The sequence below is a fragment of the Diabrotica virgifera genome, chromosome 3, assembly GCF_917563875.1.
Source record: "Diabrotica virgifera virgifera chromosome 3, PGI_DIABVI_V3a".
Taxonomy (NCBI): Eukaryota; Metazoa; Arthropoda; class Insecta; order Coleoptera; family Chrysomelidae; genus Diabrotica; species Diabrotica virgifera.
In genome coordinates, this window is record NC_065445.1 from 88,441,205 (window position 1) to 88,513,293 (window position 72,089).

Consider the following 72,089-nt stretch of genomic DNA (forward strand, 5'->3'; position numbering starts at 1 on the left):
CAGCATTTTATGAAGGATAACTTTTTTTCGGAAAATTGATAATAAAAAATTATGCCCATATGGTTTCAAGTTACGCAAACATACACTATGTATAAGAGCTCAAAATTTTTTTGAATTTTCCAATTGTAACATCAGAGAAATATTCAGCATAATCAAAAACAAAATAGAAACATATTTGATCAAAGTAAAATGATAAATTCACCGATATTTTTAAAATCGTTTATACAAAACAGCTTTTACTGTTTAAACTATTAATAAACAATTAGCGGCAAAATCTGTGAGTAGACCTTTTTACTACAACATATTTCTAGACCAACAAAAAAGGTTTTTGAAAAATATAAGCTTTTTTGTATGCTTTTACAATGAAAGGTGTTTGGGAAAGTATGCAACGTATTTTAGTATTTTAGTTTATTAGTTTTTATAGTTAAGCATATGACTAGTTAATTATGTAATACGATTAATTTCTTTTAAAACCTATAATCTTATTTGATATTCACCCTATATTTTGTATTTTACAAGACTGCCCTGTAAAATAACTGGCTGTATCATATTTTGAGCAGATATTCAGAGAAAACGCACTTTTAAGCGTCGTTTAAACACAACGATAAGTCACAGCAACTAGTTGTGATGACAAGTTGAAACGCTGTTTAGACGCTGCGATTCAATGCGATACCACCTTCAACCCAACTCCAACTTTGATAAGTTGTGCGATGCACCGTTTACACACAATGATAAGTTGCAACAACTCGATTGACCTTGATAAGTTGTTTGATTTATCGCTGTGTTTAAACGACCCTTTACTTTTAACACAAAGGCATCTTTGACACTAATGCCTTTCAAAGAACCACATGCGTCAATAATTTATGACCCAAGCTAAGGGCTGTTACCTCCTCGGCCCCGCAAAAGACGACAAAAGGTCAGTACGAAATTCTACGTCGTACGAAATCCTACGTCGAACGAGACACATTTACCTAGTTTACCACCCGGGTGGCCGTTCCGTCATGGAGATGCTGCCCAATCCTGGAGATACCGGCCAATTACACCCATTTTAAAGGTAGGTGCGATATTTTCTCTAACATTGATACAATTTATGAACATATAGCCAGGTCAACTTTTTCACATTTGCGTACAAACACACACATTTATTCATTTTTGCTATACTAAATGCCCATATATATCTTATCTCTACAAATCTAAACAGTCCATTGTCTCTACTACCTAACTAATTAAACCCAGCGACCATTACTCATCAATCAGAAGACATTAGACGCTTCAAAAGGATTAAAACAAAATATGACTATTTGTTATATATGTTTCTTATGGTCGGCGATAAAATTTTGTATGCAACACGTCAGTAAAGACTCTTTATCGAACTCGATACTGACTTGGTACCTAAATAACTAAATAGGTATTCAAAATACATGTTTTAGTTTTTAGCCTCTCCTATAAAATCGCTGCAAATGAGTTACAACCTTGTTCGATAGGGGTGTCGATGTATTATCAGAATTAGTAATATTAGTGTCCCGTTTTATACCGCTGACGCGGCTTTGGGATTATAGCAGGGTACTCTGCTATATCTAGGACCTACGGTATCCAAGAAAGGTAACAGGGCCAGTGTTACGCTTCAACCGCCTATTATTACACCTGGTTTTACTTAAGGTACTCATTTTATTCAGGCTGAGTCGACCTGGCGCCTATAAAAATGTCTACTTGTTCTTGCCGCGGCGCTAGGATTTGAACCCCGACCTACCAGCACTCGAGCCAAGCATACTACCGCCTTAGAACTAATACAATAATAAATTGTGCAATTTTAAATAAATATTTATATTCAAGGCAAATTGTTACTGAATCTTTAATTAATTAAAAAGATAATTCTCTTATCATTTTATAAAATAAGCTCTTATTTTGGTAATTATAGTATTCTTATTTGATGACTCTTCAAGTGAATGGACAATTGGAAGATTATATATATTATGTATTATACTCGTCAAAAGCTATCGAAAATCAATGTAGGTGTTATTAAAAGCTACAAGTAATATACTCACAATGATAAATATTTTATAATTAATGCACACATTAATTTTAACTGTCAATGATTGATTCTATTTTTTCCCTGAACTATACCTTCAGGTAATTCCAATAGTTGAACACCTACAAAAGATTGAAATAGAGTTCCTTAAAATAAATAATCAAAAATAATGATGCTATTAATAATCCTTTTGTACCTCGAATATTTTATTTCACTCACTTATCATTTTGAGTTTACAATAAACAAAATTAATCATATTGAAAGCGATAAAACGCATAATAGATACACTGCACTCCATAATTGGTCGCCTTTAAGGTTAATTGGAGGTTACTTCGGTACTGAATATGTTTTTACAACACAAAAAAGAATAATCTGTTGCTAAACTGTCAAATTAAGTTAGAGATAGAATTTTTAATGTCAATATATAACCCGGATACAAGGATGCCTAATAAATACTTTTATTGAATGAATTTCCTTTAAAGGAAATGAAACATTTTAAAACGACAAAAAATAAGCAAAATCATAAAAGTAGAAAACTCGGAATTTCTTCTGCTTCTCGTTGTCCTTATGCCAAATAAGTGCGTCGGACTTTGCTACCACATATCCATCTTTTATCCATTTCTTCCACGCCTTCCGGTTCCCTGCCATATCCTTAACTATTGCATTGTTTTCGCTCTCTTGGTCCCGATTTCCCGGATCTGTTCCATCCACCTCTTTCTAGGTCTGCCCTTCTTCTGTTACCCACTCTTTTGGCATCTGTCACTTTCTTTATTAGTCCGTTCTCGTTCATTCTAGTTATATGCTCAAACCAATTCAATTTTCTTTTTTCAATTTTTTTCTCTCTCAGATCCTGTCTTAGCACTTTTCTGATATTTTCGTTCCCTTCCCTGTCCAAGCTTCCAGTGACGGTTTAAGGTATCATGTGGCCCTACGCGGCTATAAGAAGTAGGCACCTTTATAGCTACCATTTACTTAAAACAATTTTACAGTTATTTATGTTGTTTTGGGAAGTAGTTACTACAAAAGTAAAATACGACCATGTAAAAAGATCATTTTTCTTTTTTTTTACTTCTGTTACTTGGCTAAAGATTTAAGTAAAATAACTGCATCTGATAAATTTATACAGTATTTCTCATGATCATCTTTCAGTGCGTCACAGTTTTTCGATTTCTTTCTAACGCATTAAATTGTATGTGACAGAAAAAAGGCACGTCGGTGATTACATTTAGTCTGGTGACATTTTTATAACATTTATTCTAGTTATTCTAGTTGTCGATAGATGGTGCCATAATAAAAAAATAATTTTTTTTAATTAGATAATAATATTACAAATATAATCTGTATAATTTATAAGACTATACAAATCAAAGAAAATACCATTTTATAAATGCAAGAAACACATTTGATTTGTTTTTATTCCAAATTGAAAATAAAATGTGACAACTGTCAGATTTAACTAAAATGACATGTTAGAATAAATGTCATAAATGTGTATTATCACGGACTTATGGGCCATTCCACGAACATACGCCTGTTTTGGATTACTTCGACAACGAATATTTTACTGTGCAACATAAGAAGTACGAAAGTAAATGGCGTTAATAATTATTCCAATAAACAACAATGTAATTTGCGATTTACTTTCGTTCTTCTTATTTTGCACAGTAAAATATTCGTTCTCGAAGTAATCCATAACAGGCGTATGTTCGTGGAATAGGGTATACCCTTTTTCCTATCATTTGTAACGCACTGAAAAATGATCATGAAAAGGACAATACTTGGATTTTTTAATGTTTACTAGCAGCACAAAAACTTTCTAAAATTTTGGACCACATATTGGTTAAAAGAGCTATTTGATATATATTCACTTTCCTATATAGGTAACTTTTGAACTGCTTTAGCAGCATCAAATCTTGCTGACCATCTAGAAAATTCTAGTATACTAACTGACATTTCGCAACAATTTGTCAATAGTCAACATAAATTTGGCATAACCATAGCTAACATGCTAAAGAAAAAAAGTGGTATTGCGCCGATGTGTGATTTTGCCCTAGGGACGAGTGCCACCCCTTCGTAGGTGAAAAAACTTACGTTCAAAGTAAGTGCGGAAATGGATAAACTGATTAAATTGTATGTAGGTTATGTTCTATAGAGTTTTTTTTCACTAGTCAATACTTTTCGAGTTATTTGCGAGTGGATATGTTCATTTTTCAACAAAAGGAACACGTTTTTAGACAGTTTTTCGCAAGATATGGCTGTTCAAACTTTGCATACACTCGTGATTAGTGACTTATTCAAGCCTTTTCTACTACAGCCCTTTCATAAATAAGCACTTTATAGGGATAAAACTCACAGAACATAATAAACAATACATAAGAAAATTGCTTGTGAAGCGAAAACGATTAATTTCTTGCAATGCCAATTAGGCGATGATTTTCAGTAGTTTTTTTACCCAAAAAAGGAATCAACTTTATTTTGAGCATATCTTGCTTATTTTTTATGCTAGAAACTTTTTAAAAACAAAAATAAAGCTATTTTAAACACTTTAAAAAAGGTATGATGAGTTTTCCCTGAAAAATTTTTGGATATTTCACGTTGAACTATTTGATTTGAAATTTGACGAATAAGAACCTACTTTTCATTAGCTACAAGTCTGCTTCTACTGGATCTACAGGCTTCACACGTACACCATTTCTTCACTTTTTTATAAGCTATATTTTTACTAACAATATTTTTTTCGATAAAATACTTACTTTTTGAGTTATTTGCGTAAAGCCGTTTAAAAATGTGTTTTTTTTTTTTTTTTTGTTGAAAAATGACTATGTTCGCTCACAAATAATTCGAAAAGTATTAACGTAGTCAAAAAACTCTACTGAACAAAAGTTGCTTAGAATTAAGTCAGTTTATTCACTTCCGCACGTATTTTGACCGTATATTTTTCACCGAGAAGGGGTGGACTCAACCTCAGAACAAAAGCACACATCTGAACAATATCAGTTTTTTCTTTGACATGTAAGCTATGTGTATGCCAAATTTCATGTCAATCCAAGCTCTTCTTTAAAATCCGTAGGTTCTTTAAAATCCGAAGGTTTTGCAATATTTTACCTTACCAAATTGAGGGAATAATTATTAGAACATTGAATATAAAATTCGGTTGGAGATAACTGCTTAATTTTCCCTGCAATAAGTCGGTTGTTTTTCCTAACATATTTGACAAAAGAAAAAACCGAGTTGATTGGAAATCATAAATTAACCATTCTCTTTTTTCTTTGTCTCCGTTGGCCCTATTTGATTTATTTAACATTTTACATTTTTTTAAATTACTGCTTAAATAATTCAATATTAATTAATAAATTTAAGCGGGTGCTGGCCCCATCAAGTGTGCGGGCCCTAGGCGGCAGCCTAGTCCGCCTAATGGCTAATCTGGCGCTGCCAGCTTCGTCTTTCCAGCTAGTTTGCTCAGCTGCTTCATTTCTGCTGCATATATAGCAATTTCATGTCTTGTATTTATTTTGTAAGCCAATAAGAACTGAAAATTTAAAATCACTAATATTCTATATATAATACCCAATTTCTTGTTATTCATTTTGTTATACAGATGCAGAGCATTTACCATAGCTGATTAAAATGAAAAACGAGTCGCTTATACCAGTTTACGGTTCTTCTCCTGTATGGTGCATAAAATTCATATGGTGCACATGGTCAGAAGTGTAGACAAAAGCTTTTCCTTTGTTATAATCTACAACCATCGCTGGTTGATGAACTTTTTGTCCTCTGCTATTTATTGCCACCATAAAGTCGTCATATTTGATACTGAGCAAAAGAACATTTCTTTTAACTTTCCATTTCCAGACAACTGTTTTATTTCCTAGGTAGGGTAGATAATAAGTCTACTACTCACAAGCTTATTCAATTTTATTTATTTAAATGTAAAAGTAAAAGTTGGGCGACCGGTTTCGATGTTTAAAATATACATCATCATCAGGCCCATATAGTGATGTGAGTTGTAAAATTACATAACTTACGTTACATAAATTACACGTAACTTACGGTAATATTACATGATACCCGTAACTTAATGTAATTTATGTAATTTTTGGAATTTACGTAATTTATGAAATTTAACGTAACTTATGATAAATTTACATAAATTACCGTAATTTATGTAATTACTGGTAAAATTACATATATTATGGCAACTTATGCGCGCGCAATTGTCGTAAGTGCGGTGCGCCGGTGCCGGCGCGCGCGAACCAGTGGGTGCTATTACGCTCGTCGCTCGTTAGTCGTTCCTTAGTCTGAGTCAGGCAGGTTATGTTTACATTTCTGTTATTGTATGTGTAATGTGTATGTATAAGTTAGTTTTCGACTGTTCTTTCTCTATTCATTCACGCAGCGTTGGTTACTTTACATTTATTTATAAGGAAGCACAGAAACTATAAGGTAAGAAATATATTATTTCTACAAACAGCAAAACACGTGCCGGTGATGTCCATAGCAACCTTAGATTGGGAAACACAGGGGCGGGCCTATCGCATATCGACTGTACGTTAAATCTAACGCGCGTCATTTTATATGTGGCTACAGTACTTAATTCTGAATTCGGTTTACCAAGTTTTATTCGATTTTTTAGATTAGTTTACTGTACAATAACTATAAGAATGATAGGAGCAACGGGGTACTTGTGCATGTAGCATGTGTAATTGAATTACACTGACATAACTTACTAAATAAAAAATTTTGATAACGTTGAGGGCAAAATAATGTAGTTGTCCGATCCAGTATTCTGCTTATTCGAATTTCATTAAATTGTTACACAGATTCAATTTTAATCTTTCTTCTATTTAAGGATGCCTAACAATTTTTTATGCCCTCGTGCCCATCAAATACTTTGAAAAATAATGTTTTTTCCCTTCTTAATGTTTAAGTCTACCTGAATATTTTTTTTAGGTCATAAAACATGGTGAAACGTAAGACAGATATCTGGCTTTATTTTGAAGTGTTACCTGCGGGTTCTTCTAATCAAAAGACCATAAATGTGAGGTGTAAATTTTGCAAGAGTGTACATGCAAAAAATGCTACAAGAATGAAATCTCATCTTCAACAATGCACTTATGTGCCGCATATGATAAAACTTAAATTCAATATTTTAACTCCAAAGTCAAAGGGGAATCACTCTAAATTTCCATTTGAAACATCCATGAAAAAGATCACATCGGCAAAATTGGATAACGATAACACTGATGCTGCTTGTACATCATCAACGGTTTCCACAGCATCAACATCTGCTTCTGATAACATTCATGTGGAAACACCTGTTTGCACAAAAATCAACAGAATACAATCATTTTGTGATCGAATGACACACGAACAAAATAACGAATTGAATATTTTGCTTGCTAGAGCTATTTACACCAGTTCAGCACCACATTCAATTACCGAGAATGAAGATTGGAAATTGTTTTTTAAAAAAATTAGACCTTCATACACCTTACCATCGAGATATATGTTATCAAATCGTCTCCTGACCGAAGAGTACGAGCGAGTTGAAGTTCAAGTTAATGATAAAATTAAGCAAGCTGACAATTTATCATTGCAATGCGATGGTTGGTCCAACTTGCGAAATGAAAGTGTAATTAATTTCATTGTTACAACACCCGAACCGTTATTTGTCAAATCAGTACTAACAAAAGCAGAGAAGCATACCGCAGAATATATAACAAAATTAATGGTTGAAGTTCTGGAGGAGTATGGACCTAAAAAATTTTTCGCTATTGTGACTGATAACGCAAAGAATATGAGGAAGGCTGTGAGACAATGTGAAGAGATGTATCCCCATCTTGTATCATACGGCTGTTTAGCGCACACATTACATTTATTGTGCAGCGATATTTTGAAATTATCTTCAATAGAGACACATTTGTCACATATTATACATATCGTTAAAACTATTAACCAGTGTCAAGTACTGAGAGCTCAATTCACAGAAATAAGAAATGAGATGAAGTGTGGAGTGTCTCTTAGCCTACCTGTAAAAACAAGATGGGGTTCACATGTAAAATGTCTTCAAGATCTGACTAAATGCAAGTCCGTCCTACAACGTCTAGCAATATCTCCAGATAAAACAATTCAAGATAGAATACGCAGCGCAAAAGCAAATTTACTTGATGAAGGATTCTGGATAAATTCTAGCGCTCTTGTTGAATTGCTTAAGCCAATTACTGAAGCAATAACACGTCTTGAAGGAGATTCTTCGTCAATTCATTTGGTTTGTGAAACTTTCGCGAAAATCGGTAGTAACATATCTACTCATTTAGAATGCGTGAAACTAACGGATTGCGAAAAAACAGAAGCGATGGATAAATTTATATCAAGGAAGGAATACGCCCTTCAACCGATCCATTTTGCCGCAGACTTACTAAACCCTCGGTCTGTTGGTGCAAATTTATCATCAGCCGAAAGGATTGAAGCGATGAAATACATTACTACTATGTCAACCACGACCACGATAGAGATTGGTGATGAAGGAGTGTCAAAGATTACTGAGGATTTAGGAAACTATTTAGCTAAAACAGACTTTTTTGGCGAAACATTTTTATGGAACATACTCGATAATGTCTCTTTGGTTACATGGTGGAAAGGATTTTGTGGACATTCATGCCTCTCCAAAGTTGCAGTCAGGATATTGACAATGCCGTGCACTTCTGCGGCAACAGAGAGAAGCTTTAGCTCCCAGAGCAGCATTCATACGAAGAGAAGAAATCGCCTAACAACTCAAAGGGCAGCAAATTTAAATTATATACAATATAATTCAAAATTGCTGAAACGTTCACGACAACATCACATACAAAGTCAATATCCTATAGAAGAGACTGTACAGAACAACGTTTCGATAGAAGGTAGAAACTTACAGAAGGAGATAGAAGTAATTGAAAACCATATTTCCGAAGAGGAAGAATTAGACGAGGTAATTTTAAATTTAGGCATTTTTTAGATATGTGATATGTGCATGTGATATATGCAGTTTGCTTCTTTTCCGATTTTCCAATGCATTCCACCGTTTTCGAATAAAAAATTATAAATCTTATGTTTTCAGACAATATCATCATGGCATTCAAATACAACAGGAAATGGAAATTCCGACGATGATTTTAATTTTGCTGACTTTGCAATGACCGATGATGAAATTGATCAAAGAATGGAAACTAGGGAACAGAGACCAGCACGCATTTTGAGACAAAGCAAAGTGAACATTTTAGAAAACGTCTTAATGAAATCGGTAAATTAGTGTAAACACATACATATTTATTGTTTATATTCCAAAATTATCAATTTCAGGGTAAAGGCACAGAACAACCCCAAAAAAAAACGGAAGTCGAGAAGGATACTTCAGATGCCGAAAACAAGGTAGTTAGATCTGTATATATTATATTATAAACCCATTATTTTTACTCTCTATGTTTACACTTTCCTATTTAATTTCAGGATGCAGTTCTGGATTTGCCGGAGATAAAAAAAATTACACAAGGCTCATTGGAAGAGCAAACAATTGAAACTTCGACGTTTTATAACAAGAAGGTCTCCAGTTGTCTGCGAAAAAGGAAGTTGTGATTTATAAAAGCCGCTTAAAACAAAACTAAAGAACCTATGTTTTCATTTCTTTATTATTTGTATGTATTTCTTATCCACTTTTCTTTATTTCATAAGTATGTAGTTACTTTGTGTTTATTATATTCAATATGAATGCAAACAATTGATTTTTTAATACAATGAACATAAATTACATAAGTTACATAAATTACATCTGGTTTGTAATTTTTGGGTAATTTTACACGTGTAACTTACAATTTCTGAAATTACACGTAATTTCACATCGCTAGGCCCATAAGAAGCTATATCAGTACATAGAATTGGCAAATTAGCCCTCTCCCTCTAGACATTTTTTATATTAAAGAATTTTTGTGAGACCCACGAGACAACTAAAAAATTGTACACACAAAAAAATAAATAAAAACAAACCAATAAATATAAATAAAATAAAAATAAATAATATAAATAAAAAAAATAATTAATTGTTACTTATTAAAATATAAAAATATTAAAATATGTTACTTATTAAACTATATTAAAAAAAAGTTACTTATTTTTACGTAAGGAATCCAAATCTGCAATAAAAAATGGAGGCTTCCATTTAAGATTTTAAAGTAACCTCCCAACCCACCTCCGTGGGAGTTCCTGTTTGGTGCCATTCGATAGATTTTTCAAAAATATTGAATAAGTGTATTTTTCAGTTTTTCGATCTGATGTTCATTTCGCGAAATATCGCGGGATTTGTATTTAAAATATTAAATTTACACCCCACCGCTCTCCGTTGGAAAACGTGTTTGGTATAATTCGATAGATTTCTGAAAAATATTGAGTACGTATTTTTTAGTTTTTCGATCTGTCATTCATTTCGCTAAATATTCGCTTTTTTCTTGTGAAATTTTGGGACTCAACCATTTCCTTATGCCCCGCTCAAATCGTCATATTTTTGAAATATACACTGTTTTTCATGTAACTTAACTTTTTGTTTAACTTACCTTATCTTAATATGACGATTTCGAGTTTTTCTAAGGATAATTTTTTTTTTCGGCCCCCCTTAAGGAACTCCCCTGCATTAAGAGCCAATAATATGGTAGAGGTACATTTTCAGGGTACAAGGTTTCTCCCCATGTAATAATCTGACGCGCTCGAGTAAGTGAGAAAAAATCCCCGCTTGGGCTCCCTTACCATAAATAATATGTGCTCACATCGTAAATAATATATGCTCACATCAGCAACCATTTCAATATTTTTTTGTTTAATTTTGGTCTTTTTGGGCCACGACTTCGCCCTTTCTCGATTTAGTTTTTACCACATCTGGGGGATTATATTTTCCATTTGTCCTTAGGCGTGACCACGGGTGTACATTTGGTCCCGCAATATAAAATAACAACCTGGGATCGCGTGACCACTGCTGGACACTAAAAAAAATCACAAAAGACAAAGCTGAAAAGAAAAAAAAAAAGTAGTTTAAAATAAACTTAAACGTGCATAGAAATCGGTCCACTTAAAAATTTGGTCATATTTGATGTCTCATATTTCCTAAAACTGTTGGCCGATTTAAGCTATTTTTTGAACCTGTTATAGCCTGATTCTTTAGCAATACCACTGTAATAATATTGTTGCTAAACAGGTATATTTTCATTGTATACCAGGTGTACAAATCAAACTGTGTTTTTTTCTCAAAGTTCGCATCATCCTGTGGAATATTCTAGCATCTATATAATATTGAAATTAAAACCCGACTATAGCCTCAAGTTTTCTTAACATTCTGTTTTTTTATTTATTCGTTTATGTTGGATAATAAAAAAGTTAGGTACTTTAATAACTAGACATGTTCTTCATCAATACACGGTGTTTTTAAATAAGTGCGACAAACTTTAAGAGGTAATTCTGCATGAAAAATTAATGACAGTTGGCTTTATAAACGTATGTTAGCAAATGTTTCGTTTTCGAGATACGGGATGTTTAATTTTTTCTTACAAACTGACGATTTATTTTATTGCTTTAAAACCGGTTGAGATATGCCAATAAAATTTGGTGGGTTTTAAGCCGTAGTTATTGCACATTTTTTGACATACAATTGAGAATTTAATATTCATCATTAGCGCGCATGCGTTTAATATGACCGATCATATTACCCGTAAGCACGCTAGTGGTGAATATAAAATTCTTGATTTTATGTCAAAAAATCCGCAATAACTATCTCTTAAAACCTACCAAATTTCATTTGCATATCTCAAACGATTTTAAAGCAATAAATAAATCGTCAGTTTGTAAGAAAAAATTCAACATTCCGTATATCGGAAACGAAATATTTGCGGACATACGTTTATAAAGCCAACTGTCACATTTTTCATACAGAATTACCCCTTAAAGTTTGTCGCACTTATTTAAAATCACCGTGTATTGATGAAGCACATGTCTAGTTGTTAAAGTAGCTAACTTTTTTAATATGCAACATAAACGAATGAATTAAAAAACAGAATGTTAATAAAACCTGAGGCTATAGTAGAGTTTTAATTTCAGTATTATAAAAATGCTAGCATATTCCACAGGGTGATGTGAACTTTGAGAAAAAAACACAGTTTAATTGGTACACTCGGTATACAATGAAAATTTACTAGCAACAATATTATTACAGTTGTATTGCTAAGGAATCAGGCTATAACATGTTCAAAAATCACTTAAATCGGCCAACAGGTTTAGGGAATATGAGACATCAAAAATGACCAAATTATTAAGTGGGACGATTTCTATGCAAGTAAGTTTACTTCATGAAATGGGTAGACAGGCAGAACACCTACCAATTGCGAATAAAACAAAGTGAGATAATTTTAATTGGAGTGGTCTGTATAATTTAATCTTTCATACGTGAGGTTAAGTTGTATTAGACCAGGGCGCATCTGTAAAAATATTAGTACATTTGGACGTTGAGAGGTGACTCAAATTTTTTTGCAGGAATTGTTTGAAAATAACTCAAATAATAATATTTGAGTTATCCTCCCTCTCAAAAAGGTCCGGAACATTGTTTAAATAATCAAAATGTCAAAAAATTAAGGAAAAATTCGATTTTTTTCTTGGTTTTTTGATTATAACTTTAAAAGTATTCATTTCCGAGAAAAGTTGTACTGAGATAAAAGTTGCGTAATTAAATTTCCTACAATATAGAATTGGTTAATGATTTTAGAAATAGTCACCCTTGTTGAAAAATAGCAAAAATTGTGAAAAAAACATACAAAAACAAGTATTGGCATTTTACGTTTTTCAACCATTTATGCTACACTTAGCACCTTCATATTTCACCCTGAAAAATTTTATGATACAGTAAAACAATAATGTAAACATTAAGATCGGTTCGATAGATTTTGCAATATAGATTTTGCAATCCAGCTTTCGTAAAAAAAATTCATTTTTTCAAAATGTTACAGGACTGAAAATAAAGCAGATAGCAAGTTGAAAATTTTTTTACATATAGAAGTGTACAGTACCTGTCATTTGCAATTTCGCAAAATTAAAATCGCTTAACACCACGGCGTCAGGAATTTTTTTAAATAAACATTAATTATTGGTGCTACGCGCAGGACAGCGGATAGGTTGCTCTGATTGGGCATTCCAATGACCTTTGATAATAATTGATAAATTTTAATTTTTATGACATTTCGATATAAATAAATAAGTTTGTTTATTGCAAAATAAAAACACATACTATATCCTTTGAAATAACACTTTTATTAGCAAAAACTTTCTTTGTTCATATATTTTAATTTAAATAATGAAAGTTTATTATTCTTAAACATATGCAATTGTTTAAACAATATTTCACAAACAATAATAAAATTAGTTTGATTTTTGTGGAATCAAAAATTAAAATACAACAAAATATAGAGTAAGAAAATAATATATTAGATAAAGATTGGAACAAATTTTGGTGGAAATCAACCTGTGTGAATCGAACACCGCTGTCCTGCGCGTAGCACCAAAAATTATTGTTTATTTCAAAAATTTTCTGACGCCGTGGTAATTAATCGATTTTAATTTTGATAATTGCAAATGAAAGGTACAGTACACTTCTATAAGCAAAAAAAAAATCAACTTGCTATCTGCTTTATTTTCAGTCCTGTAACATTTTGAATAAATGAATTTTTTTTGCGAAAGCTGTATTGCCAAATTTATTTTGCAAAATCTATTGAACCGATCTTAATGAAATTTACAATATTATTTTACTGTATCATAAAGTTTTTTTTAGGTGAAATATGAAGGTCCTAAGTATAGCATAAATGGTTGAAAAACGTAAAATGCGAATACTTGTTTTTGTATGGTTTTTTCGCAATTATTGCTATTTTGCAGCTAGGGTGACTACTTTTTAAATTTTTAACCAATTTTATATTGTAGTAAATTGAATTACGCAACTTTTATGTCAGCACAACTTTTCTCGGGAATGAATACTGTTAAAGTTATAATTAAAAAACGAAGAAAAAAATCGAATTTTTCCTTCAATTCTTGACATTTTGATTATTTAAACAATGTTCCGGACCTTTTTGAGAGGGAGAATAACTCAAATATTATTATTTGATTTATTTTCAAGCAATTTCTGCAAAAAAATTTGAGTCACCTCTCAACGTCCATCTCAAAACAGATCCGCCCTGGACTATATCTATTCTTTTGGTTTTTATAACCAAGTTTTGTTGTTTTATTATTGGGGTTTTGTCGGCATAACAGAAAAGTTCTTTCCTTTTTTGTTAAAATTTCCAAATCACCGAAATCATCTTATATCTTATGTCTACACAAGGAATTCTGTCAATTAGTGGCCAGAGAATAAAAGATTTTTTAATACGACATACTTTCTTTTAAGTTCACCAACATTGCATCAGTTGTAGATCATTTTTTTTTATGATTTCTTGTCCCAAATTTTAATTCCTTGTTCGAAATTTATTTCTAACAATTTAGTCAATGTCATTCTTTTGAATCTACAAAACTTAAAAGTAGTTTGCTTAAATTATAAAATGCACCGCAAAATAATGAGGACCTAGGTCGTATCATACATTATAAACAAAGAGATGAATTTTAGCATAACATATAAGGTCAAAGTATCCATCTACAACCGATGGGCACTAAAACCACAAAAATTTTAAATAACTAGCATAAAAATACAGTAATTGGTATTACAACACATCTATTTCGTTATAAAAACTACTTACGTGAATATATTTCAACAACTATTATTACAAATATATTTTGCAGCGCAGTGTATGTATCAGGTACAAAACTAATTTTTATGGCAATCACACAATAAGAGCTCATCAAGAAGCAGGATCTAGAAACAAATTTGCATTTGTTGAAATCATCTAAAAATATTTAACGCTTCCTAATTACTAGTGATTTGAGGTGTTTTTTGATTAACTATGTTTAAACATTCCACCAAACATAATATAATTTAGTAGCTTATAATCACAACATGTCTACATCATAAATATGCTGTTTTCCTAATTTTTAAAATATTTTTATAACTGGAAAATATACATTAAATATTTTTTTGGAATTTGCGTTGTTCCTTGTTTACAAATATTTGCGGTACATTTTGGCTGTATTTGCTGAAATGGCAATATTTTTTTTTCGAAAACAAATTGATATAGAGAATAAATCATCTAAAGATGGATTTTAGAGGGTTTAAATACAGCGGGATCACCCTTCAGAGTTCTCAAAGCCTCATATACCTGGGCAGAGAGCTAAATAGTCAGCTAGAGCTAGACCACTCAAAAGAAATTAGAAGACGCGTTGAAATAGCACGGTCTGGTTTCGTGAATATGCGTAAAATGCTCTGTAACCCCAAGCTATCAGTCACAATAAGATTGAGAACACTAAATTGATATGTGTGGTCTCTATTACTATATGGCTGTGAGACCCAAACATTAAAACAGTATGACGTCAACAAACTGAATTCATTCGAAATGTGGTTGTACAGCCGAATGTTAAGAATAAGCTGGGCCAGCAGAACTACGAATGAATAGGTACTGGAAAAACGAACACACGTCCTCATCTGGTCAATAGAATCAAAGTTAGAAAGACGTCATATCTAGTACATATAATGCGCCATAGGGAATTTGAGCAGCTCCAGGTAATATTAGAAGGCAAAATCGAAGGTAAAAGGGTATAGGAAGAAAGAAAAAATCTTGGCTTCGAAACATCAGCGATTGGACCCACACAACAAGGAATGACTTAATTCATCTAGCCCAGAACAAAGAGAAATTTGCCATATTGATCGCCAACCTCAATAGAGTAGCCACTTAGGAGGAGGAGGGACAAAGGAAAAATGTTCTATACTATAATCGTCTATAATCCATAGAGGTAACAAAGGAATTGTTATCTCAAACCTATCAGTATTGTCCCGAAAATTATTTGTTTGAAAATGCTGTTCACACAATATTTCCTTCTGTGAAAAGAGGGGATTGTCCTTGTCACTTTAATTGAAAGAGTTTTTTCAGTTGTTGATTTAAAAAAATAGTATTAAAATAATAAAGAGATTTTTCATTGAACTAGTTGCTTAGATTAAGTGAAACAGAAGCTATTAAACCTAATTGAGTTCTTTGTAAGACCGGTGCACTTGGACCTAACTTATGTTATAAGTCCTAAAAAGTATCTGCTCCAAAAGTATCTATTGGAGTGCTAACATCAAAGCTAAATTCAGCTAAAATTAGATTTGGTGGAATATTTGCTTAATTTTTGTTACAAATTTTACAAGGCAAATTGCCAGTAATATTTTTTATCACAAGATATTTTTTTAAGTTTAATGAATAAGACTTTAAGATCGAATTTTGACATTTGTCTTTGAGCTTACCTTGGAAGAAGAATCGCCAATTTCAAATATTTTACTTCATATCTTAGCTTCTGACAGATTAAGCTTATCACACAATTTATTAGTTATAAAATGACATTGAGAGCCATAATCCAGAAGAGTTCTACAGGTTTGCGTTAAACCATTGCTGTCGAGAATATTTAAGGCAGTTGACAGTAAGGTGCAAGTTTGAGAGGGTATTGAACAATAAGATTGAGATGTAGAAGTTGTAATGACATTTTCCTCCACTACGGTTGTTGATGAATTTTCCAATTTACCTTCATCAGAGTTTGTCCTGGATTCAGATTCCATGTGCAAAAGAGTATGGTCTAACTTGGCACATTTTCTACACTTACTGCCACAACATTGTTTTAGACCATGTCCCTTACACCCATACTAAGACAATTAAGACAAAACTTGAAGCATTTTGCTTCGTTGCATCTAGCAGTAATACCTATTTAATTTAAGGAATTCATTGCAATTGTTTGTTCTGTGTTTTTGATCACAGACTGTACGTTTGAGTTTATAATATTGTGTAGAATTATTGATAGACACCACAAATGATTTAGAGCTTGGAGACTTATTCTTATAGTTAGGAACGCTTGTCCTCCTCAATAGATTTGAACATGTCATCCCTGTCTTCCAAAAATTCAAGAAATTTTGAAGTTATACTTCTTTACGATCAAGGGTGAAATTTTATACTTGCCTGGCGCATGCGCAGACAGACAGTATGTAGTTCCTTGCTAATCTTTCAAATTATGTATGTCTCAGCGCAAATAAGTCATTAAAAGAATATAGTAGTGTTGTTAGTAAATGTATTATTTATTATAATTTTTGTGGCTTTGGATTTGTCTTCCTCGGGAATAAAATGTTTTATAATAATAGTAAGTATATTTACTTTAAATATTAAAGTATTTTAATACCTCAATTGCTTGGTCTATTTAATTTTTCAGTATGTATGAGAAATCTTGTAAGCTGTCAAAGCAATACTCCATTAAAATGTTACATTTTTTAAGCTCTACCTTGCATTTCTTAGAGGGGTCAATTTTATTTCTTTAATGTGTAGGGGGGATTAGTAGAAGCTTAAGTTCAAGTTTTTGGAGTCGCAACCCTTGTCCCCCGGCCGCCATCTTGGAAATGGGGTTCAAAGGGGTTTCGCGCTATATCTGGTAAACTACCAACCCTACGGAAAATCTAATTAAACATAAAATGTAGCAAATTAAATTTTCTACAATTTTATTTCTATTACATTTTATCGTCGAGTGACCAAAAAAAAAAGATATAAACAAAAATATGTAAAAAAATTTTAACAAGTTTACTTTTGGACGCTTAACTTTTTTTCAGTTCATTTTAAAATAAAATAACGTCCAATATGGGACCGTGCAAGTTCGGCAAAGTGACCCCTATTTCTGCGCTCTGTACTTTTATTCGCACTTTTAATTATATTGGCCAATTATATTAGTCCTGGTTACTGGATAATTGTCAAGGCCATAGTCCAAAAAAATAATAAGAAGAAAAAATAAGATGCAGGTTATGTTATGCAAGCGTAAACAATTGTATGTAGTAAATAAAATTAGTTATTAAAATGCAGTACTGCAAGCAAAATACAATTAATTAAATTTACCTTTATATAATAATTGCATATCATATCGATATTGTGGAGCAATATATAATTTTTCTGCTTCAATGACAGAAGGTATGAAATATACGTCAATTTGACAATTTCAATTGACAATATGAATTATTTAAGATAGTTGCAATATTTTTCCGCGACTCGCGCACGGTCGTTTCTCGTTTCCCTTCCAAGTACTTGCACACCGCGAATATTTTTTTAGAGAACAATTTCCACTATAAAGTTGTTTAATTTTATTTATTTATATATGTTTTATAGCGCTCCAAACTTGGCCCGCAAAATGCAAAATCCTTAAGAAGAGCAAAAAACGAATTTTTGATATCAAAATCATAAAGTATGAACAAAATTAGCCATTCACCACACCGTGGTCAGGATCTCGAAATATAAGCGTTTTTGGAGTGTGCCGCTTGTCTATGAAGTAACGTAACTTTTTTTCTATTGTATATTTTGACTTAGAATTTTCCAAAAAACTTCTTCGTGAATTGTATTTTATTGTTGTGGTGGTTAAGATTATAAACTAAAAAGTTTGTCACTCAACTTTTTTAAGTAAGCATGAAACTAACGAAATATGATGACAAAATGTTTAAAAACTAACAACTCCTTTTTTAATGTGTTTAAACATTTTGGACAAATTTCATTGTTATCTACATACTTCATAGACGACACAGTAAAATTTTCAAAAGAAAATATTTACAGCGAGGTAAATTTGAAAAATCACCAAAATTGATTTTCGGCATTTTTGTATAAAATTTTATTTTTGAACATGTTCCACCAAATCTAGATAAAAATAAACTTTATATTCGGACTCAGCGACCTCCAAAACATAAAAATAGACCAAAATTGGTCATTCACCTTAAATTTTATTTTCATGGTCGGCATAACGATTGCTGCCGCTCGACTAATATTAAACATAGATAGAAAAGTAAATTTTTTATTGTATTCCTATGAGAATTCGAGAATCTGGTCAAGATTGGAGCGCTGTAAAACCTAGATAATAAATAAAATTAAACAACTTTATAGTGAAAATTGTTCATTGAAAAATCCTCTACAAAATCGCTATGATAGTATTTTATTGTGAAATGAACGGAAAAAATGTTATAACCTCCAAAATAAACTTCTTACACAATTTTCTCATATTTTTGTTTATAACTTTTTTTTGGTCAGTTGACGATAAAAAGTAATATATATAAAATTGTAGAAAATTTAATTTGCTACATTTTATGTGTAATTAAATTTTCTGTAGGAATGCTAGTTTAGGACATACAGCGCGAAAGCCCTTTGCAACCCTTTTTTCAATATGGCGGCCGGGGACAAGGATTGCGACCCCAAAAACTTGAACTTAATCTTCTACTGAACCCCCCTACACATTAAAAAAAATTGACTCCTCTAAGAAATGCAACCCTAAATGTAACATTTCAATGGACTACAAAGGGAGTTTAGCTCGGTGGTAGCGCGTTCGGCCGGAGATCGAGAGGTCCCTGGGTCAATTCCGTGTGTTATCTGACTTTTTTTTATTTTTAGTATTGTTTTAGTAAAAGTTTTTGGAAAGTAATAAGTAAAAAGTAGTTTAATCTTTAAATACACATAACCTGTTGAAAGTATATTTATTTCGTTGAAATCATATAATAGAAGTATAACTTACGTGCGTACAAAGTACACACACACATTCTTTTTTCAAGATTAGGCCTCTAGCATTTGTTGATTTCCAAGCATGTTTAGCGCACTAAGTTTAGTTTTGTTGTTATTAAATATATTATAATAGAGCCCCAATACTGGAAGGTTCGTTTAGGGCTGTGAGAGCTTTTAAAATTATATTTGGATTATCATAGAGTTGAGTAAATCTCTTAAGAGGAAACAGTAATATAATAAAGAATGGCGGTACAGAGCCCAGTTTGAAAAATATATTAATATGTAGAAATTACTCTGTAATTAAATACAATATTAAAAAAACGAGCCTGTACCGCCATTAAGAAGAACAAAAAAATACACTTTCTTCAAATAAACTTTTTTATCCGATGCCTAGATTTTGTGTCGCTTTGGAACTACTAAAATTTTTTATTTCATTAGTAGTTCCAAAATGACACAGAATCTAGGCATCGAATAAAAAAGTGTATTTGAAGAAAGTGTATTTTTTTGTTCTTCTTAATGGCGGTACAGGCTCGTTTTTTTAATTTTGTATTTAATTACAGAGTAATTTCCACACATTAATATATTTTTCAAATTGGACTCTGTCACCATTCTTTATTATAATACGAAAACGTGTGCCAAATATCTCGAAAAAATATTCAAAATTACAGCCGCAATCTTGGAACGCGTTTTCGCTACCTGTTGATCGCTACTGATTCTTCTTAAGGCTCTTTAAATACATTAAAAACAATAATAGACAAAAGAAAAGCAGTTACAAAATGGTGTACCTATAAAAATTGAGATATAATGACTGACCAAAAACTCATATCGCTCAAACTGTCAGAACCATTGACAAACATATTATAGCAGAACAAAAAAGTGATTTCAATAATAGATCAAAAACAAATTCTACGTAGGCACTTCACCTTCTAGATCATAATTAGTACACTTAATCAAATTTATATGGAATCTTCTGATATTTTTTATCATTATAAGCGAATTAATGCTGAATTAAATTTTCTTCCATCGCATCTCTCAGGATCCTAACTACAGGTTGTAGAACCAAATCAACATACCTGCGAGCTATTAAAGTTGGTTGGACGAAAATTAAATGATTTTTTTACACATCATAATTGCTCCTCAGAACATGACCCTCCCTCTTTTATATTTGTAAACAAATCTGGCAGTTTCCATTCTTGCTTGTCTTCCTCGCTCTCTAAATACACGAATTCGTTAATCTTCTGATTGTACACATCCTACTTTCGTTTGAAAATAGCACACTTTTCCAACTTCCAATGTTCCAGTTTTGGTGTTGAAGACACCAATTTACGTGATCAATGTTGTGCTGCCTGGTTAACTCTGGATCCCGTAATAAGTTTGGTTGAGTGTATTTAAATGAGCAACCCTGCTGGAGATTGGGTAACCAACCCCCGTGGAAGGCAGGGTCAGGGCTGACGAGGAAGGAAGAAATGGTGCTCCGAAAAGGGGGTTTTGCTATGGACCAGCAACCCATACAAGGAAAAATAAACACGCTACGAATCGAGTACTATTGCCTCGGAATAGACATGAGACATGAAACATGATTACATCCAAGCTGCGAAAAAAGGACATTCTTTTAGGCACATGGAACGTGCAAAGCTGGTTCAGGCCCGGAATTGCAACACATGCCATAAAACATCTTCAAAAATATAAGATGGACGTAACAACGATCCAGGAAATGAGATGGACAGGATCGGGAAGCCTGCAAATGGAAAATTTCCTGGTTTTCTGGTCGGGAGAAGAGGAAAGGCACGAATTTGGATGTGGGTTTGTAGTTAATGAAAAACTCAAGTCTGCCATAATTGTTTTCAAACCAATCAACAAGCGCATGTGTTCTCTAAGGCTTAAAGGAAAATGGTTTAACCTAACCCTCTTCTCAACCCACGCACCAACTGAAGAAGCAAATGAAGACGACAAGGAGGAATTTTATGAAATTCTAGAACAACAGTACAGAACGGCGCCCAGACACGACGTCAAAATCATACTAGGAGACTTCAATGCCAAACTAGGTAAAGATGACCATCTTAGAGCGGTGATCGGCACACATAGCTTACACGATAACACCAATGATAACGGATCAAGACTGGCAGAGTTCGCTGTAGCCAACAATATGGTAGTTAAAACTATACAGTTCCAAAGGAAAAATATACATAAAGTAACCTGGGTGTCAAATAACGGAATCACACGAAACCAGATAGACCACGTGCTCATCGACGGAAGACACTCTAGCAATATCATCGGCGCACACAGTTTGAAGGGAGCAGAAGGTGACTCTGACCACTTCCTGGTCAGAATAAAAATGAGAACAAGGCTAAACACGAGACATCCAAAGCAACGCCAACAAGGAAACAGATGGGACATTTCAAGGCTCGATCTACCTGATAATGAACGTCAATATCAGTCACTGATCCAAAATAAATTGCAGGAACTGAAAGAAGAAGAAACATCAACACCAGAATTGACCATTGACCAGAAATTGCAAATTATCACAAACGCCATAGAAAGCGCCGCAGCGGAAACTATAGGGAAACAAAGGAATAACAAGAAGAAAAACCAGTGGTTTGACCAGGAGTGCGAACAAAGCTTACAGCAGAAAGCAGTCAAGAGGCTAGAGTTACTAACACGACCTACAGAAGAGAACAGGGAAGACTACAAAAGAGTAAGGACTCAAACGAGAAGACTTTTGAGAAGAAAAAAGAGACAGTACCTAAAAGCACGAATACAGCAACTCGAGGTGGAACATAGAACCGGTCAGTCTAGACAGTTTTATAGGGACCTAAAAACAATGACGGGCAACACGATCAACAGCCCAAGATTTATAAAAGACGATGCAGGACAATTGTTCGCAGACGACGAAGAGATAAGTCGCCAATGGAGAAAGTATTTTGAGCAAACTCTTAAATACAGAAAATCCCACAACGACAGGGCAACAAAGACAGTACCAGTTAGCCGAACCTGAAATACCAGGGCCACTAGCTGAAGTAAAGTCCGCAATTTCGTCCCTAAAATATCATAAAGCCCCAGGCCCAGACGGCATATAGGTGCAACTACTAAAAAAAGGGGGAGAAAAACTACTTCTTGAGATATATCATCTTATAAAAGAAGTCTGGGAAAGAAAAGAAATGCCGAAACACTGGCATGAAAGCCATATAATACCTATTCACAAGAAGGGAGACAAACAGATATGTCGGAACTATAGAGGAATATCGTTAATTAATACAACATACAAGATTATATCCATATTACTGTTTAGAAGACTAGCTCCATACGCAGAGGAAATAATAGGCGACTACCAAAGCGGATTCAGATCGGGAAGGTCGACCATACACCAGATCTTCGTCCTACGCCAGGTGTTGGAAAAAAACTGGGAATTCAACCGCGATGTACACCAAATCTTCGTGGACTTCAAACAAGCTTACGATTCTGTTAGCAGAGAAGCATTGTGGGAGACTATGGTAAAAATGGGAGTACCTGGAAAGCTGGTACGATTAGCAAAGGTGAGCATGGAGAACGCTTCCGCACGAATCAGAATCGGCAGCACCACGTCGGAGGAATTCCTCATTGACACCGGACTTAGACAAGGAGATCCTCTCGCCCCCCTGGTGTTTAACTTCGCACTGGAACATGCAGTAAGGAGAGCTCAGCCACAACTGACAAACGGATTTGCCGCCCAAGGATCAAAAATACTATTAGCCTTTGCGGATGACGTGGACACAATTGCACAATCCACCAGAGATGCAAAAGAAGTTTTCACCCTATTCGAGAACGGAGCCAAGGAAGTTGGTCTTAAGGTCAACGAGGACAAGACCGAGTACATGGTGGTTACGCAGAAACCAAGACCAAGGGTTAGACAAAACGTAACAATTAATGAATACAATTTTGAAGTCGTCAAATAATTTAAGTACCTGGGAGCGATCATAACATCTGAAAATAAATATGAAAAGGACGTGGCAGCCAGGATCATTGCAGAAAACAGGGCATATTACTCATTAAGGACCCTACTTAAACCAAAAATACTCTCAAGACCAGCAAAAATAAGAGTATATAAGACAATAATTCGTCCCACAATAACGTATGGAAGAGAAACATAGACTCTGAATCAGCGGGAAACAACAAAATTACTGGTGCTTGAAAGAAAGATACTGCGGACTATCTATGGCCCTTGTAGAGAAGAGACAACAGGAGAATGGAGAAGAAGACACAATGATGAACTCCAGACAATATATGGAGATGAAAACATAGTACGCTACATTAAAGCAAACAGAATACGATGGGCGGGTCACGTGCTAAGATCAAGTGACGAAAGACTTCTAAACGCCACATTCTGGGAAAGGCCTGATGGAAAAACGTCAGTTGGTCGCCCAAGAAAGAGATGGAAGGACGCAGTAGCCAGTGATCTACGCAAAATTGGAGCACAGCAATGGGAAATAGTTGCTCAGGACCGACAACAATGGAGGGAAATAGTAAACGCGGTCAAGACTCACATAGAGTTGTAGAGCCAAATGATGATGATGATGATGATGATGATGATGATGATGATGATGATGATGATGATGGTGATGATGATGTATTTAAATGAACAGTTTCAAATTCTTCATATTCAAAATAAAGGCCTTAAGCTGTATTTATTAAAATCTGTTAGTCTATATGGAAATTAATGAAATAAAAATACAGATATAATTCTGAATGACCAACTAGAGTTAAACAGCTGCCCATTCATCAACTTATTCAGTTATAGACTTTAAAATGTAAACACATAATAAAATACATCACTTGAGAAAGGCACTCTGCCGAAACTTCTATAGTGATATTAACTTATAATAAACAAGAATAAAAAACCGCTAAACGCCTTAAAAATGAGTGGCGCATACAATATTCCAGCTACAAAAGATCTGATATGAATATTACGTGGCGCGAAAATGTATTTTCATTTTGATGCAAAACAAAATTCTAGTTTTATTTTAAAAGATTTTTCCATAATATTTGCTAAATTTGAAGTAAACAAAAGAGTTTCAAAATTCAAACTGTATCAAAGTTACTCTTTTGTGGCGCGTTTACTTCAAATTTAGCAAATATTATGGAAAAATCTTTTAAAATAAAACTAGAATTTTGTTTTGCATCAAAATGAAAATACATTTTCGCGCCACGTAGTATTCATATCAGATCTTTTGTAGCTGGAATATTGTATGCGCCACTCACTTTTAAGGCGTTTAGCGGATTTTTATTCTTGTATCAGGAGTTTTTAAAAGTTATTTATAAATTAAATGTATGAAGTTGAATGCAATGTTCCTTTATTACTCGTTAAGCTTTATAAATGGTCACCTTTGTTGCATTATCTCCCAAATGATCTAATGTCCATCGAATGTACACTAGATTTTTTTCTATTCGAAATAGATTGAAAAAAAATATTGAGAGGAACGGTAAATAAAGTCGGATTGCCCGTTGCCAGATCAAATTTAGCGTCGTAATCACTACAACTACATAAACCATTTCAGGAATAATCGTTAATTGGATTATACTTTTGTAGTTTAATAACTTCTAAAAGGCTTAACCGATTTTGACCAGTAAACATGAGTTTGAAACGTATTCACCAGTAGTATCTGATGGATCTAAGGCCAAGTATGATAACTGACGCTATTACAGGAATTATTGAGCTTGAGAAACCGTTTTTCCAGTAGGACATAGATTTGATCATACTTATGAAGCCTATAACTTAAAAATTCGAATTTTCCCGGATATGACGTATACACCGTTAGATTCGTCTAGAGTCCTTTTTTAAATAAAAATTGAGTCATATTTCTGAGCTCGGTAACTTTTGAATGGTATAACCGATTTTCAAAATTAGACATGCGTTGGAAAGGTAATGATCAGTACTATTAGAAGCCGCAAAGGTCGGACTTAAATTTTTGAAGTTTTTGGGAGTTTTGGGGACGAGAACGAAAAACAGACCCTAAATATAAAGGGCCGTAAAATCCACACCCTTGGACCAAAATTGATGGTTGACATATGAATGGGTGAGTCTTTTCCTGAATTTTAAGATGGGACTTCGCTCATCTTTCAAATCAGTCAGATTTAGAAAATCGAAAATTTCGTGTATATAGTGTCGCGTGTAGGGGGATGTTGGTGTGCGCCACTGGCGAGAACTGCCGTTCTCTGGTAATTTTGTGTATCGAAAACAAAAGTTTTTCAGTGATTTTTATGGCAATTAGTTTCAATTATCTAAATAAATCATTTTTGTACTAAGAATGGAACACATTTTGTAAAAAGAAGTATCATACACGTATCAACAGTCTACACAAATCCTCAAACCTATCGGCATATTAATTTTACAAAGAACGTTTGTCGGTATCTGGCTTTGCCCATTTGTATTGCATATTCATGTTTATTAATAACAAATCGTCGAAGAAGTACCTACAATTTGTATAGTATTGTTAGTGGACATTCCCATATTCTTAAACATTCTATTTTGATCTTTATGCAACGGGTTTATTGCATATTAGGCCTGGATCCCGCGTACCAAAAACACGTTTATTTTTATATTTTATATCAGCAAGCTGAAAATTTGTTAATAGCTTAACGGTATCTAATCGGACAAATTTTGATGTATTATAACAGGGGAAGTTTTAATAGTCCAGGGCGCATCTGTTTTGAGATGGACGTTGAGAGGTGACTCAAATTTTTTTGCAGTAATTGCTTGAAAATAACTTAAATAATAATATTTGAGTTATCCTCCCACTCAAAATGGTCCGGTACATTGTTTAAATAATCAAAATGTCAAAATATAAAGGAAAAATTCGATTTTTTTATTGGTTTTTTGATTATAACTTTAAAACTATTCATTTCTGAGAAAAGTTGTACTAATATAAAAGTTGCGTAATTAAATTTTCTACAATATAGAATTGGTTAAAAAATTTAAGAAATAGTCTCCCTTGTTGCAAAAAAGCAATAATTGCGAAAAATATCATACAAAAACAAGTATTTGCATTTTACGTTTTTCAAACATTTATGCTACACTTAGGACCCTCATATTTTACCCAGAAAAACTTTATGATAAAGTAAAACAAAACTCTAAATTTCATTAAGATCGGTTTAATAGATTTTGCAATCCAGCTTTCGCAAAAAAATTCATTTTTTTTAAATGTTGCAGTACTGAAAATGAAGAAGGTAGCAAGTTGAATTTTTTTGCTTATAGAAGTGTACTGTACCTTTCATTTGCAATTTGAAAAATTAAAATCGATTAATTACCACGACGTCAGGAAATTTTTTAAATAAACATTAATTTTTGGTGCTACGCGCAGGACAGCGGTGTTCGATTCAAACAAGTTGATTTCCACCAAAATTTCTTCCAATGTTTATCTAATATATTATTTTCTTACTCGATATTTTGTTGCATTTTAATATTTTATTTCCACAAAAATCAAACTAATTATATTATTGTTTGTGAAATATTTTGTAAACTATTTCATATGTTTAAAAATAATAAACTTTTATTCTCTAAGTTAAAATATATGAACAGAGAAAGTTTTTGCTAAAAAAGTGTTATTTCGAAGGATAGAGTATGTGTTTTTATTTTGCAATAAAAAAATTTATTTATTTATATCGAAATGTAATAAAAATTAAAATGTATCAATCATTATCAAAGGTCATTGGAATGCCCAATCAGAGCAAACTATCCGCTGTCCTGAGCGTAGCACCAATAATTAATGTTTATTTAAAAAAATTCCTGACGCCGTTGTAGTTAATCGATTTTAGTTTTTCAAATTGCAAATGAAAGGTACAGTACACTTCTATAAGCAAAAAAAATTCAACTTGCTATCTACTTTATTTTCAGTCCTATAACATTTTGAAAAAATGAATTTTTTGTGCGAAAGCTGGATTGCAGAATTTATTTTGCAAAATCTGTTGAACCGATCTTAATGAAATTTACAGTATTGTTTTACTGTATCATAAAGTTTTCTGGGTAAAATATGAAGGTCTTATGTGTAGCACAATTTGTTGAAAAACGTAAAATGCGAATACTTGTTTTTGTATGGTTTTTTCGCAATTATTGCTATTTTGCAACAAGGGTCTCTATTTTTTAAATATTTAACCAATTACATATTGTAGAAAATTTAATTACGCAACTTTTATGTCAGTACAACTTTTCTCGGAAATGAATACTTTTAAGGTTATAATCAAAAAACGAAGAAAAAAATCGAATTTTTCTTTAATTTTTTAATATTTTGATTATTTAAACAATGTTCTGGACCGTTTTGAGAGGGAAGATAACTCAAATATTATTATTTGAGTTATTTTCAAGCAATTTCTGCAAAAAAATTTGAGTCACCTCTCAACGTCCAAATGTAGTAATATTTTTACAGATGCGTCCGTGGTCTATAATTGTAGAACGTAATTTTAATTGTGAGACGTGTCATCCTGACAAGTTTATGATTGTGAAAACTAACAGGTTGTTTTTAAGTTTTCACAATAGCAAACTTTATATAATATATTTAAAAATGTTTGTACGACAAATATGTTGGGCATTTTAATAAGTCCGACACGTAGAACATGTCAAATGATAGGAATTATGTTGGTGGTAAATAGCAGTCTGATTTTTGCATGAGAGTTTAATGAAAGGGTGACAAATCAATTGGAAGTTCTGTCCGACAAAATACATGGGACGCTTTCGTAGTCTGACGTTCGAAACCTGTAACCTGTTCCACATTTAAAACTTTTTCTGTTCCAGTGTTCCCGTACATCAAAGTTTGTCCAACTAGACATCGTTAAGCTATTAGCAAATTTTCAGCTTGCTATTAATAAACTTTTTTTGGTACGCGGGATCCAGGTCTATATACTAATATACAAGTAGGTATATAAATTAACAAACAATAAACAAATACACTTTTTTGCTTACTGAAATACACGTATAAACGATCAATGTTATTATTTTTCTTCTAGGTCCATGAAGGTATTCATCGGTGTTTATAATGTTGGCTACCATATTAGCTATCGTGGCATTATTGACAGCAGCTTGAAATAAAGATGTAGTTAATTCTCGGTACTATTGTCTTCAGTTTTTAAGCCATGATGTTCTTCTTCTATCACCTTTATCACCTTTACCCGCTTATTTTTAATAGTCGTCTTTATACCCACATGTAAAAGGCATCCACGTGATTTTCCTCGGAAGATAAAAGAAAGCTACCTAGTCCAGAAAGCCACTGCGCATCCGCTAGGAAAAATATTCTGATTCGGATTATTTGCACAAACTTACTCAAAAAGGACTCCTTTTAACAAATTTGCATGTTGCCAGGACCAAAAGGTGGTCAAAAAATTTTTAAACGTCTTTTTGTTTACAAATCCACGAGGAAAAATTTCCTGTAGTTGGCTGTATACCATTACAAAAACATAAAATCCTTTATAAAAGGTATATTTATTAAAATCCCTATACAGGGCTACATCAAAGACAGAACTAGTTTTCAATCGGTTGACCGATCATCATCAGTGCAATCCTAAAATGTGTACAACCAGATAAAATGATGCAAAGTATTTGAAATGTTGACTAAGGTTAAAAAATTTTTATAGGTTATACTCACTTAGAATCTACATGCAAGCCACCAAAGTAAAAATAACAGGGTAAAAACCCTTTACAATTGATCCGTCATCGGAACATATGACTAAGATGTGTTCCAGGCGATATGCAGGGATCTTGAGAAATGGTGGCATGTATCTTAGCTTGTATTATATATCCCTCCCAGATCAGAAAACAGTTCTACACCTTTGTCTCCCACACAGTGATTTTTATGGTACTTCCACATACTATAACAACGTCCAATTATTCTAATATAATTGATAACTTTTAAATAAACACACAATTGCTTTTCTAAGCCCTAGATATCACATATAAAGGGTTTGATAACGTTTATTAAGTTGTCTGTATTATGTGTAATGTGGTTTGCCTACTTCCTCCATTACAATATTTTAACATTTACATCAAGTCTATTTCCATTTTTACAGACTATCTACCACAGTGGGAACGACTGTTTTTATTGTTATTAATTTAACAAATTTTACAATAAATGCCACAAAACAACAGGGAAATTATAACTTCCTGTGGAACTGTCATTCTTGTCATGTCACCATTCAGAATTTCCGTTATCAAAATCACTTGCTTCCATACAGTCATGATGTGAACTTGTCAGATAGAGCTCATTGGTACCTCGGGCGAAAAACATTGGATATCTTAATCATCCATGTTATAATTCACATCTTAGTCATATGTTCCGATGACGGATCAATTGTAAAGGGTTTTTACCCTGTTATTTTTACTTTGGTGGCTTGCATGTAGCTTCTAAGTGAGTATAACCTATAAAAAAATTTTTTAACCTTAGTCAACATTTCAAATACTTTGCATCATTTTATCTGGTTGTACACATTTTAGGATTGCACTGATGATGATCGGTCAACCGATTGAAAACTAGTTCTGTCTTTGATGTAGCCCTGTATAGGGATTTTAATAAATATACCTTTTATAAAGGATTTTATGTCTTTTTGTTTATTTCCTAAAATTATTTTTTTTTGCATGGAAAAAAGTTTTTTTTTAGGTTTTTTGGATCATTCCAAACAGAAAAGGTCTTAGTGACTTTTCTCTAAAAATAATAGTTTTTGACATATAAGCGATTAAAAATTGAAAGATTGCGAAATCGGCCATTTTTAACCCTCAAAAACTATGTGAAAAACTGAAAATTTGAATGTTACCAAGGTAGGTAGATATTCTTTAAACATCGATTGATGAAATCCCGAAGAGTTTTTTGCAATACAATATTCAAAACTCCTTTGTATTTTAATTGCTAATCAAGCCTGAGCGACACTATTTTCCACCGACAGTATGGTGCAAATGAAAGGAATAAATTCGTTATTTCGTAAACCGGCGACTTTAAGGAAAAATCCCGACATAAATCAATTTTTATTTTTAAGTTATAATATTGTGGCATATATGGTATACTAGTGACGTCAGGGTGTCCTTCTACTTCTTTTTTGTCAAATAATTTAATTTAATAAAAAATTTTTGGACACCCTGTATAAATAATTATGTAAATGTTTATATTACTGAATAGAGAATTAAAGAACCTTTCAAATGAGCTAGCACACGACCCCTATTCTTATTTAAAAAAATCATCTATTACGTCATCACGTCCAGATGGATGACGTCACTAGTATACCATATATGCCACAATATCATAACTTAAAAATAAAAATCGACCTGTTTCGGGATTTTTCCCTAAAATAGCCGGTTTATGAAATAACGAATTTATTCCTTTCATTTGCACCATACTGTCGGTGGAAAATAGTGTCGCGCACGCTTGATTAGCAATTAAAAAACAAAAAAGTTTTAAATATTGTATTGCAAAAAACTCTTCGGGATTTCATCAATAGATGTTTAAAGAATATCTACCTGCCTTGGCAACATTCAAATGTTCAGTTTTTCACATAGTTTTTGAGGGTTAAAAATGGCCCATTTCGCAATCTTTCAATTTTTAATTGCTTATATGTCAAAAACTATCATTTTTAGAGAAAAGTCACTACGACCTTTTCTGTTTGGAATGATCCAAAAAACCTAAAAAGACTTTTTCCATGCAAAAAAAATAATTTTAGGAAAAAAACAAAAAAAAAACGTTTAAAAATTTTTTGACCACCTTTTGGTCCTGGCAACATGCAAATTTGTTAAAAGGAGTCCTTTTTGAGTAATATTGTGCAAAAAATCGGAATCAGAATATTTTTCCCAGCGGATGTGCAGTGGCTTTCTGGACTAACCACCAAAATTCGAATTAGCAAATGTTCAAAAAATGACATTCGTTACATCACTATTCCCCACACTGTTATACAGAGTTAAGTGGTGGACTCTCATGGACTCTCACAGACGCTACCTTCAAGAAAACTGAGACTTTCAAAAGTGGCTTTATCATCGAATCCTGAGTACATGTTATATGAACCTCGATAACTCGGATTAATCGGCACCGCGACCGATCCGGGTTATCGAAAATCCGGGTTAGCCGGAGAATATGGTAAAAGTTAATAAAACACGATATACTTACAGATAAACTCCGTTATAATTGAAATAGCATGAAATATATATGCACAGTACACATCTAAATTACTAAAAACACGTAAACACAAACCTAAGCAAACGGAAGCGAAAAATACAAGACTGTACTACACACAATACGGTCACAATTGGAACGATGTTATGTTATTTTAGAACAATGGAGACTAAGACCATCGTTTAAAAAATAATTTTTTAAATAGTCTTTTAGTCTTTTTTAAACAATGCTAAGACAGTTTGATTGAAATAAATAAAGGAATACTACTACAGGTACCTGTTATTTCCGATAATTCAAGAAAATGAACGTCGCTCTGCCATGCCGCCGTGTTCCATGAGTCATTTTTATTATCGTATAGTTCAAATTACACAAATACACATTATCTCTCAAATATTATATTACATACATACATTTTTATTTTGAATTGTTGAAATGTTTGTCTGATGAAAATCGGTCAGGGTTAGCCGGACTTCCGGGTTATCGGGGGCCGACTTATCGGGATTTGGCAACTGTATAATTTTATACGGACAGGTAGAAGGAAAACGAGTACCAGGAAGGCGAAGAATTTTTTGGATGAAAAATCCTCGTATCTGGTTCAACACAATAACTACAAATCTTTCCTTAGCAGCATTGTGCAACATCCGAAAAGGATAGGTACTACAAAACGAAGAAAGGAGCAACCGTAGTTATTTACAACAAGACAGGGCGGTCAACAATATTCTCATAGCCAACATGGTTGCTGAACTAGAGAAGAGGTAAGGAGGTAACCTCAGCATAAGAAGGAGAAGAATGTATTGATTGAGAAACCTCAGAAAATGGTTTGCTTGCTGTTTTATTCAAATGTTCTGAGCTGCAGGCTCCTGGATCAGAATTGTCATGATAAGTGCCAACCTTCGCAGCCAAGATGGCACATAAATCAAAAGAGAAAATAATCCATTCAGAAGAATTTGTCTAAAATGTTAGTAGCATTGTTTACGATTTTAATCGTAAATTCTACTTAATTTTGATAGTTACTAGAAGAACCAAATATGTATGGTACATTCCATGTCAAATCACTCAGGCAAAAAATTTTGGATCTCCGATTTGTCTGAAAATTGGTATATAGCTTCTGCGGGACGTAAAAATAAGATATTTAAAGTCAAAAAATCTTCTTCTTTTTTTCTCAAAATGTTATTTTATGCGATTTTACAGTGATTTGGTGTTTATTTAAAAAAATTTGCATTTTCTGTCGTAAAGTATCAATGAAAAACATAATATTTTAATAGAAAGGACTCAAAAATGTCATTATATGGCATTATAACAAGTTATTTTGAATCAAAACAAGTTTTTGGTCAAATTTTATAGTGCAAAAAACGTTAAAATACCGTTTTTTACATTTTTCTCCATTCCCAAAATACAACATCATCGATTTGGTTGAAAATTTGCCCACAGATAGCCAAAAGATAGGACTTTAAGTGGTTAGAAGGATTTGAATTATATTACAATACCAAAAAAGTTACATGCAGTAATACCAGACTCAAAAGTATATATTAGTCCAGTCGGGATAGCATTTGACCTTGAATGCCGAGCTGCCCAAAATTTTATTTTTCTGATCTTTAGGGGAGTCAATAGGAGCCTAAATTTAAAATCACGAATGAATTCCTCCGTTACGTTAGCCGCCATCTTGATTTTAAAGGAGAACCTGTTTTGCTTAATATCTCCGCCATTTTTAGCTTTTCAACAAAAATGGTAGGAACTAAAATTGTTCCAAATAAATCGTATTTACAATTATTACAATTTCTTTTAACAATTTTTGTCGTGAGGTCGATATTTTCGAGTTAATTGTACTTACAGTAGACGCCTATATTTTTGACTATAATATTGCATGTAACTTTTTTGGTAGTGTAATATAATTCAAATCCTTCTCACCACTTAAAGTTCTGTTTTCTCTATCTGTGGGCAAATTTTCAGCCAAATCGATTATGATGTATTTTGGGAATGGAGAAAAATGTAAAAAACGGTATTTTAACGTTTTCTACACTATAAAATTTGATCAAAAGCTTGTTTTGAATCAAAGTAACTTATTATAATGCCATATAATGACATTTTTGAGTCCCTTCTATTAAAATATTATGTTTTCCATTGATACTTTACGATAGAAAATCCAAATTTGTATAAATAAACACCAAATCACTGTAAAATCGCATAAACAAACATTTTGAGAAAAAAAGAAGAAGAAGATTTTTGACCTTAAATATCTTATTTTTACGTCCCGCAGAAGTTATATACCAATTTTCAGACAAATCGGAGGTCCAAAATTTTTTTGCTCCAAAATTGAGTGATTTGAAATGGAATGACCCGTATATGATTTTTTTTAAATATCCTGGTTTCTCAAAAAAAAAAAATTACAAAAGTAAGGAGGAATATACTTCTTCTGATGACTATGCTTCTAGCGGGGCGGACACAATCCCCAAAATAATTAATGGAAAGGGGGATTGAGTAATACGTCAATATAAAGGTCGTTTAACTACCTTTTGAAAAATACCACATACGTTATACTTATGTTCACTACTTTTAGAAAAATCTTGTACTCAATACTTCAAAAAATTTTTGGAGTTCTGAACTTGATACTTAATATCTTTACGGTTTTACTTGATTTTTCCAAAAATACTCCAAAAATACTCCAAAAATACTCCAATACTCCAAAAAAATTCAATTTGGAGTTCAATACTCCAAAAAAATATTAGAGCTTTGAACTCGATACTTAATATGTCTACGGTTTCACCTGATTTTTCCAAAAGTACTAATAAGAAATATAATGTATATAGTATTTTTGAAAAGGTGGTTGAACGGCCTTTAAAATGAGGTACATATTACTCAACCCCCCTCCCCATTAAATATTTTGGGAGTTGTATCCGTCCCTGCTAGAGGGTTGATGTAAATTTAGTAAAAAACTGGCCTAAAAAATGTCCCCCGCCACAAATAAATTTGACGTGTATTTGTATATTTTTAGATTTTCTATATGGACCAAATTATAGAGGGTGGTACCCTCTATTTTTGGAGTTCTAAACTCGATACTTAGTATCTTTACGGTTTTACTTGAATTTTCCAAAAATACTCCAAAAAATACTCAAAATACGCCAAAAAAATTCAATTTGAAGTTAAATACTCCAAAAAAAATTTTGGAGTTCTGAACTTGATACTCAATATCTGTACGGTTTCCCTTGATTTTTCCGAAACTACTGAAAAGAAACATAATGAATGTGGTTTTTTAGAAAAGGTGGTTGAGCGACCTTTAAAATGAAGTATCACTCAATTCCCCTTTCTAAGATTTTGGGGTTGTGTTCACTCCCGCTAGTGGGTTAATATAATATAGTTGAAAACTGTTCTACAAAATGTCCCCCTCACAAATAAATTTGACGTGTTTTTTATATTCCTAAATTTTCTATTGGGTCCAAATTATACAGGGTGATTCGTTAAGAATGTCCAATCTCTAAGTTTTAGATTCTAGAGCTCAAAATATTAAGATTTAACTCAAATCACTTAAATAAAATGTGCCTCGTTACTGAGTTACAGGGTGTTTCATTAAAACATTTAATAACTATTTTTACCCAGTACTTTAAAACTATTTGACATATTCTTGTCATACCCTGCAGAACCTGTAGTTACACCCTACTACATTATGATAAACAAAAGTTTCTTGCTGCTACCAGAGGCGTACTACAGGTGACAGTGAATGATATACCCTTCCCAAATTCTACGCCACTGGCGGAATTGCCATTTTAGCACAATATTTCTATTCTCCAATACTTTTAAGGTTAATAACAGGTTTGTTCTAGCATCAGTTTCAAACGGTTTGAAACCATCAGCGAATAGTGGACCAGCGCGAGTAGAGGGGATAGCACTGGTGACTGTATTATGTTCTCTCACTGACCAACTGTTTGCTGACGGTTTCTGACTGGTTTGACTCTTTGCTAGAACAAACCTAATATACTCTTTATTCGTAACGATAAAGTCATTAGTTTTCGAGATATTTAAAGTTGAAAATGCAACGGCACAACTATTTTGATTAATGTGTTTTGCCCCATCATTTTTAACTTCAAATATCTCGAAAACTAATGATTCTCTCGGTGAGAATGAATAGTATGATATTTGCATAGAAAGTATTGGAGCATCGAAAAATTACACTAAAATAGTAATTCCGCCAGTGGCGTAGAATGTGGAAGGGTCAACCATTCACTTTCCCCAGTTTTATGCCTCTGGTAGTAGCCAGAAAGGTGTATTTAACATATTTTCGTAGGGTGTACAGTACCTACACAACTTCAAATATTTCGAAAACTAATGACTTTATCGTTACGAGTAAAAGTATATTATTTATTCCGCCATTGACGTAGAATTTGGGAAGAATAAAGCATTCACTGTCTCCTGTCGTACGCCTCTGGTAGTAGCCAGAAACGCTTGATTATCATAATTTAGTAGGATGTACGGTAACACACCTTTCTCAAAGTATCACATGGATATGTCAAATAGCTTTAAAGTACTGGGTAAAAACAGTTATTAAATTTTTAAATAAAACACCCTGTACCTTAATAACGAGGCACATTTTAATTAAGTGATTTGGGTTAACTCTTAATATTTTGAGGTCTAGAATCTACAACTCAGAGATTGGACATTCTTAATGAATCACCCTGTAGAGGTGGTACCTTTTCAAATTGACACACTGTATATTTTTTACAAAATGTTTTAAGTAAAACTCTAAAGGATCAAAATATTATTTAACTTAGAGTATTATAAGGGAATCACGTTACATCTTCTGATAAAACAAAATATTTGATAATCCTCAAATAAATTTAAATTTGTTTTGTGCTGACCTCATCTTCTATTCACAGAAATTATTCCAATATGTAATTAATCTCTCAATACTTGCTTAAACATATAGGTGGAATATTCCCGGCATAAGCGTACAAGATGAACTATGTCTTGAAGATGATCCATATCATCCTAATTAAGAGTTACCTTGACTGTTATAATTGTCGATACATTGTCTCAAGACAAGACAAGAAGTTGATATCAAGACAAGAATTCTTGTCTTGTAGACCCCTAGGAACGATTCAAAGAAAAAGAAGCATAGAGAGACGTAGAATATCCTGGGTGCACAACCTGAGAGAATGTTATGGATGGTATATCAAATGAACTTATCACAACAGCTGTCTCTCAAGTCCGAATAGCTATGATGATTGCCGACCTCCATCGAAGAGATGGCACTTGAAGAAGAAGATCCTTAAAAGATATATTTTTTTTCTCAATCTTATTGCATGGTGTAAATACGTAGAGTTAAATAAGTAACGAATGAGTAAACTGGAGGCATTTGGATGTGGACATTCCCTAGCATGTTAAAAGTCTCCTGGAAGAACAAGATAAATAACTAGGTAGTCCTGAACAGGATGAACAAACAGAAAGAGGTCATGTTGAGCATTAAAAGGAGAAAAATAGGTTGCTTAAGAAACCTTAGGGAATGGATCGCTTGCAAGTTTATTCAACTGTTCTTAGGCCATGATGATAGCCAATGATGGCCATGAGAAACAGAAGGGAAGTTACAATCAATTTAGAAGGATTTGTTAAAAATGTTACTAACATTTTTTGTTTTCGAAACTTATATATTATAATCTTTAGTTCTAATTAATTTTGATCATCACTAGAAGGGCTCTCTTTTCAAATGCTAGTTCATGTAATAGTATATAACGTAAACAACTGAACCAAATACACCATTTTTTTAAAATATCCTAGTTTCTCAAAAAAGGTACTCCAAAGTATCAAAATATGTATTATAAAATATGTAATCACTTAATGTATTACAAGAAATCACATAAAATATTTGATAAAACATGAGAACACTAGTATATTTGATAAATTTTAAATTTAGGTTGTGGTGACCTCATCATTAATTTAAGAAATTATTCCAATATGTAATTAATCTCTCAATACTAACATATAGGTGGAATGTTTCCGGCATAAGCGTACAAGATGAACTATGTCTTGAAGATGGTCCATATCATGCTAATTAAGATTTACCTTGACTGTAATAATTGTCGATACATCGCGAGTTTGACATCCAAACACATGCGGGTACTCCGATGATAGTTCAAGATCAAGAAATAGTGGGAGATCTTGTAGATTTCGGCAGGAACCATATATATTTATAACCGAATTCGAAAAGTCACTCAAGCATACCAACTTGTCTTCTTCACTTCAATTAGAGTGCAAACATGAAGCAAGTAAGAACATTTTTTCAATATACGTGTGTGTGAAATAAAATATAATAGTTGTATATAATAGTTCAAGAGTTTCGTGGAGGGTAGTGCAAAAATTCGTGATTCTTTATTCCTTAGTGGAGTTACGGGATAATCGTAGAATAAATGTTTTGTAATCTTAGTTAAGCTTAAAATAATCAAAATTTTCATATGCCTATTCCATTTTCTAAGATATCAACGAAGCCAAAATCAAAGAAAAATCAAAGAAAGTGCAATTATTTTAAGTTTGCTGAAAATTTTATATACATTGCAAAAGATTTTCATCATCATTAAAAACGTTGTTTTTCGTTCTTAAAATGTTCTTTTGTAGTCTGTCTTTTAAAACTGGATAATTTTTGTAAGAGTAAAATACATTTTAATTCCCATTTTAAAAATATATTTCTAAACATTATTTATATCAAATTAAGCCAAAAATTAAAATCTTTGTTATGATTGTACTATTTTTTTGTAATTTATTTGGTTTTTTCTATACATAAGTCTCCACCACAATTACTTTCAATCTTTTTGCAGTTGTAGTTTTTGTAAATTTTTCGATATCAAGTCGTTTTCTGTCGAAATATTTTTTTCTGAAAAAACTTTTTGCACAAATCTGCTTCTCCATTTACTTGACAAAGATTGTTTAATTAACTCCTACAATGACTAACTCCTGTTATTACTTTACTTAGTTTTTCTATACACAAAGGTCTCCACTAATCTTTCCAATCTTGTCGATTTTTGACCTTTTTGTAAAATTTTCGATATCATCAGATCGTTTTCTGTAGTTAGAAACAATTTTTTTTCTCCACTTACTTTTCAAAAATCTATATTTTTCACTAACTTCTATAATTAACAATATAATTCCTGGGTAAAAATTAGCCTTGTTCAAATTTTATTCCTCTACTTGCATGCACCTTTTGGAGGTTGCTGATTAACATGGCTATTGTTGTAAATTGATTAAGTAGCTACAACTCTTTGTAGTTCTATAAATTACAGTTCTACGGTATTTTTTTGTTAATATCTTGAGGTTTATCTTGCCTGTCGCTTTTCTATGTACAAATCTGTCGATGTTTTCTTGACTCACTGTCGTATATCTCTGTTTCCTCTTTTCCTGTTGCCCATGCTTATGCATAACATGACGAAAATATTTAAATTTTCTTTCTTTAGGTTGATTTTCTGATCTTTTCCTGGATTTTAATGTCCATTAAACCAACGACTGGTCCAAAAGATTCTCAGCATTCTTCGATAAGACATAGAAGTTGACCACTCTAAATTTAAAACAACCTATATCTAGAAACAGATTTTGCTTTATCCATTTCCGCTTTTACTTCCATTGAGAAGACTCAAGCTTCACTGAGATTGTATTCTTAAGTTCATTTTTTACCACTCATTCTAGTTTAGTACTGTTTACTTTTATTCTGATTTTCTTATTTATGATTTTGCTATTAACCATGGTCTTTGTGGCCTTTTTGTTTAGTTCCATTCCAAATTATTCGTATTATATTTATTAACTCTTGTTGTCCTTCTTCGCTATCTACCAGTATGACTGTTACTTGAATATCGTAAATTATCAATAAATTTGTCGTTTATTTTAGTGTCATGTATTGTATGTTCTCTATTGCCTCCTTGAAAATTTACTATAAATTTATATAGAGCTGTACGAGAGTAGTTTCTACTAAACCTTTGAGATACATAACATTTGAGTATTTTTTCTATTATATTAAGGGCATAGGCGCAAAATGTCGCCTGTCAAAACGTTCAATGTGTTTTAAATGTATTCATTTTTTTCGAATCCTAAGAAAACTAATAAGTATTTTTGAAAAATTTAAACGCAGAATAAAAGATTGCATTACTACCGAGGGCCGAAAGTCCCTTAGAATAAACAAAAAGCTTCTTTTGGATGAGATATTTGAAATTAAAAATCACACTAAATTTTCTCTTTTTTTTTTTCACCCCTATAACTTATTAAAATATACATTATAGGAAGTTTTCAAGGACTTTAGGCCCTCGGTAATAACTTAAACTTTCATTCTGCGTTTAAATTTTTCAAAAATACTTATTAGTTTTGTGAGGATTCAAAAAAAAATATATACATTTAAATTACATTGAACATTTTAACAGGAGACATTTTGCGCCTATGCCCTTAATGAACATCTTGTTTTTTAACTTGCCAAAGTGCTTCCCACCTATTTTTATTATTATAAATTTTATTCCATTTTGGTGTCTAACTTAATTTGTAATATAATGTTATATGTATTTACTTTTATTAGGTCGCGTATTTTTTTTTTTTTTAATTTCTCTTATGATATTTTGTTTTATTATTATATTTATTAACCATTTTTGAGATTGGCGGTTTTTTTGGTGGTAATTCATGTTTAATAATATAAGATAAAACTCATTTAATTTTCACAGAATAGAGTATATTTGAAACTTTCAATTAAAAAAAAATTTTGTTCACTTTTCGTGAATAAATTATTTTCTATACTGATTTACCTCTACACTTATTTTTTTCCTTTAATCCAATGATAGGTGTCTACTGTTTGTTCTTTAACTGTTTGGTTAATTTAAAAAATAAAAATTTTTAGTTTTCTTTTCTATTTTTTCCTAAATTCTCTTGCACATTTCTTGTTCCCATTGCATACTTAAGTATATGTATCATTTTGTTCTGAATATTTTTCGTATTGTCATTTAAACTAAAACAAGTCTACTTGTTAGAACCAGAAATTATCTCAATATGTTTTCTGTCTTAATACAAAAAAATTAAAAAATGTGTAATTGTTGTACTTGACTAAAATCCCTTATTTTATAATTCCTATGTAAAATGTAGATGTTAATATTATTTAAAAAGATATTTTACCCTCAGTTCTTTATTTAACATCCTCAGATCTAGATGTCTAATGTATCACTAAAGGTGTTTAGTGTTATGTATATTATTTTTTGTAACATAACTCCCTTGTTTATTGACTTTGTTGTATCACAAACTTTGTTGTACAGTAATATTATATTTATCACATTTTGTGGTTAGTATCTTGCCATTTTGCCAAATTAAACGTTATTCTGAGATTCTATTACAACAAGAGGTCTTTAAAAAACGTTAAATTAGTGTAATAATTATTGTGTATGCTTATTATTAAGTGGTTTTTTTTATTTCTAAAAACATATATATTCGATATGATTTTATTGACGACATTAGTAAATATATTTTTCTTTTCTTTTTCAGATATTAGTCTTGTCGATATTGTTTGTCTCCACATTTGGAGCAAAATTAAACCAATATCTACCTCCAAGACCTGAAACTGACAACGCTCAATACCAACCTCCAGCACGTCCCAATCAACCTTTCTCCGCCGCAAGTCAATCCCAACAACAATTTGCTGCTCCAAACTTTCAACAAGCAAGCAGGCAGTATTTAGCTCCAAATAAAGGACCCGAGCAATCTGGTCAAGGTTCCAGTCCTTTTGGTCAAATTTCTGGACAATTTGGACAACAATCTAACCAGTTCGGGAATAGAAACTCTTTTAATGGCAACGGAAATAGTAGTCCTAACAAACAATATTTAGCTCCCAACAAACAAGATGCTTCCGGACAAAGCTCTAACTCTTTCGGAAATTTCCAACAGCCAAATGCTTTCAATGGAAACGGAAATGGTCCTAATAGACAATACTTAGGACCCAACAAACAAGACGCTTCCGGACAAAGTTCTAACTCATTTGGAGTCCAATCTCGTAACAATTTTAACGGTAATGGACCAAGTCCTAGCTCAAGCTTTGGTTCAAAATCTACAAATCAAGCACCAAACGCTGGAAACGATAACTCTTTCGGACCATCATTCAACTCTTTTAACCAAAAAGCTGCCCCTAATGGTCAATTTGGACAGTCAGGTTCATATTCAAACGGTTTCAATCAACAATCCGGACAAGGACAATACAATGGTCAATTTTCTGGTCCTCAATCCGCCCCAATCGGTTTAATCAGATCTGAATTTAATCCTGATCTCGGAGATGGACACTACAGCTATTCATACGAAACTGAAAATGGAATTTCTGCCCAAGAAGAAGGTTTCGTTCAAAACGAAGGTAAATCTGCACATGGTGGATTCTCTTATACTTCTCCAGAAGGTGAACAGATATCTCTTGAATACACTGCTGACGAAAACGGTTTTGTACCAAAAGGATCTCATGTTCCTGAAATTCCCGAAGCGATCTTGAAATCAATTGAAGAGAATAAAGCTGCTGAAGCTCGTGGAGAATACAATGAAGGTTCCTATAGAGAAGAATATAACCAAGAAGGTTCAAACGGCAACAATGGATACCACGGTAATGCAAATAATAAATACCAAGGAAATATAAATGGTAGATATCAAGGAAATGGACCACGTGAACAATCTCCATTTGCTTCCCAAGAAAATAGACAAGTAGCACCAGGTCCAAAATCCTTTGGAGCACAAAACAATGGCTATCAATATTCAGGTCCATCAAAATCAAACGGCGTTTCTGATCAAGGTACATTTGCGTCCCAGCAAAGTAATCAAGTATCACCTTTCGAAGGTCAACAGGGCTCCAAATCTTCTTTTGGACAAAATGGTAACAACGGATACCAATATTCAGCTACTAATGCCCCTAAATCAAATTTTGCCGATCAGGGTAGTTTTGCTTCTCAACAAAACCAACAAGTAACACCATTTGGTCAGCAACAAGGACATTTTGGAAAACAAAGTGAGCCTAAAACATCATTCGGGTCATCATCTCAATTTGGACAGCAAAATGGAAATTATCAAAATGCTGGTAAACAAAACAATGGTTATCAATATCCAAGTCCTAAACAGTCCCCTTTCTCTTCCCAACAAAACAAGCAAACAACTCCTTTTGGATCCCAATTTTCTCCAAAATCTCAGTACGGAGCTCCTGAACAGTCATCATCAGCCAGTCAAAGCAATGGACAGTTCAGTGCATTCCAGGGACCAAAGAGCCAGGTTTCAAGTTTTTCTGGAAACAATGGGTTCAACGGCCAGTCAGCATTTCAGAACAAAGGACAGCAGAGCGGTACTTCCGGACAATTTGGCACAGTCCAAGATAGCAATGGTGGTTACAAATATTAAACAATGATATGGACTTCCCTAATATAAAGCTTTAATATTTATATGTTTTGCAAATGTAAATAAATACACAAAATAATTATACTGTTTTAAATATACCTACTAGGGTAAATAGGTTACCTATTCCCTCTAATAATATTTCTTCCTAAATTAACTTTACCTACATCAAATATCTTTTTTGTCGTTAATTCATTAAGAGTGTAGGCGCAAAATTTTGGCTCCAATACTTTTTAAATGCCATTCATTTTTTTTTCGAACCCTGAGAAAACTAATAAATGTTTTTCAAAGACTTAAACGCCGAATGAAAAATTACATTATTACCGAGGGCCAAAAGTCCCTTAGAATACAAAATAAGTTTCTTTTGAATGAGATATTTGAAATAAAATTAAAAATCACACTAAATTTTCTCTTTTTTTCACCCCTGTAACTTATTAAAATAAACATTATAGAAGATTGCAGGGACTTTCGGTCATCGGTAATAATATAATTAACTATATAATTATCGGAAAACTAGTTCTTTATTAGAAGTAGGCTAGTAGTATAAGTCGAGTTTTATAATTTTGCTGAATAGCTCTTTATGGAGCTTTTTAATTCAATATGTCTTTTAAATCCTGTTAACTTTTAAAAGTGATATAAACTAATATAAGTTTATCCCTAATAATTTGCTGTTTATAGTATGTACAGAAGGTATGTACGATATAAATTAATCCCAAATTTGAAAATTTGAGGACAATATAGTCGGAGAGATAGAAGCGGATTTTGTGCGTGATAAGTAATATGGAAAAACTATATGGGGATATGTTGAATTAGTTGTGTACATGACTTTCACCAACGGTGGGAAACCAGAGTGGGGCCGAGGGTAGTTAAAAGGGGTCAAAGTCGCCCTTTTTATTATTTTTTGTGACGCTCATGATCGAGATAGTACACCAAAATTTGGGAATAAGTAGGTCATGACGTAACTAAGTAAAATCTCTAGGGGCGGAACGCTGTGTGGCCGACAAAGGGGTGGGGGTAGAGGTGAATAAAAAAAAATATAAAGGGTTTTTTGCGACGTTCGTGATTGACATAGACCATGACATTACTAAGTAAAATCCCCAGAGCCGGAAACCAGAGTGGGGGACGAGGGTAGTTATAAGGGGTCAAAGTCGCCGTTTTTATTATTTTTTTTTGTGGCGCTCATGATCGAGATAGTGCACCAAAATTTGGGAATAAGTAGGTCATGACGTAACTAAGTAAAATCTCCAGGGGTGGCACGCTGCGTGGTCGACAAAGGGGTGGGACAGAGGTGAATACAAAAAATATAAGGAGTTTTTTGCGACGTTCGTGATTGAGAGAATGCACCAAAATTTGAAAATAAGTAGACCATGATATAACTAAGTAAAATCCTAAGAGCCGGAAACCCGAGGTGGGTCACGAGGGTAGTTATAAGTGGTCAAAGTCGCCGTTTTTATTATTTTTTTTGTGACGCTCATGATTGAGATAGTGCACCAAAATTTGGGAATGAGTAGGTCATGAGGTAACTAAGTATAATCTCTAGGGGTGTAACGCTGCGTTGCCGATAAAGGGGTGGGGGTAGGTGTGAATATAAAAAATATAAGGGGTTTTTTGCGACGTTCTAGATTGAGATAGTGCACCAAAATTTGGGAATAAGTAGACCGGAAACCAGAGTTGGGGATGAGGGTAGTTTTAAGGGGTCAGAATCGCAGTGTGTATTATTTGACCTGGCACAACATTTGTCCCCCACGCAGCGTTCCCTCCCTGGAGATTTTACTTAGTGATGTCATGATCTACTTATTCCCAAATTTTGGTGCACTATCTCCATCATGAGCACCACAAAAAAAATAAAAACCGCGAATTTTACCCCTTATAACTATCCTCGTCCGCCACTTTGGTTTCCGCCTGTGGAGATATTACTTAGTTATGTCATGGTCTACTTATTTCCAAATTTTGGTGCACTATCTCAATCACGAACGTCGCAAAAAACCCCTTACATTTTTTTATATTCACTTTTTATATTCATCCCTGCCCCACCCCTTTGTCGGCCACGCGGCGTTTCACTCCTGGAGATTTTACTTAGTTACATCATGACCTACTTATTCCCAAATTTTGGTGCACTATCTCGATCATGAGCGTCACAAAAAAAAATAATAAAAAACGGGATTTTGACCCCTTATAACTACCTTCCTCCCCCACTCTGGTTTCCGGCTTTGGGGATTTTACTTACTTATGTCATGGTCTACTTATACCCAAATTTTGGTGCACTATCTCAATCACGAACGTCGCAAAAACGCCTTATATTTTCTATATTCACCCCTACCTCCACCCCTTTGTCGGCCCCGCAGCGTTGCGCCCATAGAGATTTTACTTAGGTACGTCATGACCTACTTATTCCCAAATTTTGGTGCACTATCTCGATCATGAGCGTCATAAAAAAAAATAATAAAATCCGCGACTTTGACCCCTTATAACTACCCTCGGCACCCACTCTGGTTTCCGGCCGTTGGTGAAAGTCATGTACACAACTAATTCAACATATCCACGTATAGTTTTTCCACATTACTTATCACGCACAAAATCCGCTCCCAGCTCTTTTCTTAGACTAATAGGTTTATGTGCATAACAAAATATACCTACAATGATAAGTACTTAACAAACGACGATCTTTCTGAGATCTTGTGAATTAAGATAATTCGTCACCAATGAAAATAAAAAAAAAGTAGCCAAAAAAAGACAAAAGTGAAGTGAATCTTCAAATCATTAAAAAATGTAAATGTTATTCAAATATCTATCAAATCCATGAACTGTGTCAAATATTATAAAACAAAGAGCTGTACAATTTTTTGTAAATAAAAACACTGATTGACTCATAAAATAGAGGATGGATTGATAAGATTGGAATGGCCAGCATGCAGCCCAGCTCTCAATCCTATTGAGCATTTATGGGATAAATTAAAAAAAAAAGCAATTCGCCGTCATCCTAGGCCTCCAGAAAATTTGGTACAGTTATGGCCCTCGCCCTGGTAGAGGAATATCGGGCTATTCCCCAGGCAAGGATAACACATCATTTTTCGATGCCAAACAGATTGCGAGCAGTTGTGGCTGTAAGAGGTGGACATAACAACTATTGAATTATTTTGTTTTGTTGTTAATTTTGTTTTGTTTTGTTAATTTTAGTGCGTTTGATAGTTTTAATTAAATAATCCTCAAAAGTAGTGTTTTTATTGACAGCTCTTACAAGCAAAGAGATATTTGGATAATTCAAAAAACAAAACCTTAGTGATACCTACAGAATAATACAAAAGGAGTATGAAACAAAATTGGCGCTCCAATTTTTCCACAGAATTTTTTAAAGTTAGGAGAAAATACAACGCCCGTATAGTGCCATCTAAGCAAAAAATTTTTGTTACCGGAATAATAACAAACGACTTCAATACATGTACCTACCTACAAACTGGTGCAAGAATCTTGAAAATCGGATTACAAATAATAAAGTTATAGATTGTCACACTTAATCAAAAATTTTATGTGGCGAAATTTTGTGCCGGTGAGTGTATGTTTGAAAATAAAATTAGCATGACAGTGACATAGAAAAATACTAAAAGTTTAAATAATGTGAAAAACTAATTAAACAATATATGCAAATAAATCAATAAATACAACAAATGCGCTAAAGTCACTGAAAATGTTAAACGTCAAAATTCATAGTAAACAAGCTATCGAAGAAATGCCGTATTGTTTATGCTTGTATAACTTATTGTGGTGTCTGTGGACAAGCGGCTTAATTTTGCGATACTGGTTTCTGTGGGTAAAAAAGAGACCTGGTATAAAAAGTAATTCGTGAATAATTTCATGCATGTAAAAAGATACAATGGAAGAACTGTAGAATAACTTTGGTAATAAAATAGAAGAAGAATATATACCACACTAACCAAAAATTATTCTATAAATCAGCCAGAGAAAAACCAATAAACACACTCTGTGAAAACGAAAGTATTATAGACATGAAGGTAATAGATGTACCCAGTGCCGGATTTAGTTCATGGACCGCCGGGGGCTAGTCAGACTATATCGCCACTCTCCAGTAGGTATAGATGCGTCTTCGGTTAACAATTCATTAAAACTATTTTAATATTATTAGGTAATTTATTAAAAATACACAAAAAAGCCACAAAGACACAAACTCACAACTTATAAAATAAATTAACATAATTATTTACAAACAAATTTTCCTGGACTTCCTACTTGCAAACAGGTCGATGATTTTATTAAAATCTAATTTTGTAAGCAGATCATTATTAATATTTAAAACAGCGAACGAATTTAATGTTTCTTCCGTCATGGAATTTCTCAAATAGTTTTTGACCCGTTTTAAAGTGGAAAATGATCTTTCACCAGTTGCTTTAGTAACCATCAACGATAGGTTGTAATTATATTAGGGTCATTCCATTTCAAATCACTCAATTTTGGAGCAAAAAAAAATTTGGACCTCCGATTTGTCTGAAAAATGGTATATAGCTTCTGCGGGACGTACAAATAAGATATTTAAGGTCAAAAAATCTTCTTCTTCTTTTTTTCTCAAAATGTTATTTTATGCGATTTTACAGTGATTTGGTGTTTATTTATACAAATTTGCATTTTCTATCGTAAAGTATCAATGAAAAACATAATATTTTAATAGAAAGGACTCATCAAAAATGTCATTATATGGCATTATAACAAGTTACTTTGATTCAAAACAAGCCTTTGATCAAATTTTATAGTGTAGAAAACGTTAAAATACCGTTTTTTACATTTTTCTCCATTCCCAAAATACATCATAATCGATTTGGCTGAAAATTTGCACACAGATAGACAAAACATAGGACTTTAAGTGGTGAGAAGGATTTGAATTATATTACAATACCAAAAAGTTACATGCAATATTATAGTCAAAAATATAGGCGTCTACTCTAAGTAAAATTAACTCGAAATTATCGACCTCACGACAAAAAATGTTAAAAAGAAATTGTAATAATTGTAAATATTTGGAACAATTTCAGTTCCTACCATTTTTGTCGAAAAGTTAAAAATGGCGGAGATATTGAGCCAAACAGGTTCTCCTTTAAAATCAAGATGGCGGCTAACGTAACGGAGGAATTCATTCGTGATTTTAAATTTAGGCTACTATTGACTCCCTTAAAGATCAGAAAAATAAAATTTTGATCAGCTCTGCATTTAAGGTCAAATGCTATCCCGACTGGACTAATATATACTTTTGAGTCTGATATTACTGCATGTAACTTTTTTGGTATTGTAATATAATACAAATCCTTCTAACCACTTAAAGTTCTACCTTTTGGATATCTGTGGGCAAATTTTCAGTCAAATCGATGATGATGTATTTTGGGAATGGAGGAAAATGTAAAAAACGGTATTTTAACGTTTTTTACACTATAAAATTTGATCAAAAACTTGTTTTGATTAAAAATAACTTGTTATAATGCCATATAATGACATTTTTGAGTCCTTTCTATTAAAATATTATGTTTTTCATTGATACTTTACGACAGAAAATGCAAATTTGTTTAAATAAACACCAAATCACTGTAAAATCGCATAAAATCACATTTTGAGAAAAAAGAAGATTTTTTGACCTTAAATATCTTATTTTTACGTCCCGCAGAAGCTATATACCAATTTTCAGACAAATCGGAGATCCAAAATTTTTTGCCTGAGTGATTTGACATGGAATGTACCATTATTTTTATTCAAGAGCTCCATCACAAAAGTAGCACTGTGAGTTGTTGGATTTTTATACTCAAATTGGCCTAGTAGTTACATTATAAAATGTTTTAATTGAATACACTCACTTGCTAGAGATGTATCCAAGTCATTCGAATATATGTAATGTATGTAAGTCCATATTTGCGCTTTGTAAAGATCTACTCGCTAGGTCATTTCTTTCCAGTACTTAGAACCAAAAGGCAACATAAATACCAAGTTCTAACGTAGCCATCTTTTCGTGTAAATTGTTTGCTTGACAGCGAACTGGCTTCTTCTCGTCGTCGTTAGAGGATAACTCTAAAAGTGCTTGCTTTATATCTTGCTAGCATAAATTAAGAGCTTTTAATGCATTAAATCGTCCTGACCATCGAATCACATCAACCCTTTTTGGAACAAATGTTGTATGGCCACAATTTTTCAATAGATCAGTGAGCCGTTTTCATCTGTAAGTTGAAGCTGGGAAAAAAACATAAATTTCTTCAGCAACTAAGAAAAAAAAGAAGTACTTTCCATAGTGCATTCTGCTGCATGTTGCTCAATCAAATTTAGGGGCACATGGTACTATTTTGACAAACTATTCCTAGATTTTATTCGGGCTTGGAGACATGGAGACCGCTATAAACGCCAGATATGTCATTGGGCGGGCATGTTTTCAACGCTAAAGTACCTGAGGGTCTTAAAAGTACCCGTGTTTTGGACGCTGCCAGAAAGTAAAGTTAGGACCGAAGGGTTGGGTCTTCCTCCTTTGGGTCTTTTAAATTTAGCGTCCAAATCATGCACATCCAGCGGGTTGTATAAATTCCACTGATGTAGAGTAAGAGGTAGAATAGGATTTATTCGGTGAGACATTCTGTATAGTAATATCTGATGACATATTGATAATTTATTTACGGTACTACCGAAACTAATTACTTTCGTTTCCCGCAAAAAACAAACTGGTAATTTGTTTGTAATCCATAAACCTGTGTCTATTTACAATAACTCATCTACTAGACAGGAATATAAACTAATAGTGAATATGGAAATTTCAACGTTAGTAAGTAATCGTGGTAAAATTTTGCTCAAAGTGAACAGTTTTACTTTTTCTCTAGATAAAGTACTAAAATCGGGAGAAACGTATTGGAGGTGCGTAAAACGGTCGTGTAAAGCGAAGATATTCACGAAAGGGCCAGAAAAGTTATATTGATCCGAAGTAATATAGAACATAATCACGAGTGTGATATCATTTTTACCTCCCTCAGAAGTCGAAGAATCTTTCATATATGATTTTATGGCTATTCAACCAAAGGATGCAAAAATTGAAAAGTTTTCCGACTACTCATTGGACAACTACAGTGGCGACCACGCAACATTTCCGCCGGAGATGTGGGCTACGATGAGTGAGAGTTTAGAATTAACAACTAATGCTTGTGAATCGTTCCACTCGCGTTTTAATGATAATTTTTATCATGCTCATCCAAATATTTTCCATTTTATTGATGTTTTAAAAAATTTTCAAACTGAAACTTACATTAAAATTAATAGTGTCCATGAAAGTAATAGACTTAAAGATCCAAAGAGTAGAAAAAAAATTATGTTCGTTAGAGATAGGATATATGAGTATCAAACTAACTGTATCGATCGAATGTCATTAGCATTTTCATACGATTGTCCCCTGCAGTCATCGTTATTTATATTCAAGTTGGACAACATTTTTACAATGCTGGCTTCGATATCTTCGGCTTTGTGGCCAGTTTTGTGTTAAAACTGTATGAACCTCTCGACAGGTGTTCCGGTTTCCGAGCAATACCTAATAATGAATGTCAGTTGATCTGTACGTGTTATATAAGGCGTAGAGTCAACACTGATTGGATAATATTTGTCACAATGAATTTGTTTTACTTATATATATCAATCGGTTTTAAAACGTCTTGCGACGTTGTCCGATGCCTAATTTCCATGACACTTTATCATCCCATTGGCCCTCTCTAAGATCTCTTGCGCTCATCGCCTTCGTTACTCCCTCTCTCCAAGATTTCTTGGGTCTTCCTCTTTTTCGGCGGTTTGGTGGTACCCATTGCATAATTATTTTAGGGAGTCTTGAGTTATCCATCCTCTGGACGTGTCCGTACCATATCAGCTGTTTTCTTTCTATGTCCCCCGTCAACCCCCATTCGCTGTCTTATCTCATCATTACGTATTCTCTCTCTGCGTGACACTCCTACTGATCTTCTAAAAGCGTCCATTTCTACTGCCTCCAGTTTTCTTCTGTTGTTTTCGGTTATCCGCCAAGTTTCTGCTCCGTGCAATAGACTGCTTTTAATAAGAGATTCGTAGCTATTGTGTTTTCTTCTTTTTCCTATTTCATGATTTCACAGTACGCTGTTTAGACAACCTATTGTTTTTCTGGATTGTGTTATTCTTCTCTTTATTTCTTCATCATCTTTCCCCGTTGTGTCAAAAACGATTCCTAGATATGTGTAATGGTCGCAGGGCATGATGATTTCATTATTTTCTAATGTGATGTTCGATAGTTCGGTACCTATTGGCAGGTATTTTGTTTTTTCTGTATTAATTTCTAGTCCCCACTTTCTATATTCTTCTTGTAATTTCCTTGCCATGTACTCTAAATCATCTTTATCGTTTGCTATAACAACCTGGTCATCAGCAAACTGCAATGTATATAAGCAAATCTCTCCAAGGTCTACGCCCATGCCTCTGCATTTTCGTTTCCACTCTTTCAATGCTTTTGCAACATATATTTTAAATAAGGTCGGTGATACACAACACCCCTGACGTAGACCTTTATTAACCAGGAAGATTTGCGATAATCTGTTTCCAGTTTTTATTTGTGATGTTGACCCTTCATACAAATTTCTTAAGGCTTTTATTAAGGTGACACTAATATTCGTCTGTCGTAACACGTTCCAGAGTTTGTTTACAGGAACTGTATCGTACGCCTTCTGCAAGTCAATAAACATGAGGTGGGTTTCTTGATTTGTGCTTAATTTCTTTTCTATTAGTTGTTTGAGGCAGAAGATATTATCAGTACAGCTTCTTCCTGTTCGAAAACCGGATTGTTCTTCTTCCTCTTGGTCTTTGTACTCCTTCTCAATGCGGTCTCTAATTATTCGTCCATACAAACGGCTGAATGTACTAGTCACTGATATCCCTCTATAGTTTTCACATTTAAGCTTATCTCCTTTCTTATGGATCGACGAAATATAAGCAATTTTCCACTCGTCGGGTACGGGAGAACCATTTATAAATTGATTTATGCACCAAGTGACGGTTTCAAACAATTTTTGTGATCCACATTTTATTGGGTCAAAACGGCAAACAGGTGTATGTTTTCAAAAAACTTTTGATAGTGTGTAAAAAATATATTTTATATCAGCTAAGTACTTTCAACACATAACGTGCCATCATCAGAGCTTTCTAAAAGGACATATTAAGATAAAATTTTTTTCCTATAAAAAATGAGTGAAAAACTTACGTCCTCTTAAAATACCTTCATAGAAGAGCAATTGCTTAACAACACAACAAAACACATGAATACTGGGCAAAAGCCACAGATATAGGGTAATAACCCTTTACAGTGAATAGAATCACATCTAAATTCTTTTATTAAATTATAAAGACAACATGGCTGAGTCAGACCATTTTGAGCCCACGTGAACAGCAGATCAGCTGAGGAAGACTGTCATTGGTCATTTATTAAAATGGTAAAGAAGGAACTACAATCTTATGCGACCTCTATATTCATAAATATTAATTAAAAAATTGAAAATGACTAAAAAGCCATGTATAGGTTAAATAAATTTAAAGTTAAGATACTAAATTTTAAAGTTAAATTTTCAAAAGATTACTATTATTACTATTGAAGTGAAATGTTAACGTGTATATTATAAGTTATCAAAATTCTTCCAAAAACAAAACTGTTATAGTTCGACCAAGTGTAGAATAAGTTAGATGAAATCAAACCTAGGAGAAATATCATTTGACAAGCTCAGAGTTCGAAAGCTGTTATTAAAAAAAAAAAATTTTTAAAAATCGTATTGATTAATTCAGACAAATAACAAATATTTATTTGTTTAAAAATATGTAAAAAATTAACGAAAACTCAAGAATACCTAAAAGTAATGTTCAAAAAACTTTCATAAATTGTTGGGTATACTGTATACTAAACCAAAATTATTAAAGAAATTTCTTAAAAATAGGATCAAATTTACAATTTAATTGAATCTGGGTGTTAACACAGTTTTGAGGGTTTCTTTTCATTTCTCTACTTATTTCTAGATCTTCTAGTAGATTCATTTTGGTATAGTTATTATTAGGTATGCTGTGTAAGATCCTACTATCTCTTTGTGGACTAAAGCTATGTTTCGATGCATGTAAATGATGACCAAAGCTAGATTTATCGATCTTTGACAGATGCTCTTTGATACGAGTATCCAAAGGTCGCATCGTTCTACCCACGTAAGTCACAGGGCATTCACCACATGACAATTTATAAATGCCACTTTTTGAAGTTTTTTTAATTTTATTGTTAGTATGAGAGAAAATTGACTTGATGTTATCTTTGCATTTTTTTTTATATGAAAAAAAAAATTTTATCTTAATATGTCCTTTTAGGAAGCTCTGATGATGGCACGTTATGTGTTGAAAGTACTTAGCTGATATAAAATATATTTTTTACACACTATCAAAAGTTTTTTGAAAACATACACCTGTTTGCCGTTTTGACCTATTCAGAAGTGTGTACAAGTCTTGCAGTCTTTTCCAACACATTTTATTAGTTCGGCTGGGATATCCCCTGGTCCTGGAGACCTACCGTTTTTCAGTTCTTTTATAGCTTTTCTAATTTCTGTCACTTGTATTGTTATATCTTCTCCTTCAATGTTAACCTCTGTTGGTGATTGAGTTAAGTATTCGTCCCTATTTTCTGTCAGTAGTTCCCCATAGTACTTTTCCCATTTTTGTGTGGATATTAATTGAATGTTTGTGCTCTTCCTTTCGTTAGTTCTTATTTTATTGAGGAACTTCCATGTTTCTGTACATTTTCTGCCTCCCAGGTAGGTATTAATTTCCTGGCACTTCTTATCCCACATTTCTCTTTTTGCTTTTACTGTTGTTCTTCTTGTTATTCTTTTGAGTTCCAGGTATTCATCTCTATCTTTTTATTGTTTACTGCTCAGCCATCTGATATACGCTTGCTTTTTCTCTTCTACGAGTGCTTCTATTTCTTTGTTCCACCATAGTTTTTCACTTTGTCTTTGAGTGTTAAAGCCGAGTTCTTCTTCTGCAGCTTTTTTAACGCTAACGACTACGTTTCTATATACCTCCTCTACTGTTGATGTTTCAGTTATATTCATTAGTTTGCCATCCAGTCTTTGTTGATATAGTATTCTTGTACTCTCTTGGGTCAAACTATCCAAATTATAACTTCTTTTTTCCAAAGTTTCTTCTTGTTGGGGTTGTAAATTTGTTTGATTATGTGTTATTTTATATCTAAATGGACAGGTTACTTTTGATTTTACGACATAATGATCCGAACCACATGTTATTCCTCTGTAAGCTCTTGTGTCCTGTACTTGCATATTAGTATTTTGTTTTATGATGACATAGTCTATAATTGATTTTAAATTTCTTGTAGTTTGGGTCCAGGTGTACTTGTGTACATCTCTATGTTTAAAAAATTCATTGGTTATTTTTAATTGATGGTTTTCACATATTTCAATTAGCCTCTCACCATTATCATTCTGGTTTATTTCTCCGTAGGGACCTACCACCTTATTATCTACTTTACGACCTACTCTACTGTTCAGGTCTCCCATAACTATCAATTCTCTTCTATTTCCAATTTTCGTAATTTCGTCGTTAACTTTAGCAAAGAAGTCATCTTTGTTTGTGTAAGGTTAATCATCACTGATTGCATAAATCCCAAGTATCGTAATAGGTGTTTCTTTTATCGTTATGTTTACTCTTATTATATTTGTTGATTAATTTGCTTTACTTCATCTACACAATTTCTTGGCCAGAATTTTGGATCTTGTAAATCAACTCGATTAACATCACTTTCGACTAGAATTTGACGTTCACTTTTGACTTTTCAGGATATAACTCGATATCACAAAGTGATATATACAAAGTGGATGAATCATCTCGATGTGATGAAGATCCTGCTGCAAATTTTATTTTATTAAAAAAGTAACTAAAACAGTCAAATAAACCTAGCTTCTAAAACATCTGAAACTGTTGCAATTGGATCGTCTTGAAAAGAAGTGCTCGTTGGTGTACTGTCTTGCCTGAATTTGGTAAAAAAAAAGCTGAATCTTGGGGTTTTTTTTAATACTGCATTTAATTTTTGTTGCTTTTCTAACTTTTGTCGTTTTCAAAATGCACCTCCTTCCTTTCCGCTCATTTTTTAGAAACGTCACGAAAACACCTCACTAATAAATAAGTACAATTTGAGACTAGTCTCGAAAACTGCTCTAACATGACTGACGGCTGACGACATGGCGTGTTGGAGCCGGACAGGTACGATTAATTACAGGGACCCGATCCGTCAACTGTCAGTGTCAGATAAATTCCTTAAATTCACACGTGGTATTTGTGACAGTGACATTTGATAGACGTCAAGTTTTATTTTTGTTTGTAGAAATGGAATATTTATATAGCTTGTACGTTATTATTTAATTTCTATAAAATGGTAATGTGTTGGGTACCCGAATGGTTATCATTGATATTGTAAGTACTAAAATATCTAAAATTATAAATTGAGGGTATAATGACACCATATTTTTAGGGAATCTGCAGAACGAAGTAAAACTACTCATATATTATGTTCCTGCTACTTTTATAAAGAAGATAAAGAAAATCTTCTCTCATCATATTTTCAAATAAGACTGGTGAAGATGCTGAAGAAATGCAGTAGCACTATCTTGTGTGTAAATCCTTGATTTTGTGTAATTTATAAAATTGAAAGCAATATGATATGACTAACACGGATTGTGTCTTTATAAAAAAATGTGTATCACAGGTACAATAATAATATATTATTGTCTTTTTTGATAACTATAAAATATTATTTGTTTTGTTTTAGTGTGCAAACTACAAGTACGAGCATTAAATCTTAGAAATGTTTACCACTGTTTTTTTTTTGTTTTATTCAATGGATTTAATGGATTGTAGATGTAGACCCTCTACATCTTAATTACCACTTGAAAGTCAAGCAGAATCATCTCATTCAAGTGGTATCACATCAAGTAGTGCACAACAAGACACAGATATGTATTTTCTTGAATAAGAGAATACTCAGCTGAAAGTAAAATTAGATAATTTTTCAAATATAGATTTATATTTCAGCATATCAAGAATGATCATAATTTAGTGAAAGCGTACATGGGAATAAGTACTACTGTATATTCAAATATTGTTTAATATTTAATATGCCAAGTAATATTCAGTTAGAATATTATCATGGATGGGTGAAATATCACAGTTTTAACAAAAAAAGAATGTGTTGTATTTTGTACGCACCTAAGAAGTTATACTTCTATTATATGATTTCAATGAAATAAACATATTTTAAATAGTTTATTTGTATTTTAGTTAAATATTAAACTAATTTTAATACTTATTACGTACCAAATTTTTTTATTAAAATACCAAAAATTAAAAAAAAAGTAAGGCAAAGCAACAACATAAGAAGTTCCTAAGTGATTACCTATCCAAAATATAACAGCGGCCAACATTGCTTGACTATAGTTATCAATCATGACAACCGTGTAAGTCAGTGTGTTATGGCTGTTAAATTGATAAGAAAATGAATTATTTTGACATGATTTTACAAATAATATTAAGATCATTTTTAATCTTCTTTTCATCATATTTTAATACTTATTATCATATTCCCGAAGAAGACGAATCCAAAGACCAAAAATTATCAAGAAATACAAATATATTTACTAAAAACACTGATATATCTTTTTCACACTTTATTTGTATTGATATCTACGTAACTTGAAAGATTTAGCAACTAACTTTATGCTGACCGTGTTGCATGTACTTCATACTGTCATTTTTATAAAAATTCATCCTCAACATTTTCCCCAATCGTGCCTAAAGACGTATGTATAACTTTAAATAAGGTCAATAAAATTATTCATGACATTGATGCAATTACGTTTAAATTTGTTGCAGACATACCTGGCTGCAGTAGAGGGACTATTGCAAATATTATGTATACATTGTTAATCGTTATGCATGAAACTTTTTTCATCCAGCTAATAAAAAATATACCATCACAACTTAAAAATAAATTATGTCCACCTACTAGTTTACATCACTTTTACATATCGACGGTGGAAAGGCAGGACCTCGTAACTGAAACAGTTATATAAAATGAGTTACTTCAGTTTTCACTTTAGAATAAGTTTAACCTATTAAACAGCGGTTACAGCTGGGAAAGCCTTCTGGAAATTTTCCCAGCTGTAACCGCTGTTTAATAGGTGCTGATACACTTATTCTAAAGCGAAAACCAAAGTAACTCATTTTATACAAATTTTTCAGTTACGAGGTCCTGTTTTTCCCCCGTCGATATTGTGGATTGTACAGAAGTGACATACCAAAAACCAACATTAATGGCACATCAAAAACCAACTTATAGGTTTATAAACACAAATAGTTTCAAAAGTTTGTTTGCCATAGCTCCTAATGGAGTAGTAACGTTTTGTAGTTATTTTTACATCAAACAAAAAAAAAATATCCAGGATGGTGGTATTGTGCTTCAAATGAGACCTGGTGATTTAATTCTTGCAGATAAGGAATTTTTATTAGCTAACGTATTACCAACAAATGTTAGTTTTTATCACCTCATTTCTAAAACGATACCACAGTTTACTAAAGAACAAGTAACTTCTTGTATTAGGACAGTGACCAGAGGAAGAATTCATGTAGAACAAGCAATCAGAAGAATTAAATATTTTTCAATTCATGATAATATTCTAACTTCGCTTTATTTTTCAAGTTTGTGCAGCACTTACAAATTTGCAGTACCCACTAATAGCAGATGGGAATTAATGGTAGATGAATGAAATATCCTGGTAGTTATATTAGTGAATAATCACAATACTTTTTTTTTAATTAGGGGTACCTATATGAATAAAATATCTTTGTAGTTAAATTGTTATTAAATTTGTAAATAATCACAATACACATTTTAAATTTTTTATTAATAAACTACTATATTGTGATTTTTAAAGACATACAAACACATACCAATATCAAAGATTAAAGTACAATAATAAACCTTCGACTACAAGAGAAGATCCCCCTTAAATGCACCTTAATTAATTAAAAATTTCAGTTGAAGTGTTGAACCACAGTATTAACACAGAATACATTGGGTGATGTATTCTGTAAAATTTGTTATCCTTTATCTATGATACTGTGGTTTGACCAGGGTTTGACACATTCAAACTCCGTCGCCTCGCACATGCGCAGTTTACGGACATTTGACGGATCGGGTCCCTGTAATTAATCGTACCTGAGCCGGACACCCTGCCGCCAGGCGCAGTGGCGCTAGCCGATTTCCCGGAAACATGAAACGTGTTTTTCTGCGACCTGCTACCGCAGACATCTTATCGGTGAAGTTTTATTAACAAGCTATTTCAGAAAATCAACCCCATAAATTTGAAATATCCACATATATAATTAAAACGTGATGGGAGCGACGTACCGCCTTTCAAAATTTACCGCCGGGGGCTAATAGTCCCATAGCCCCCCTTAATCCGGCACTGGATGTACCTACTAGGAAGTAGAAGTAAAAGAATGGGAAGTGGTGATATACTACCAATTTTTTAAAAAGGGAATAGACAGAAATGTAGCAACTCTAGAGATATAACCCTCCTAATAGTCCCTTTAAAGTATATGAACGAGTATTAGAAAAAGGTCCATTAAAAGGAGTGAATAATAAACTGCAACTGTGACAGAGCAGGTTCAGGCAAGGATGAAGCATACGGAGCATGACACGAGCAACAATAACTCCAAAAAAGTTACAAAAAAATGGATTTTTGGAGTGGGGAATTGAATATAAGGTAAACATTTGTCCGTAAATGTGTTACTTATATATTTCGACAAGATGTCTAAAAAATTTAAATTATATATCTTTTGGTCCAATTAGGCAATATCAAAATATATGTGGTCCATTAGACACAACGTGGATATAAATAAGTATAACATCTGAAGGATATATAGCGAAAAAGGCTAAGAATTCTCAATTTTATTTCAGCAGAAGCCCTGGTTCAAAATTATTTACTAACAAAATTGGCTTGCATTTTTCTTCAGTCATAAAATTGTACAACGCAAAAGTTTTCCACGAATTTGTTTACATGTCTCCATGTCAGTGTTTACGTTTCTATAGTTAAAAGTAGTAGTAGGGGAGAAAAGTGTGCTAAATGTGCAGTCACTCGAGCGCTTTGGGGACCTATTGGGTTATGAGGAGTAGGTTCTAAATCCAAAAAAAGTTTAAGTAAAGTTTTCCATTTTAGTGAGGACTTTCCATTTTTAATTTAATTTTCCATTTCCAACAATCGTTTTTTCCGATTATAGTGTCATTTATCCATAATTCGAAAAAATGTTTCAAATAAAAGTTACTTATTTTTACGTAAGGAATCCGAATCTACAATCCAAATGGGGGCTCCTATTTAACATTTTAAATTAACCCTCCACCCCACATCCGTGGGGGTCGTGTTTGGTGTCATTCGATAGATTTTTTAAAGATATTGAATAAGTGTATTTGTCAGTTTTTCGATCTAATGTTCATTTCGCGAAATATCGCAAGATTCGTATTTAAAATTTTAAATTTACCCCCCGCCCCTCTCCGTGGGAAGTCGTCTTTGATATCATTCGATAGATTTTTGACAAATATTGAGCACGTATTTTTAAGTTTTTAGATCTATCGTTCATTTCGCGAAATATTCGCTTTTTTCTTGTGAAACTTTGTGACTCACCCATTTCCTTACGCCCCGCCCAAATCGTCAGATTTTTGAAATATACACTGTTTTGCATGTACTTAACTTACATTATCTTAATCTGATGATTTCGAGTTTTTCTAAGGATAGATTTTTTTTCGGCCCCCCTTAACGAACGCCCCTGTGTTTAGAGTCAATATATGGTAGAGGTACATCTACAGTGTACCAGGTTTCTCTCCATATGATAATCTGACGCGCTCGAGTAACTGCAAAAATCCTCGCTTGGGCTCCCCTACCACAGTCCAGTGTATTATTTCGCTATTAGTATGGTAGAAAGTTTATCCAGTTGTTATACTTCCAATATTATTTTACTATTTTTTTAGTTACCAATTTAGTTTTTGAAGTTATAGTTCTTTAGGCGCGATTGGGAAAAATGTTGTATAAAAATGGACTACTCCCATGCAGGCAGTATGAAGTTAGTTGGTGAATCTTTCGAGCTTCGTATGTATCAGTTCAAATAAATTGTGAAAAAAATATATTGATGTTTTTAGTAAATATATTTATTATAATTTTTGTGTCTTTGGATTTGTCTTCGTCGGGAATAAGATAATAAATATTAAAATATAATGAAAAGGAAATTAAAAAGCAATCTTAATATTATTTGTACAATCTGTCTAAACAATTCATTTTGATATTAATTTTACGGCCATAGCACACTGACTTATCGCCCGACTATCTTCCTATAGCCATAGTCAAGCCATAGATATAATACTTAATAGATTAGGCAAGGTATGGGCCGCTCTGTGCATAGAGGTGTAACGCAAATATCAAGGACATCATTGGTCAATATTCGCTTTGAGTGGTCTAGCCATCTTTGTCGGTCACATAAACGGTATCGCTTGGTTAAAAGAGATAGATAAACCGCCGATCGACTGCCCGCGCCTTTTTTGCTCAGTATGTCTTCTATATCGTTAATATGTCTATGAGTCAAGCAGTGTTTAGCGGTTTTAAGTTTTGGATGGGTGACTGTTAAGAAACACCTCATTTTGTTGCCTTGCCTTACTTTTTTTTTAATTCGCGTTGTTTTAATAATTTTTTTTGGAAAGTAGTAAGTATTAAAATAAGTTTAATATTTAAATAAAATACAAATAAACTGATTAAAGTATATTTATTTCGTTGAAATCATATAATAGAAGTATAACTTCTTACGTACCTACAAAATACGCACATTCTTTTTTTTTTTTGTATTTCAGTTTATAAATATGTGGTAAGAACTTCCACGATATATTTAATATTATGCATGCGTAATTTACTACTGACCTTTGAAGAAAATTGTCTTTGTTAAATAGTTCCTAAGAGAATCTGTAATTTCTGATTTTCCTTTTGTAATAAAATGAATTCTAATTTTCAATATTTTAAAATTATAGATTTTACTAGAAATAATATATATTATGATTTGTTGATGACGTTAAAACATGGTCTTTAAGACTTATATATGTATAATTGCAACTGAATGCATTTTTTTATTTTCAAATTCGCATCAACCCGAAGGTTGTTAGAGAGAAATTTACAATATTAAATATTAGATATTTGCAAAATTAATAGCCTTTAAGTAATTTAACGTATTGGCGAAGGAGCAGTTTACACCAAGTGCTTTCTCAAAGTTTGTTGGGATACCGTAACTGCTTATTGCTATGAAGAAAACTGGACACTGTGTAATGTGTTTCACCGAGAGCTTGTCGTTTGCTCTGAGGTAAAATTAGGAACAACAGAGGAAACAGGGAAAAGTTATTTATTAAGCTATTTTATTACTGGAATCGAATGCTTGCATATATTTTATTAGTATGTAATATAGGCATGCGAAGTTTTCTTATTATCAATTATTGCTCTGTTACTCCGAAGATTTTAACTTTAAACGAAAAATACTTAAATAAGATATTTTTTTTGATTTGCTTTCTTGGTAGAAGCCGGCGAAAATCTAACAAATAGTTTAGTAGTAATTGAATTGTTAATTAAAAATTTACAGTCGCCATAATAACCAGAGTATTAATTATTATATACCAGAATAACTATGATTTTCATACACTACAGGGTGTTTGGTAAAGAATGGGTCATAGCTTAACCTTTAATTCCTGAGCTTAAAATAGGTGGATTTAAGCTAGCTTACCTTGGTAAGAAAGTTGATAATAACCGAAATACAGGGTGTCAAAGTTAAACTTTTATTTTTTTTTCTTGAATATTTCCTGCCAAGCATGAGCTAACAACACAAAATTTAGTAAGCGGGGGTTTTTGGGACGAGAAATCTAAATTAGCCACCAAAAGTGATATATTACCCAGAAGGCGTCTTTCAGCGCTCATTTAATACGTTCAATTTTTTTATCCCCCACTCTACATACTTTTTAAATCAAAATTTTTATTCTCTTAATATTTTTACTTAAAAAAGATATACTACATTCATGTCGCTAAACTTAACTGTTTTCGAAATAAACGCATTTTAAATCTGCCTTGCAACATAATTGTTTGCATAATATCACTGCAATTACACCTGAAAAATAAGCTTAAAGCCATAAGAATTTCCAAAAATGTATCGCAAGTTTCTTTTAATGGAATTTCGATGCAATAACATAAATATGAGAACTTGCACAATTATTATGGTTTTAAGTTTATTTTTCGGGTGTAACTACAATGATATTATGCATCAAAATATGTTGCATCGCAGATTTAAAATGCGTTTACTTTGAAATCGGTTAAGTTTAGCAAGGTGAATGTACTATATCTTTTTTTATAAAAATATTAAGAAAATAAAAATTTTTATTCAAAAGGTATGTAGAGTAGGGGATTAAAAAAATTGAACGTATTAAATTAGAGTTGAAAGATGTATGTGGTGCCCTCTGGGTATTACATCATTTTTGGTTGCGAATTTAGATGTATCGTCCAAAAAAACCCTAAAAAAATAAGGTTAAGCTATGGTCCATTTTTTACCAAACCCCCTATATAAAGGCACTATACCTATCTAACGTACTTTGCAGAATTGAAACTATTTGAGCGGTCTCAGGAATGTTTTAAAGTTATAAACAATTCTTTGGCTCATAACAAATAGAATATAATATATCTCATTCAATAGAATATCTCAACAACTATTATATTAATTTAAATTAAGATAACAATCTTGGAAAGCACGCTGCTTTTAAAAGAAAAAAAGTTGAATTGCGAGGAGTAGTTCCTGAGATACAATCGGTAAAAGTTGATAGATATTTGCGACGAAGTTATAAACAATAACAATAGTAATCTTCGAACCATTACCTTTTTATCTCGGTCCTCATTCTACATACAATTTTTCATAATATATTCACGAGACTCATGACATATATTATATAATAAAAACCAAAAATACCAAAATCCCAATCAAAAACTATTATTATTATCAGATTTAGCCATACGGCTCACACTCCCTCTAAAGGGAAAATTGACTCATCCCAGATACCTACGGTATCAAAAGGATTGAGCTCTGGTGGGACTCTTTCCGTGTTATCGAGCCCTAGGTGACTTGGAATGCAGGTGTATCTCCCAGAAATTTTCGTACGCATCTGGCCGTCGCGAGTAGTACAGCTTTCTGCATGGTCTTATAAAGATGTTCATTCAGACTCAGCTTTTTTATGCTTTCGAGGAGGGTCTTCGGAATGACTCCAGTAGTAGAAATAATAATCGGTATCGTCTGGGTACTTTGCATTCTCCATTGCCTTCGTATTTGAATTTCTAGATCTCTGTATTTGGCGATCTTTTCAGTAAATTTACTACGTAGATTATTGTTGTTAGGTATCGCCACATCAATTAGTGTTGTTTGTCTTGTTAATTTATTAACTAGTACGAGATCTGGTCTATTATGTGCCACTGTTTGGTCTGTGAGCACAGTGCGGTCCCAGTATAGCTTGTAGTTGCCATCCTCAAGCATACTCTCAGGGACGTATTGATAATACGGGAGATGGTCTGTTTGGAGAAGTCCCAGCTTGATAGCTATCTCTTGATGAAGGATTTTTGCTACTGCATCATGCCGTTCCTTGTATGCAGTTGCAGCAAATGCCTGGCAGCCCCCTGTAAGATGTTGGATGGTTCTTGGGCTTGACATCCATATCGGCATCTGTCGTTTTGAACCTGAGGGTCTTTGATGATATATTTCAGGTAATTTCTGGTTGGTATAACCTGATCCTGAATGGCCAGTAATGAACCCTCCGTTTCAGGGAACATCTTTCCTGATGTCAACCAGTAGTTCGACGCTATATTGTCGACATAGTCTTGGCTGACCTCATTGGGATGTCGCCCGTGCAGAGGTTTACCCATCCAGGCGCGCACTTTTTCGTCCTTAGTAAGGTGGTTTATGCGCATTTCTGGTTCCCTCAGTTTGATCGGTGTTGTGTCATCTACTGCGCAGATAGCGCGATGTAGAGTAGATGTCTCAGCCTGCATCTGAAAATAAGTTCTTAAATTAGCAATTTGTTTATCTAATTGCTCACCTATATCCATAAGTCCTCTTCCTCCTAGATTCCGTGATAATGTTGTTCTTTCTACTGCACTTTTAGGATGGTGTTTTTGTGCCTTTGTGAGGTGTGTTCGCACTTTTCGCTGAAGAGCTTCTATATCTGTTTTTGTCCACTTAACAATACCAAATGAGTAGCTAAGCGCGGAACATGCGTAGGTGTTTAGTGCCTTAAACAAATTTCTACTGTTAAGGTGTGAGCGAAGCAGCTGTTTTACCCTTCGTATAAACTCAGTAGTTATCTCTGTTTTCATTTGTTTATGGTCAATTTTCCGCGCTTGCTTTACTCCAAGATATTTGTACATATCGTTTTCACCCATGGCCTCGATGTTCTGGTCATTTTGCATATCGAATCCTCCGGGCTGTACTTTTCCTCTGACTATATTTAAAATACGGCACTTGTCTAGTCCGAAGTGCATACTAATATCATTAGAAAAAGTTTCTACATTTTTTAGCATCTCGTCGAGTTGGTTTCGAGTGGAAGCCATTAATTTCAAATCATCCATGTACAATAAATGATTAAGCTTCGCCACCACATTGTTGTTATTTTTGATGCTAAAACCTGCATCTGTGGAGTTCAATAGCTGAGATAGTGGGTTCATAGCTAGACAGAACCACAGAGGACTCAACGAATCTCCTTGAAACAGGCCCCGGCTGATTGCGATATTTTCAGTTTCGATGTTACTTTCACCAGGTATTTGAAGGTGAATTCTAGTTTTCCACTCTGTCATTATATGTTGTAAAAAGGTCACTATATTATCATCGACTTTATATATTCTCAATATATCTATAAGCCATTCATGCGGCACTGAATCAAAGGCCTTCTTGTAATCGATAAAAGCAGTAAATAGGTTCCTCTTTTTGGAATATTCTTGATTAGAAATGACTGAGTCGATGATAAGTTGTTCTTTGCAGCCCATGGAACCCTTAGCGCATCCTTTCTGTTGAGGCTCTATGATATTGTTCAGCGCACAGTGTTGGTAGATATGCCGGGCGATATATTATTATCCAGATTTAGCCATACGGCTCACACTCCCTCTAAGGGGAAAATTGACTCATCCCAGATACCTACGGTATCAAAAGGATTGAGCTCTGGTGGGACTCTTTCCGTGTTTTCGAGCCCTAGGTGACTTGGTATGCTGGAGTTTCTCCCTGAAATTTTCGTACGCATTAGGCCGTCGCAAGTAGTACAGCTTTCTGCATGGTCTTATAAAGGTGTTCATTTAGACCCAGCTTTTTTATGCTTTCGAGGAGGGTCTTCGGAATGACTCCAGTAGTAGAGATAATAATTGGTATCGTCTGGGTACTTTGCATTCTCCATTGCCTTCGTATTTGAATTTCCAGATCTCTGTACTTGGCGATCTTTTCAGTAAATTTACTACGTAGATTATTGTTGTTAGGTATCGCCACATCAATTAGTGTTGTCTGTCTTGTTAATTTATTAACTAGTACAAGATCTGGTCTATTATGTGCCACTGTTTGGTCTGTGAGCACAGTGCGGTCCCAGTATAGCTTGTAGTTGCCATCCTCAAGCATACTCTCAGGGACGTATTGATAATACGGGAGATGATCCGTTTGAAGAAGTCCCAGCTTGATAGCTATCTCTTGATGAAGGATTTTTCCCACTGCGTCATGCCGTTCCTTGTATTCAGTTGCAGCAAATGCCTGGCAGCCCCCTGTAAGATGTTGGATGGTTTCTTGGGCTTGACATCCATATCGGCATCTGTCGTTTTGAACCTGAGGGTCTTTGATGATATATTTCAGGTAATTTCTGGTTGGTATAACCTGATGCTGAATGGCCAGTAATGAACCCTCCGTTTCAGGGAACATCTTTCCTGATGTCAACCAATAGTTCGACGCTGTATTGTCGACATAGTCTTGGCTGACCTCATTGGGATGTCGCCCGTGCAGAGGTTTACCCATCCAGGTGCGCAGTTTTTCGTCTTTAGTATTTCATTAATAATATTATTATTATCCAGATTTAGCCATACGGCTCACACTCCCTCTAAGGGGAAAATTGACTCATCCCAGATACCTACGGTATCAAAAGGATTGAGCTCTGGTGGGACTCTTTCCGTGTTATCGAGCCCTAGGTGACTTGGTATGCAGGTGTATCTCCCAAAAACTTTCGTACACATCTGGCCGTTGCGAGTAGTACAGCTTTCTGCATGGTCTTGTAAAGATGTTCATTTAGACCCAGCCTTTTTATGCTTTCGAGGAGGTTCTTCGGAATGACTCCAGTAGTAGACATAACAATAGGTATCGTCTGGGTACTTTGCATTCTCCATTGCCTTCGTATTTGAATTTCTAGATCTCTGTACTTGGCGATCTTTTCAGTGAATTTACTACGTAGATTATTGTTGTTAGGTATCGCCACATCAATTAGTGTTGTTTGTCTTGTTAATTTATTAACTAGTACGAGATCTGGTCTATTATGTGCCACTGTTTGGTCTGTGAGCACAGTGCGGTCCCAGTATAGCTTGTAGTTGCCATCCTCAAGCATACTCTCAGGGACGTATTGATAATACGGGAGATGGTCCGTTTGGAGAAGTCCCAGCTTGATAGCTATCTCTTGATGAAGGATTTTTCCCACTGCGTCATGCCGTTCCTTGTATTCAGTTGCAGCAAATGCCTGGCAGCCCCCTGTAAGATGTTGCATGGTTTCTTGGGCTTGACATCCATATCGGCATCTGTCGTTTTGAATCTGAGGGTCTTTGATGATATATTTCAGGTAGTTTCTGGTTGGTATAACCTGATCCTGAATGGCCAGTAATGAACCCTCCGTTTCAGGGAACATCTTTCCTGATGTCAACCAGTAGTTCGACGCTATATTGTCGACATAATCTTGGCTGACCTCATTGGGATGTCGCCCGTGCAAAGGTTTTCCCATCCAGGCGCGCACTTTTTCGTCCTTAGTAAGGTGGTTTATGCGCAGTTCTGCTTCCCTCAGTTTGATCGGTGTTGTGTCATCTACTGCGCAGATAGCGCGATGTAGAGTAGATGTCTCAGCCTGCATCTGAAAATAAGTCCTTAGATTAGCAATTTGTTTATCTAATTGCTCACCTATATCCATAAGTCCTCTTCCTCCTAAATACCGGGGTAATGTCGTTCGTTCTACTGCACTTTTAGGGTGGTGTTTTTGTGCCTTTGTGAGGTGTGTTCGTACTTTTCGCTGAAGATTTTCTATATCCGTTTTTGTCCACTTAACAATACCAAATGAATAGCTAAGCGCGGAACAAGCGTAGGTGTTTAGTGCCTTAAACAAATTTTTACTGTTAAGGTGTGAACGAAGCAGCTGTTTTACCCTTCTTATAAACTCAGTAGTTATCTCAGTTTTCATTTGCTTATGGTCAATTTTCCGCGCCTGCTTTACTCCAAGATATTTGTACATATCGTTGTCGCCCATGGCCTCGATGTTCTGGCCATTTTGCATATCGAATCCACCGGGCTGTACCTTTCCTCTGACTATATTCAAAACACGGCACTTGTCTAGACCGAACTGCATACTAATATCATTAGAAAATGTTTCTACAGTTTTTAGCATCTCTTCTAGGTGTTCTCGAGTGGAAGCCATTAATTTCAAATCATCCATATACAACAGATGATTGAGCTTCGCTACCACAGTATTATTGCTTTTAATGCTAAAACCTGAGTCAGTGGAGTTTAATAGCTGGGAAAGGGGGTTCAAAGCTAAACAGAACCACAATGGACTCAACGAGTCTCCTTGAAATAATCCCCGGTTGATTGCGATATTTTCGGTTTCGATATTGTTTTCACCAGGTATTTGGAGGTGAATTTTAGTCTTCCAATCTCTCATTATATGCCTTAAAAAGGTCACTATGTTATCATCTACTTTGTATATTTTCAATATATCTATTAGCCATTCATGCGGTACTGAATCAAAGGCCTTTTTATAGTCAATAAAAGCAGTAAAAAGGTTCCTTTTTTTAGTGTATGCCTGGTTAGAAATGACTGAGTCGATGATAAGTTGTTCTTTGCAACCCATGGAACCCTTAGCGCATCCCAGCATAGGCCCGCCTCCTCAACACCCTGCCACCGACGTCCCGCATGCTGTCACGTCCAGCGTCGGCTCCAGACGTGCCCTGGCGATCCCCAGGCAGCGGCCCTAAACATAAACTATTTGTCTCCATTCTCATGGGTGTGCATTTTATACCTACTGCCAGGTGTCAGTTTTTGTTCCACGGCAAGTATTCCTGCTACTCTCTGGGTATTGGCGCTACGAATACCCAGAAAGCATCCCCCATTCGCAGGGGGCCGCGCCTGATAGAAGAACTGACATAAAACTCCCACAGGTTATTATTATTATCCAGATTTAGCCATACGGCTCACACTCCCTCTAAGGGGAAAATTGACTCATCCCAGATACCTACGGTATCAAAAGGATTGAGCTCTGGTGGGACTCTTTCCGTGTTATCGAGCCCTAGGTGACTTGGAATGCAGGTGTATCTCCCAAAAATTATTATTATCCAGATTTAGCCATACGGCTCACACTCCCTCTAAGGGGAAAATTGACTCATCCCAGATACCTACGGTATCAAAAGGATTGAGCTCTGGTGGGACTCTTTCCGTGTTATCGAGCCCTAGGTGACTTGGAATGCAGGTGTATCTCCCAAAAATTTTCGTACACTTCTGGCCGTCGCAAGTAGTACAGCTTTCTGCATGGTCTTATAAAGATGTTCATTGAGACCCAGCTTTTTTATGCTTTCGAGGAGGGTCTTCGGAACGACTCCAGTAGTAGATATAACAATAGGTATCGTCTGGGTACTTTGCATTCTCCATTGTCTCCGTATTTGAATTTCCAGATCTCTATACTTGGCGATCTTTTCTGTAAATTTACTACGTAGATTATTGTTGTTAGGTATCGCCACATCAATTAGTGTTGTTTGTCTTGTTAATTTATTAACTAGTACGAGATCTGGTCTATTATGTGCCACTGTTTGGTCTGTAAGCACACTGCGGTCCCAGTATAGCTTGTAGTTGCCATCCTCAAGCATACTCTCAGGAACGTATTGATAATATGGGAGATGGTCCGTTTGGAGAAGTCCCAACTTGTTAGCTATCTCTTGAAGAAGGATTTTTCCCACTGCGTCATGCCGTTCCTTATATTCAGTTGCAGCAAATGCTTGGCAGCCCCCTGTAATATGTTGGATGGTTTCTTGGGCTTGACATCCATATCGGCATCTGTCGTTTTGAACCTGAGGGTCTTTGACGATATATTTCAGGTAATTTCTGGTTGGTATAACCTGATCCTGAATGGCCAGTAATGAACCCTCCGTTTCAGGGAACATCTTTCCTGATGTCAACTAATAGTTCGACGCTGTATTGTCGACATAGTCTTGGCTGACCTCATTGGGATGTCGCCCGTGCAGAGGTTTACCCATCCAGGCGCGCAGTTTTTCGTCCTTAGTAAGGTGGTTTAAGCGCATTTCTGGTTCCCTCAGTTTGATCGGTGTTGTGTCATCTACTGCGCAAATGGCGCGGTGTAGAGTAGATGTCTCAGCCTGCATCTGAAAATAAGTTCTTAAATTAGCAATTTGTTTATCTAATTGCTCACCTATATCCATAAGCCCTCTTCCTCCTAAATACCGGGGTAATGTCGTTCGTTCTACTGCACTTTTAGGGTGGTGTTTTTGTTCCTTTGTGAGGTGTGTTCGTACTTTTCGCTGAAGATTTTCTACATCCGTTTTTGTCCACTTAACAATACCAAATGAATAGCTAAGCGCGGAACAAGCGTAGGTGTTTAGTGCCTTAAACAAATTTTTACTGTTAAGCTGTGAACGAAGCAGCTGTTTTACCCTTCTTATAAACTCAGTAGTTATCTCAGTTTTCATTTGCTTATGGTCAATTTTCCGCGCCTGCTTTACTCCAAGATATTTGTACATATCGTTGTCGCCCATGGCCTCGATGTTCTGGCCATTTTGCATATCGAATCCACCGGGCTGTACCTTTCCTCTGACTATATTCAAAACACGGCACTTGTCTAGACCGAACTGCATACTAATATCATTAGAGAATGTTTCTACAGTTTTTAGCATCTCTTCTAGGTGTTCTCGAGTGGAAGCCATTAATTTCAAATCATCCATATACAACAGATGATTGAGCTTCGCTACCACAGTATTATTGCTTTTAATGCTAAAACCTGAGTCAGTGGAGTTTAATAGCTGGGAAAGGGGGTTCAATGCTAAACAGAACCACAATGGACTCAACGAGTCTCCTTGAAATAGGCCCCGGTTGATTGCGATATTTTCGGTTTCGATATTGTTTTCACCAGGTATTTGGAGGTGAATTTTAGTCTTCCAATCTCTCATTATATGCCTTAAAAAGGTCACTATGTTATCATCGACTTTGTATATTTTCAATATATCTATTAGCCATTCATGCGGTACTGAATCAAAGGCCTTTTTATAGTCAATAAAAGCAGTAAAAAGGTTCCTTTTTTTAGTGAATGCCTGGTTAGAAATGACTGAGTCGATGATAAGCTGTTCTTTGCAACCCATGGAACCCTTAGCGCATCCTTTCTGTTGAGGCTCTATGATATTGTTTAGAGCACAATGTTGGTAGATACGCCGGGTTACACAGGATGTGACCAATTTATACAAAGTTGGAAGACAAGTAATTGGGCGGTACTTGGATGGATCTTGGGTGTTATTTTGATCCTTGGATATTAAATAAGTAGTTCCCTGAGTTAGAAATGATGGTAATTCCTGCGGATTAGAAATAACATGATTAATTAATGTTGATAAGCACTCATGAATACTCCAAAACTTTTTAAGCCAGAAGTTCTGGACTCCGTCTGGTCCAGGAGATTTCCAGTTATGAAGCTCTTTGATGACATTTGAGACTTCTTCAGTCGTGAATGGTTCGTAGTTAGCAGTGACGTAGTGGTGACAGTTGTGCGTCGTATCTTCTATCCAGCCAGCATTGTTGTTAAAAACAGCTGGTGTGGAAAGTTGATTTCCCCAAAACTCATGAATTTCTTCTTGGCTTGGGTAAGACTTGTCGACACTTTCTACGGTGGAATTGAGTTTTCGGTAGAACGCCTTCTCAGAGTTCTCAAAAAGTGCATTGTCACATTTTCGGTTGTTACTAACTTTATACCTTCTTAATCGTCCTGAATAGACGGAGAGTTTTTGTTTTAATGTATCCAGACACTGTTGGGCTGTGTTATTTTCTGGATCGTATCTCGAGTGTCTTGCAGTGCTCCGCATTATTTCTTCAGCTCTCTTAATGACCTTTCTACTTGTTACACCTCTTACATATTCTGTAACTTGACCAATATCCCTACGCAATAATTCAATTTTTCCGAGAAGTCTTTTTTCCCAGGGTGCAGTTCTGTTACCAGTCCTTCCGTTATTAGTACCCCGTCGTGTTCTGATCTTAACGCCCATTACATTAGCACTTGCTGTTGCTGCACAGTAGATTAGCATATGCAGATATTCCAATGTGTGGGCTTCTACGACATAATTGGGTAGGACTTCAGTGTTCACAATTTGTAACAGCGCACCTAGTTTCTTACAAGAGTTTATTCGTGGTAGCGGTGGTCTGCTAAGTGGATTTGTTCCATTAAACTCTTGTACGGCACGCGCCATTTCGTTTGCTAGACTATCGCGCAACTCGTTGTTTTCCTGCTGT

At 33.9% G+C, this 72,089-nt stretch overlaps 1 protein-coding gene across 1 annotated transcript; it reads left to right on the forward strand.

Moving 5' to 3' along the window:
• The first annotated feature begins 37,958 nt into the window (after positions 1-37,958).
• Positions 37,959-43,264, forward strand: LOC114329899 (probable cyclin-dependent serine/threonine-protein kinase DDB_G0292550). The gene is made up of 2 exons (XM_028279160.1): positions 37,959-38,077; positions 41,310-43,264. Exons 1-2 carry the CDS (start codon positions 38,069-38,071, stop codon positions 43,185-43,187), a joined length of 1,887 nt encoding a protein of 628 aa, XP_028134961.1. The 5' UTR covers positions 37,959-38,068; the 3' UTR covers positions 43,188-43,264.
• Positions 43,265-72,089: the final 28,825 nt, after the last annotated feature.